Here is a 72,089-nt window from a genome sequence, read left to right on the forward strand (position 1 = left end):
TCCATGGTGCTGAACGTCTATGTTAACGTTGGCCGGTAGGGGGCGTGTGCTACCCAAAGATAATAGAGCCGCTGCTGTGGATCCAGTCCTCCTGGGTGTCAGCAAACCGAGCATAGCTGCAGACCGGTGCGTCTGTGAGCTGGTCCTCGGTCCAATCAGCGCTGCCAGAGTGTGTCTGTGCTGCTCAATAGTGTAATCACTTTGTAAAGGCAACCGTTATCACATCAGATGCATGGAAAGGGAATGTGTAATGTGGGGTGCTCTGCAAGGACATGCTATGCTCGGAGGTACTTTGACTTCCCAGATGGAGAAACACAGTGGAAAGAAAATGTCAGCATGGGTTGACAGATAATAATAATAATAATGATAATAATGATACTAATAATAATAATAATAATAATAATAATAATAATAATAATAGTAATGATAATAATAATAATAATAATAATAATAATAATAATAATAATAATAATAATGTAGAGAATGTATTTCTAGATCATTTCAAAATAAGAGCAGATAAATGGGCAAAATAAGGAGAAATGCAGCAGAAAATAAATAAAAAAAACATCAGGAGGACATTTTTGTTGCACTTCCAGGTCTCAGGTAAGTTTGAGGATTTCAAATGTTTCTCTGTCTCCCCGGTTAACCAAGCAGAACTGACGTCTCTGTTGTCCTTTTCTTTAAACAACTCCGCAAGCGACATCCGAACAGCCACATTGTCCAGTCCCCGGGAGGAGGAGGAGGAGGAGGAGGAGGAGATGGAGGCGCGGGTCCCACCAGCAGGCCTGGCTCCTCGCCTGCCTTTTGGGGATATTTTCGTATGCATGTGCGTGCCTGGCCGTGTCCGATCCAAATAGATTCGCCTCACGTCACCTTCCTACCCACCCACCCACCCATCATCACCATCAGCACCACCACCACCACCACCCCAACCCCTTGCGCATAAAACATTCATTAGAGCGCAGCCCTGCACTGCAAGAAATGTCTGTCTGAATAAGTCATTAAGTCTCTCAGATTCACTCTTGAAACCTTCAAAGCCAGTCGATTACGTAAAATAACTTCTGTCTCCAGCCCAGTTTGGTTTGTGTGAGGGATTTTCTATAAATAACTGTAGTGAAACCAGGCAGAGAACACAGGGAAATTAAATAAATATCAGCGCGCACGTCTTGCTTTACCTTGATTGATGTGAGAATCACACTTTGAGCCTGGAGAGGAATATTTTTTGCAGCGTGATGCCCATAAAACATTCATCTCTGGATCCTCTCTGTCCCTCTCTCTCTCTCCCCCCCCTCCCCACCCACCCGCTCTGTCTCTCTCTTTCCGCCAAACGCACCTCGCTGCCCCGCCCTCCCTCCCTCCGTCCCTCCTCCCCACCTCCCCGCGGTAAACGCACACTGACGCTCACCAGTGCGGCCGACATCCGTGCGCATCCACCACACTTTTTTTCTCCGTAGACTTGGGAAATACAGAGCGGGGCAGGTGATCGGACTGGATATGTGCTGCTTCTCAAAAAACATGGATCCAATACTGATTTTTCGCCCGTGCCGTTGATTCTCTTCTCACTTGTGCGTTCACACTTCTTTGAGCTTCTTCTTCGTCCTATATTTGTTTTGTTTTTTTGTTGTTGTTGTTTTTTTTTTTTGTTTTTTTTTAGGGAGGTGTCGACTGGTGCTGTCGAGTCTACTGATCCCAGTTTGGATGTTTATTGCTGACTATTTTCTAATCCCTCGCCCAAATGACTGAGCTCGGGTGCAGCCGGAGACGCGGCTCCCCACTCGGGAAGACCTACGGCTAAAGTTTGAAGGGTGCAGGGGTGCTTTAGGCTGTCCGTCTCCCCCCGCCGTGCGCTGGATTTTGCAATCAGCCGTAAATTGCAATAAACAGCGGATACCCCTGTCTGTCCGCGCACACGCTGGGATTCATTCGACTTGGATTTATACAGCTTCTGGATTTCAGCCCCATCTGAATCATGAAGACCGTTATTATTGATGGTGAGTAGCTACGCGTTAGACAATAGGACGTCTTTGTAAAGTTTTCACATAAAGCCTAGCTGGGTGACTGCGCAATGATAAAAAAAAACAAAAAAAAACAGCCCACATCGGGCAGTGTCACTGAGAAACAGACAGCCACAGATAAATCACATGTCCTAATTGGAGTTTACTCAGCTGGCTCCTCCAGGAGGGGGGGGGGTGGTTAATCTGGTACATGCCTGATAAATGCGCAAAAAAGAAGAAGAAAGAAATAAAGAAAAAACCCAAAACACATGTAATCTCCACAGTAACTAAGTGATTATTCAATTTCTGGAGCGGACTAACAAGCAGCGTCTGGATCAGTTATGGATATTGCGGCTGTAAACGACCTTGACTCAGTGGCTCTTAATTGAGTCATAATTCAGAGCAGATCTCATGCGTGGATCTTTCTTTATCTCTTTGTGCGTGCGTGCGTGCGTGCGTGCGTGTGTGTGTGTGTGTGAGTGAGATGCCATGTAGTGTTTGTGGCGGTCAATATGCTCTGCATGATATCGCAACTTAACCCGGGCATCCGATCAGCCCGTCTGGACACTGTGGGCTGAGCTTCTTCTTTTTTTTTTTTTTTTGATGAAGTCTGCAGATGGTCCGCTTGGCGGCCCAATAAAACCGCGTTACTCTCCAGATCCTTTGGCTTATAATTGGTGTTTCTGTGGCGTCGTCCCACTCAGGGTGCCGCCAAAAAGACAGGAAATTGCCCCCCCACCCCCTGTTTTTTTTTTAAATTCTACTGAAGACGAATGCTGTTACATTCCCGCCGGAAATGGCTGAGAATTTGATTTCTTGGCAGGAGCGTGCCGTAGGCTGTGTGTTTGTTTGCGTGTGTTTGTGTGTGCGCGCAGTAAGGTGACGGGAGGGAGGGAGGAAGCACCTGGCATGTCAGTGCGTGCGTGTTCTTGCCTGCCTTTAAATATGTTTAATGCAGCGCGGAGTGAATAACACTGACATGGCGTGTGATGTTTGATGAGCAGCGCCACGATGAGATAAGTGCATGTAGCCTGTGCAACATCCCAATTTGTTCCGTCAGGAGCTGGTGGAAAAGCCTCATCTCCACCCTGCCCCACCCCTGCACACACTGCCTCGGCACACACACACACACAGAGAGAGAGAGCTTATGCAACACCCTGTACACTCTCCCTCTTCCTCACGTTGTTCATTACTTGGCTAAAACTGCAGGATTATGGTAAGAAAGCTGCAGATTATTGTGGGCCTACAGAGTAACTTTGCATTCACAACTAGCAAAATCAAAGAGGCTCATCTACTTGTGCATTCTCTTTGATATGTCACAGGGTGATGCAAATTCAAGTGCACCCCCCTTCATTGGCACAGAATGGCTCTGGGTCCCTCAGACCCGTCAGGCAGGTTTTCATCATCCAGCTGCTGCTGTGATTTAGCACCAGGCTCCTGACACACACCTATGTCTGATTTTTTTTTTTTTTTTCCCTGCTTCAATTATAACTGGTATCCATCTTTCGGGCTGCTGATTTGGCGGAGAATATATGGCCTGTCGTGTCTTGTGTTTAAGGTGTCAGAGTGAGGAGGGACTTTAATTTGCTCTCTTTCTCAGCCAGTCAGCATATGATCAAATGACTCTGTGGGAAAGCTGTTGCTCGGGGGTGCCGTTGCTCCCTGTCTACTGCCAAGCAAAGCCAATAAAGCCCAAATGAATGGATAAAACCATTATGGTGGAACTGAAAGCTTTCTCTTCAGGAGTTTTAAACCACTACACAATGAGGGCATTTTTTCCCATTAGTTAACTTTGTTATTGTTTTGGCAGCGCCTTGCCAAAAAACCCTGCCCCATTTTCAAAAAATAGGCCACAAGATGCAGCATCTGAGGTGGCGAGATAATCGTTCAGAAACGTATCGAGCTGTAAAAATAAAAAGATGGCATCGGGAAAGAATAACAGTGGCTAATTTGCATAGCTGCATTAGGCGGGATCAAACATCGTGCCATAAACTGACAATGAGACGTCTTCCGCATCCTGAAAGAGAATGTGAAATTGATCCATCTTTGTGTGTTTGTATGGGTGTATATACGAGCACAGGGGGAGGGCTGGGAGAGATAATGTGTGTGTGGGGAGGTCTGAGGAAGAGAAAGAGAGGAAGCCAGAGAGGAAGAGAGGATGCATATGAAACGGAGAGGTGTGAGTCTAAAGCTGCTTATCACCGTGTGTCATCCGGTTAAAGTGTTTCTCAACACGTCTGCTGCACGTGTGATGCAGCAAAATGAGAGAAGAAGACGTTTTTGTTTCTTTTAATTGGCCAAGTCTGGCAATGAGTCCAACAACTCTTTTCTTGAGGCCTTTAAGAGGAACTATGTAGGATTTTTTTTAAGTTCCCCACAGTACAAAATGACCATAATACATCTGTAGCTGGGCAGGTAGTTGATCAATGCTTTGTGCTTATTGATTACTCTGCCAGGTGCTGAGATTTCTGGCTTTCATTTCTAGGTTTTTCATCCAGATTTTCAAGACTCTCCCAGTCTCCACGGTCTCATTTATTCACCCTTTCCAAGTCTTTAACAATTGAGGATGGTGCTATGAGCAGGACCTTCCAGCTATGGAGACTAATAAGCCTCATTACCTGTTACCAGAGACCCTGAGCACCTCCAAGAAGAGGAGATAATAAGTTTGGCTAATGTTGTTGCAATTCCTCCTGGTCACCAATAGAGGTAGATAAAGGTCACAGATTGGTTATTGCCAGCTTTTGGTGACGATGGTTTTGGGTTGTCAATGGGAGACGACGCAGCTGTGATGAGTGGAACTTTGGGTTTGGCTGCAACCCAAGACCAAATCATGTTGAAGACTGTGAGTGGGAGGTTTGACTCGGCAATTCAATTGTGTTCTGCCTCAAAGCACATCAGCATTGTCCCCTGGGTTACCACTGGGCCCAGTAGACAATGAGCGGGAAATACAGAGAGGTAGTTTTTAAGGGTAATTGGCTCCGATGCAGACACCCAGGCTTGGTTCCACTTGTCTCTGTCTTATCTGCACAACACTGCATTTTTCTGTCCCGTCACAACAGAAACTCTTTGTTTATCTCACAACTCACAAACAATCCCGACCAATTATTTACTTACCCGTTCACCCATATTCATAATTTACTGTCGTAGCAATAGTTAGCGTAATGACTGTTTATAGGGACAGTATCTAGTATTGGAGAAAGTATCAAACTAAGAATATTAATATTTATAATATCAATGAGGTTATAATACAAACTCAGAAATATTGATTTTTCCTATAACTGAATAAACAAACACTGTTTGAAGCTAGAAAGGAGGCAGGGTCCGCCAAATGTAAGCAAAGTAAAACAGCATGAAACTGTGTTGTCATTTGAGGTCAGTCATGAAAAAGAAGAGTTCGTTTATTTGGTTTGTTTAGGCATAAAAAAAAATCAGTCAATGAAGAGCTGTCTCTTCTGATTAAAATTTCTTCTCCAAAACTAAATAGCACACCTTTAATAATGGTATTTAAAAGAGTTTTATTCCCTCTAATTATGTCTAAAATGTAATTGTTCTAATTATGTGATGCAGTACTGGAATATAGAGTAACGTAACGTTGCTTGAATTTAAAGAAGGACATCTCGTGTATGACATGTCATTATTTGAAGTTTTGTGTAACACGCAGCAACTTATGTGGCAATACTATACATCATGAACAGAAAATCATTTATTACAGACTTATCACCCTTTTATGGACATATACAATTTGCCAACATTTGATTCAACATTGCAAGATTATTATTATCATTGTTACAACTGCCATCCTTTTAAAATGGGACTATACGGTATTTACAAGAATCTGTGCGAGAAAATGTGATTCAAACATGTAAAAAATGTTTTGGATTCTTTGTCCATTTGCGTCCCTGTGAGTCATTATATTCATATCTCTTATCGATCGCTCAATGTCTAAAAGGATGAAGATATCAATATTTTGTGCTACGTAGCCTTGGTGGTATTAATGCCTTAGTTACAGTGACAGACTGCAGCAGGCTATCTGAGAGCAGATCTGCTATGTTCACTGCATCCTGATGAGCGCGCTCCTTCAGGGGCTTCTTTTAATTGGCCGCGCCCTTCAAGTAGCACTGCATTTGTTTATACAGTACATGCACACACACACATACACAGATTCCCACTGATACACACACACGAGCATGCTGGCCACAGATATCCTTGGAACTATTCGCTCTAGGTTATCCCAGCCTCCCAGCCCTTCACTGCTAATCAGTAAGACAGAGGAACTAAGTGGATAAACGAATAAAATTCTATTTGTTTATTCAGTGGAAGCTAAGGGGCGAAAATACACTGAAAGCGGTAGAAATGGAATACACTATTCCCTCAGATTACCAGTCCTTAATCCTCTCTGAGGGTTATTATTCTACTGTCAGAAAATTTGGAGGGACAACGAGCAGAAAACACAGTGTAGACACTAACCCCCCACTCCCTGCACGCCTCTCTTAAAATGGAAATATAGAGGCGAACAATAAGCGTTGGCTTTTGTCTTGAGGAAGGTGTCAGAGAAGAGGGAGGGCCAGGAGAATTAGCGTTATGCAATTTAGGGATGGTGAGGCGGGTGGAGTCTTTATGGGGGGATTTATTTATGTCTTTTAACAAAAATCCACTCTGACACTCTATCATAATCCTTTAAAGGTGCCTACGCACGACAGAGCAGATCAAACCCTCCAATGTCCCAGAGCCCAACCCTTCAATAAAATACAAGTGGAATTTGCACACAATATGCAGCAGCATCACAGCTGCGTTCGCACCATAGTCGTGATACATACAGACCTCTGTTGATTCCTTTGGCACGGCAATATCATTATAAAGCTTCTAGCATGCACAAATGGAGCTGGCTAATTTGTCGTACACGTTGCCCATCTCACTCCACTGCACAGTGTCATCTTTCAATCTGAGGTTACAAAGTTGTTCTCGCCGCGTCCTTGGAACACAACGTGCCCATTTTTCTGTCCGTGTATCGATGAAAGTTGCATGGTTGTTCTAATCCTACTGCAGATCCGAAAGTGTGCACTGAGCTGGCTGAACGTCGGTGACGCTGATTATACCACAATGGGGAGGCAGACTGATGGCCTAGTAAATTGTTAATTAGACAGAGCAGAAGCCGCTCTTAAATTAGATGCATGAATGGAGCCGTTGTCAGCCTTATAAGTCAACCCCGCTCCGCTACTCTTCTTGCAGGCTGCAGTGCCACTCAGATAGATAAAGTGGCTGCCTGATCCAAGACGTGAGCACAAGTACAATGTCATTGATCACAGTGTTAGGAGGAGGGTTAGTAGAGCTGATTAACGCCACACCACTCATAGATAGATAGATAGATGCTGTGGGTAACTCAGGTGTTTTCCTTTATTGGAGACTGAATTGGTGTGGTGTCCTGCAAGTTCCCTTCTTTGTTTATGCCAATATTGCTACAGCGTAAAAATCCCTGTGGGCTTTTCATTGAAAAAAGGTTTCTTTTCGCTCAAATGGAGGTTTGAGGATAGAAAAGCGAGTACTTGCTATTAAAAAAAGGCCAAAAAGTGTCTCTACCGGCCTAACCCCGATGCCTCATAGATAGATACATAACTACATAATCTAAAGGAGACTTGTTATGCCTTTTTCATTTTTTCCCTTTCCTGACATCACACTACATCACCATGTATGATAATATTCATAATTGAAGTGAAGCTAACTGGAAGCTGACAACTAGAGACACAGTGAGCAGTGCTGGCTCAGGCGTGTGTGAGCTGACCAATCAGAGCAGACTGGGTATTAGGGAGGGGGGCCTTAAAGAGACAAGCATGTGTTTATTGAGCACGGACGCATGTCAAAATATTCTCGAAGATGTTGTGTAAAGTGAGGTTGATATGTCTAAACTTTGGGTGAACAACATGTGTATAATACAAAAATTCACTTGTCATTAGATCTGCAGCAGAGACCGTGATGGTAGCAAAGAGGCAGGTCCATTAATACTTGGCTTCAGTAAACATAGTTTGATATAATTAGCCAGGTTTTGCTGACCGATGTCCTGATCTCATGTCTGCACTCAGTCAGTATTGGCCACTTTCAACAGCAGGCAGGACCGTCAAATGTTCAAGCAAATATTTTAGATGGAGGATATACCCTGAGGAAGAGCTTCATATTTCTCTCCTCCATAGATAGACGAATATTCTCTGGTATTTTTAGCCGTGTTGATTTTATTAGCATCAGTGATGCGAAATGGAGTCCCTGGCACTCCTTCTGATCATCTTGAATGAGTCTGCCTGTTGTTGTGATTAATTTGCAAACTTGACAGATTGGAGTTGGTGTTTTTCGATCCTGCGTCTCACTCAATCCCTGGCACGGCGTCACTGTGGTTCTTAAGCCAAGGGGGTCACCTTGCTCTACTGTAAGCATTGTTGGATCCCATTTTCTTCGTTATTTATCTTCTTTCAGGGTAAAGTTCTAAAGGACCGCTTCAGAAGGACTCTGTGACTTGCATAAAAAAGCTGCATATATGGCTTTTTTTTATGTGAAGGACATATACTGTATGCTGAATTGAGAGACTGCATATTTTAGCAAGCTTTCAGAGGTTGGTAGCAGCGCCGGGTGAAAGAAAAAAGCACCTTGAGATGACGGAGTAGAGGCCCACTTAATGGCAGAGAGGGCAGCTATTTCAGACAGACAGGCTAGACAAACCATAAATTAATAAGACAGATATACAGATAGACGGACAGACAGACAGATAGATACAGGGGCAGGCAGTTTCCGCACAACAGCAAGGTGCCATAAAGTCAGTCACCTGTATACGATCATGGTCAGTGCTAACCGCTTGCATTTTGGGTGGCTGTTTCTCAATTAAATGTTTCACCAGTTGAACGCCTTCGATGTGAAGCAGCAGTAGGATGTAGGATAACTCAATACAGCATGAACAGTGAACAGTGAGGCTGTTCGGAGAACAAATTGGCTTGATTGCATCCATGCCCCGTTTCCAAGAATTCCTGCGATTCCGTCATGCTCGGGTAGGCAGGATTCACATGGATTCACATTCACGAGCGTGGTCATAGTGGACTCCCAGCTCACTCACAACTCATCAATGTGTTTTTATTTGGAGAGTTAATTCATGAAAACACATTGAATGGCTATCTATTAGGGGTGTGATGATTTTGATTCTTTAAAATGGAATTTGATTGAAAAGAGCTTTCAGTTTCGATCCTCAAAATCAAAAACAGGATTGGCGAATTGGCCAGAATTTATTTTTTCTCTGTCCTCACCTTCAACTTTTCTTTTCGAAGATCATCTATTGATCTGTTTGAAAAGAGGGTTTTCTCTGGACAGATTTGAGAAACCAAATTTTTCATCTTTCATTTATTGTTGAATCTTCAAAGGGTGGTATTTCTTGTTGAGCTCTGGAATTTTTATTTTTTGGTGAGTTTTATTTGAACTTGCTTAACTCTAACATGCAACAAGCTACATGGATAAAGTCAAGTTGCCTTTGTTATAAAAAACCCTTTCTTTAAAGAAGAATATGAAAATGGAAATGACAGTTGTCATTGGGCAACTGGGCCTAAAACCAATGATCTGTTGATTGATTCCAACTTTAAATATGCTTTGGAATTACCCGACTACTTTGGCAGGAGGCCTAAGCTGAAAATACAAAACAAAATAAGTTTTTTTGTTGGGGTTTTCAAATAGAATGGGAGTCAAACTAGATGGATGGATGGATGGATGGATGGATGGATGGATGGATAAATAGATAGATAGATAGATAGATAGATAGATAGATAGATAGATAGATAGATAGATAGATAGATAGGAATGCTGGATTTCTTAAGCTGTGAATTTGGAGGTAGAACAAAGCCTTTCAGAAACTCTGTGACAGATTGTGTTTCACACAGTCACATTGCAATACATCCACAACAGTAATGTGTCTCCCTGTGAGCTTGGTGGGTAGTTCACAGCTGAAATATGTATGGGGAGCCCTTCAAAGGAAATAGGTCGTCACTTCTCGGCTCAGGGGAAATTGATCTGTTATAGATGTGAGAGCTCATTCCGCAGGTGCTAAACATATATAATATATACCCGTTCTGGTGGTTTCATACAAGAATTCAACAATTTTGACGTGGCAGATGTAACTTTCTTTCATACACAAATCAATGGCCTCAATGGCAGGTGGGAGTAAAAGGATTTGTCGAGCAGGAGATGCATAATCCTGCTACTGCTGCAGGAGCGACTTTCTGAACATACTCAGAAGCACAAAACTTGAATCAATGAAGTTCCCACTCGTCTGCTACAATAAGAGTGCCCCATAACCTTCTCTTTGAAAGCACAACACTATTGTTTATCTGCATGTAATTGGACAGGGCTGCCCTCGCAGAAGCAAAATACGAGTACGAGGGAAACGTAACTCCCTCCAAGCTGAGGTGTAAACGTCTGTGTTCAGGGACGTTCGTTTGAATCAGGTCTCGCTCTCAGTCATCTCATGGGCCCGAAGTAGGTCATTCTTATTAAAATGCAAATCTGACGCTTCATCGCTACTCTCCTTTTGTCCCTGTGGATTTTGTGCAGAATACGTACTCCTCCTCCCGATTCTTTACAATACTGCCTTTGCTCTCACGTTCCCTTACTCCTCTCACGTTGAGTCGGTCATTCTTCTCTTTCTAATTCTATTACTGTCTCAGCCTCACTCACACACACACACACACACACACACACACACACACACACACTGTCGCTCATCTTCCTGTCTTCACTCTCAGGTGTAAATGCTGATTATCTTGTATAGATATCAGGCCATGGCAAATTAAATGTGACCGCAGCTAGCCTGCCAGGACACCCATTATAATGATATCTGTAATCTGCTGGGCTCAGGGGAAGCAGTGGGGAGGGGTTGGAAGATAGAGGGATGATGATGGAGGGGGATTCAGTAGGCATCCGGTAGCTGGCAGAAGAGTGGCGGACATGGATTTTCCCTCCACTGATGAGGTTTGCATGGACTACAGACCATATGTCACCCATGGGTTTAAATCCCAGTGCCGTTCGAGGCTGGAACATGAAAAGACGAGGTCATGAACCATTGTATACAGTATGTCGACTTAGTGGAAAGCAGATTTTTCCCCCCTTATCTCAGCTTATTTTTTGTTTTATTTTTTGACTACAACTTTTGTGCTAAGCGTCCCCTGTCGCTGTGTTTCTGCCCCATCACTGGTGTTTTGACGTCTTCATCCTTGATTTTTTTGTCGTTGCTTCAGCAGTGTTTGATGCTCCTTGTCTGTGCAGCCATATGGTGGCCATCAGTGATCATGATAACTACCTGGTTCGTCAGTCTAACCAGTCCTGCTGCTAGAATCGCAAAATGCATCACATCCTGCTCCCCAGACGATTCATCCAAAGAAAGATCTACACTGAGTGTTAGAATGAGCAAATATAGACATTTTTTCTCCCTAATGTGTTATCAGCCAGCGATAAAGACACAGAGTGAAAATGTATTCATCTGAATGTATTGCGGATGATCATATCAGGGTGCTGTGCACCATCAAAACAAGAGCGTTTAGATCCCGCAGTGCAGCCTTTTGACACGACTCTCAATGCATTAGAGTGGGCGGGAGACCTCTGTAAAAGAAAAAAAAATCCCATGGAATCTCTTAGAGGTTCGAGATCGGAGAGCACAAAGGGAGAATTGATCTGATGAGCGAAAAGATTGTACTGGGGATATGTGGCTGTGGCGGGCGCGTCGGCTTGGCTCGCTTTCCAAAACCTCTAATCAGGAACGGTGCTTGTTTTCACATGCCTGTCCGTGTTCCCAGCAAAGCCTATCATCACAGCAATTATTCCAGGGAGGGAGATGAGCACTGCCAACACTCCATCTCCGAGCTGTAAACAAATTATGCTGAGGGGGTCTTGATGATGTCTGTGTGAGAAACGAAATAATCTGAAACCAATTCTGATGGTCCCGCTGTGCCTTCTCTGGGTCCTCAGTCAGCAGATACTCGTGGGGGTGGAACTGTGCCGCCACTGGAGGCAAGCAAGTTGGCTGTTACAGCAGTGCCTTCCAGAGGTACGCTGTATCTGGATGTATTGGGCTTATTTTTTTGTCTTCCCGGGCTGTATTTACCCATTTCACATCTCTCATCAGAAGTGTAGACTCCGCTCCACTTGTTTGGATAATGACTTTTGACAGATCCAGCTTTTTCTCTGTTAACAAACAAATCAAGGCTTAAAATTTCCACCCGGCACTTTCAAGAATTAATTGATGGAGATAAATTCTCCATATGCACCCTTACACGTAATATAATTCAACATGATGGCAGTAAGTCAGTGGAGGTTAATTTTACTGACACAAGTTTGTAATTAGTCAAACAACTGGTGGCTTGTGTTTTGATCTATCGCATGTTTAAGCTCTTTTGTCTTGTGGAAATTTCTGGCGGTTTTCAATAAATCTTTCAGCGGTTTTTGCCGTGGGTAATTGACAGGTTATGTTTTCTCCCCCTCCATCGCTCCCTTGGAAGGCATTAGCATATTGAGTTTCGTGCCTGACTGTGAAGCGATTCCCACCATGCCTTTAAAAGGCATCGCATGAATAGGCGGCACATTATACCGCAGAGAAATATGAGACAGGAGAGAGAGCACACTCTTCCTCCACTTTTTCTCCCGGCTCATACACACTTCAGCGAGATGAGTCCGACATGCGCGCACACACACACACACACATCTGCTGCTAGAGCCCCCCTGCTGCTTGCTGACTCACACAAGGTTTAGGAGGCGGACCGTATTTTCAGGAAGGGTGAGTGGTGCCGGTGAAACAGCCATGAAATAGGTACACCTTCCCCTCCAAGTTAAAGACACCGGAGCCTCCCCTGGTTTTCCTCCGCTGTTTATTCTTGCCTACTCTACCATGACACTGAAATTAGAGTTGGAAAACTCTGCAGAATCTGATCAGCTGTTCAGAATCACACCTACTACTGGAAATCAAAGTGCTGGACTACTTTTTCCTCCAGGTCAATACCAGAGTTTGGATTAACTGTCAGCAGCCCACTGCAACAATAAATACATTTCTAAGAGGGCTAGCGAATTATGTCATGCAGTGTCTGTTCACATCATTGATTTCCAGGGTTTAAACTCACATAAATTAATACCAAAATGAAAAAAAAGGAGCTGTTCTCTTCCTGCCAGTGCAATCATTGTGTTCAACGTGAAACTCTACTTCATCAGAATAACACAGGCTACTGTTTACGGTCTGTTGGAGGAGCTTTTCAAGTCAGTTCCACCACAGGGCAGTCAACCTGAACATATGTAAATTGACTATATGGAGAGGCCGAGAAAGGCCATATAACGTCCATATGTCTGCATTAGTTATTCTAGTATCCCTGCAGATAACAAGAATCACAAAAAGAACAAAGTGTAAAAACATGGATACATACATTTACATAGAATAATAAGCAACAAGAGAGAACAAGGATACATCACAATCAAGGTCACAAACACAAATCCATCGTTAACATCTAAAGATAAGCAAAGCAACAGCAGTTTTCTTTAATTGCCCTTTAACCAAAGGAAGAAATTAAGTAATTAGGAAATCGTAGGGGGAAAGTTAGAAAATTTAAGAAACCACTAATATCGAGTGAATACAATAATGTAATTCCACTGAGATGCCTGCCGTTGAGGCTTCTGCTTCTGCCCTAATACAACAGAGGTGAATGGGATTTTGTTTTGGTGCTCAAAGATTCAAAAAAATACATCTGAAATCCAACATGCCCTTTCAGGAACAGTATTTCTGAAACTCAGGATGATCCAAAGGCCTCATTCAGGAGTCTTTTCTTCTTCTGAAGGTAGCGCCTCCTCACAAATAAAACATGGTTTGAATCTTTTATGTTTGCTTATTTCTATTTCGGTCCATTGTTCTATTTTCTTGTCACTTGAAGGGTTCAGATCTTGATTTATTTATTATTCTCCCAAAGAACTGGTAAGCTGTGTATTTAAGTTTACTTTACATAACGTTTGCTTTACATAACAGCTGATACAGTACATACAGTATACAGTATATATTTTGATTCCAGACAACTGACTGTAATGGGGTGGCATGTTCTGTGGGAGAAGTGGATGACTTTCAGCTTTTTAGCAGAACATTCTCATCTGTCAGCTCCAAATAGAGCTCTGTATAAATGCCGATGGTAATAAATGGTTTGCCAAATATACTTGGGCGGCCATTAATATACCCGAGCAGGCCGCCCAAGTAAAATATATGTGTGGGAAACACTGAAAAGATCATCTTTTTTTACCAGTCACCAAATACATGTAAACGTTTAGCTGTGTTTTGTGAGCTATTCTATCTTATAAGCTCTTTTTGTAGGTAGCCACATTTAATCTAGAGGCCTTGTTTCATTCAAAATGCTTGGTTAAATAGGCCAAGACATATACATTTAGAGATTCGAAGAGGTCACTCCAGGTATCACAGTATTTCCCATCAATGGATCAATCTGCACACAACGTTGTAATAGAGAACTGCTATTTTAAAAGCTAAAGCATCATGCATTAGAAACCATAAACAGCCATTAGCTTCCTCTAGTGTGAGAGCAGTGCACCTCACCACTGGCCGGCCAAGGCATTACTCAGCAAATGGAGGGACTGGAGACTGGAAACTTTACTGCAGATGAGCAGATGAAAGGAGATATGGTTTACCGACATGGACTTTATGGGTCCCTCTTCCTCAAAGTAGCCTCATCTACTGAATCTGCAGGGTTTTTTATTGGGTTTGCCTTTATTGGGCAAACATCGTCCACCAAAGCTGAGATAACAATGTCTCTGTGATGGCAGTATTATTTCAGACAGCCATCCCTCATGAAAGGCTGAAAGGCTCTCTTGTTATTTTTCCCATTTTGTTGTACCCATATTCTTTCTCTTTCCACTCATCTCAAGGATATGTTTACTTTATTATGACAGGAAGTTGTCATAATAAAGTCCCTAACCCTCCTCTGACAATAGGCCTGGCTGATGTTTTGTCTCCTCCAGTGGAAACTTATTCTACATTATGTAGCTGACATTGAAATAACTCCTCTATAAGGATTTCTCTGTCAATACAGCAGCACTCTAATTATGTCCTTTTCATATCAGAGCAGAGTGAGTGCTGCCTGATATGCTTCTGGAGTACGCGATACCTTCTTTATTACTCAGTGGATTTAACCAACCCGGCCTCTGCCATTCTAAACTATCCTCCTGTGCACCACCTTGTCAATGAGATAGAGTTGGAGCTGAGCATATTGGGACTGTATTACAGTATCGACTCGTCATCCACTTAACAGGAGAATCAGCTCCGTTTACGACTAATTAAAGCCATTAAAGAGGGCACACGCTAATGCATTTTTGCACAGATAACAGAAACATGGGCGGCAGTGGCAGCCAGGCTCATTTTACCGGCAGGTCAAGATGAGAGTAATTAACTGGGTATTAAAGTCACAGCGTGTCGTGTTCGCCAGCTCTCAGATGAGACAAGATGGAGGCCCGGGTGCAGAGTCTTGATACGGGTGTCGTCAAAACTCTGGCAGATTGCTTCTCACACTTCACACTTCCCCAGTGCTCTCGGCGAGGATCCGAGGGAGAGAAAAAAAAATCATATCTGTATCGTTTTCTGTAATGAAAAAGGAAGTGCATCAAATGATTTGTTAATGAGAATATAAGATCAGTAGTACTCTGAGTTTGTACATGGTGGATCAACATACAAACACCTGCATTTATAAGATAAGAATATGTTAAGATATAATACAGAAGTTGCAGCAGGTAGAGGTCCGGAAAACGATACAATCAGGTGCTTGAGTGATGAAAAAGCTGCTAGTATTACAACTAGATATGCTGCTTTTATAGACACTCCTTTGTATTGCGGGATTTGCTGAAACTCTGCCTCACTTTGGAGCAATTCTCAAGAGTAACCCTTGGGAGAAATTATAGGTTACATCATCAGAATTTACATAAAATTGTCCAGCGATTAGCTGAGTTTTGTACAGCAATGTACCGAGTTGTTTCTGCTTTGTAACATTTTCATTATCTGCACTTCTAATGGAGGATTATGCAGGTTAAATGCATGAAGGACTTGCATAATGGCTACGAGTCGACTGCACACACGTCGCCGTCATTACTGTGCAGCCATTATTCCAGAAAGAGAACAGCCTGCAGCCTGTGAGCAGAAAGTGTTGTGTACATTCCTTACTTGATATACACACATTTTCATTTTTCATCATTCCAAACGCGGATAAAGTTATTCTATAGCCAGTGGCGGAAAGTGACATTACTTAAAGCAACACTATGTAACTTTATTATCTTAAAATAACAGCTTCAAAATCATGTTGATGGCACAGTGTCTTGTAATAGGGTGAATGGTGTCTCTGTCTCTGCCACTCTGCCCCCATCAATGCCAATTTCTACATAATGTTGCTTTAAATACTTATCTTAAGTGCAATCTTGAGGTACTTGTACTTTACGTAAGTATTTCTATTTTATACCACGTTATGATTCTCTTTGAGTAGATTTCAGAGGAAAATGTTGTATTTTTCACCCCTCCTCATTTTACATGAAGATCAAGGTTTCACATACAAACTATATGATCAGTTTATAAATATGATGTATGTAATGAACATTAAAGGGTATGTAAGAATTTGAGTTAAAAATGTTGTCAGCAGAACGTGAATAAACAGAAATTTTGACATTATAATGCCTTTGTTCAGTGTTGCAGAAATATCTACTAAAGTTGGTATGCTAACCAGCTAGCTCGGGCCTGTCCTGGTCCAAAGCTCCTGTGCAAGTGGGGTAAACAAACTCCCCTGATCCCTGAGCTCACAGTCCGAACCGCTTGCTGCAAGGCTAACGAGCTAAGTCTGCTACAGTTAGCAGCATTTAGCGGTTACTCTGGTGATATGCTGCCCTTTATTTGTTCTGAGCATGAACCTGATAGGTGGCCAGTTCTTGCATATTGCACCTTTAAACCACACATCTTTACAGAAATGAGCTCAAAATTAATTTAACCATCTAAAACTTGAAATGCTGCATAGACTGTAATACATCTGTTATTTAATATATTACATAAAGTACATGATATTATGTACTATATCATAAAGACAGGATTAATTATGTATAACAAGTACTTATTTTGATATCTAAAGCACATTTTGCTGCAAGTACTGCACTTTTACTTTATGAGATTTTTAATGTCGGAGGAGTATTTTAACCTTGAGTTATTCCTACTGAAGAAACAGATCAGAATAGTTCTTCCACTACTGTGTACATCTTAGAAAATCCAGCCAGTCCCTCTGCAGAGAAGCATGTAGGAATAAGCAGAAATTACATAGATAAATATTCAGTGTCCAGATGTAGATAAAAAGACAAAACAAAGTATCGTTCCTGCCACAAGGAGCAAGATGAAAGCAGAGGGCTTTAAGAGATCCTCCACCTAAGGTAAGCTGTTGCTAAGCTGAGTCTGCAGTTATCTCTTATCCACTGTGCTAAATACAGGAAGAGGGGAAAGGGAAGGGAAAATAAGGGCTAGGCATTCTGTTGCCAGATTGACTCCATCTTCAAAGAGATATTAACATAGCGCCAGTTTCCCTTTTATCTTCCTTTAATTTCAAGGATGCCAGCCCAAATTAAAATGCGACGCGACTGAAATGAACCTAAAATATAAGAGACACAAAGGAAGGAGAGGAGGACGGGAGATAAAAAAAGAGAGGACACACAGGTTGGAAGCATTGATCGGAAAGAAAGAAAACATCTCTCTTATTAACTGCACCATCTCAGGTCACATTTCCAATAATCCATTCTGGTTCTGACCACATTTTTATTGCAACAAACCAAATCATGGGTGCAGATGATCCAATAGTCCAACTATTAAAAACTAATGGACCCTTGAAAATCCCAACTGATTAGAGAGGAGAAGATAGCTTGCAATCATCACAGGTTTAATAATTCAATCACAGAGCTGTCAGGTTCATTAACATTCAGCTATAATAAGATTAGATCTGCGTGGAATTTGAGCCGCACTGAATGGGACATGGGAGCTGTTTCTTTTCATACTTGTTTTGGAAAAAAAAAAATATTCAAATGTTTGGTAATGACATCAAGCAGTAATCTAATAACACTCTAATAACACTGAATTTCAATATTTACCAGCGTGAGCTGGTTTGTGAATTCGCTGGATTCCCAGGTGACAGTGCTATTTCATTGGTAGGCAAGATGGGCTCCACAAACACTCCAAGTAACTGCTTTAATGACTGTTTTCCATGTCGGCAACAAAAAACTCCAGACCTGCAGCTGTTCCCCTCGCAGTTGAAAAATGAGCTTCTGATGAGGCAACGCTGCCTCACAAATGTGGTGTGGAAATTAAAAAGAATTAAGCCAAGTGCAGCTGGTTCGGAATACCAAATAGAGGTTTTGAATAAAGTCCATGTGAGTCGGCACGGGCTTCCTATAGGCTGTTCAGATCAGAAGGGGAAATGGGAATAGCCTGTTCTGTATTGACTGCCACAGCACAACAAAACATACATCTAGCAGTGTGACTGCGAGACAAAACCTCCTTTCTCCCTGTCACCCCAGCTCCATATATATTTCATCGGCCTCGCGTTTCTTTGAAAGTTTCTTCGCCTTTTGTGTTTGTTTCTGAAAACTTGCAGTAAATTTTAACCATGTCCCCTCGGCTAGAGTATACATCCCTCTCGCTTCTCTGCGGAGCCAGCTGGCAGCACAATGTTAGAGATCGAGTGTCACAACTGCTTCCTGAGCTTCTCTAAAGAAGATCTCTGCTGCTCTTTCCCCATGCGAAGTCGCTGTCACAGACATAGCATGTTTAAGATAAAACAGGGAATAAAGGATCTTGGAGGATGATGTTGCGGGGCTGGTGATGGCACAGAAGATCAGACTGCAGCAGAGAACTCTGGGAACAGAGAAAGGCAGAGAAGGAGAGGGGAAGCATGCATACTAATGCCGCCCTCTGGATCCTTGTCTGTCTTTCACTACTCTGCATAGGGGTCTCCAACTTTAGAATTCACCATCTTCATGTAATGATTCCTCCTACACAATACTCTTCTTTTTCCATATATTGTCCCCAATACAGCACTAGTGAATCACCAAGCTGAGGTTGCTTCTATTCTGTGCCGTCAATCTTCCTGAATCCCCTCCAACTGCCTTTACCTTGGTGTCAACCCCATAGAGCCGTCTGCACTGCATCAAAGTCATTTACCTATGTTATACTGTAGGTAATAACTGGCACAGCATATTGACGGGGCTAATTGACTTAGAAATGATGGCAGTAAGAAGATATATGGCGGGGTGTCTGTAGTATATTTGTGTCATTAGCTGCATACTGTACCACAGTGAATACCTGAGGAGGTGCTCAAATGGGTTATCTGTGTGAGAGGAGGTGATGGAAGCAGATAAAAGTGATTCATGCTGGTGTTCGCTCAGTGTGGAGGAGGGGCAGAGATATAAGGGCTGATTTTCAAAGGCCCATATGGCCTTACATAGCCTCGGTCATGTGTTGAGATACACCGCAATGGAAAAGTTTGATTTCATGCAGTTTTAGCCATCGATCTTTTCTTTAATTGTGACATTTTGCTCACCAAGTGAAGAAGTCAGATGGAGCCCGAGCAGTCAGACAGATTTTAAAAAATCTAAACTCATTTGGAGGCAAACATGAAGGCGAACAGTGAAAATGATTTACCAAAATGTCTCACAGACATCTATCACAGCTTACAAACCAGCCTCCTCATAATTGTATGCCTGCACACATTTTTCTGGTGCATCAAGGGATTATTATAGACATCTCTGGTGTGCATACTTTCAGTTTCACGTCCAAATGAACTGATGACTTGTTTACAACCTGTCGGTGCTCATTTTTCGTGCCCTGTCGAGCTTTGTTGTAGCAATGTGGCCACGTTCCCAGAGCTCGGCAATTAACTTTGGTGAGTTACTTTTGTTTTGTTGAGAATGTTGTTTGTTTCTTTTGTCTTAGTGAGCATGGATTCATAAGTAATAAGAACTGACAGTAAAAATAGAAGAGACCAAAGCTGTAACAAGCCAGGGCTGCATGTTACTGTTATAAAAGATTAATCAGCAGATCATTTTCATGATTAACTGATTAATAGTTTCTGAAAAGCAGAAAATCCTCATAAATGAGAGGCTCTAACCATCAAGCGTCTACATTTTTTCTTGAAAAATGACTTGGATGATTAATCAAAATCATTGCTGATCTACTTATTGATAAATTAATGGTGCAACTCATTGTCAAACCATAATTTTGTGGTACTGCTGTGATTTATAGGTGCACTCCCATAGAATTAGAGCATCAGAGGCTAAAATATGCTGAATTTTAGACTTTAGTATGGGTCAAGCTAACACCAGATTACCCATGATGCAACCTTAAAGCACTTTTTGAACATTTTCTGCCTCATAATTGTTTTAAAATCCACACCTCTGGCTTGTCACACAAAAGCAAAAGAGTGCATTGTTGCTCTGTTATAAATCTGTGGTCTCCAAGCCCAGATAACCCTGATGACATCACAATTACATCATCAGGGTTTTTTTTTTCTCAGACGATGTCGCACTCCTTCGAGAGCCATGGAAAGCATTATTCAACTGTTTTCACAGGCTGAGAAGTCCAGTACAGATAATGTACTTATTACGAGTATGAGTATCATGTGAGTAAAATGTGTCAATGTACGTATAAGTGTGACAATCCTCATTGGGTGGACTGACTGACTGAAGTTTATTCATTCAAATTCATCATAAACTCATATTTGAAGCTCAATTCTGAGGCTGTTCTGCAATCAATTTTCCAAAACATAATAAATATAGCAAAAACAACCTTTGGTTAGTCCCACCCACGTCTGATTTAGGCTCCACCCACCTTTGATTCAAGCCCCACCCATTCTGAGTGCAGATATGGATACAGATAATTTAGTTGGTTTAACAGATACAGATTCAGATAGCGGTATACTTGCTCATTCCTAGGGGCAGTTAAACTGAACTTGATGTGTAAAATTAGCAATGGTTTCAGTGTAGACGGGCTTACTTTTCTTCGACATATTTCCTTTAGCGCTGTTGGACAGAAAAGAAGAAGTCACGCAGAGTTAACAGCCGCTTTTGTTCCCTACATTTAGCAATTTTTCACTCACAAAATCCTTTGGCTCTTTTTAAGCTGGAAGGAATGCGGCAGACAACAGTCGGATGGTATTTTTTAAGTAAATGTGCAGCATGAAAAGATTTGATTCGACTTGTGTGAAATACCAAATGGCATTGTTTTACTGCAGGGTTCGTTGTTGGACAGAAAATGTCAAAATACAGTTCTGAAAGAGAAAGTAGGTCAGAAGTCGGCGTGGGACCTCTGTCTAAATACAGTACATTCACACCACCAACGCAACGCCTCAAAACAAGTTCCAGGATTTCCCGGCAATAGAAAGGCAGTGTGCTGCTAAGTAGCTCACAGACACGTGTTCAGATTTCTGGTGACATCCGTCGTCAACAGGTGCCAGAACACAACAGCTGCTGCTGCTGTGACTCGCCTGCTCTGAAGTTGCCCTGGGGAGCCTGATGCCAGAGCTGGTTTGGGTTCATCACGTATCCCGTTTTGCATTTCTGCAAAGTTTGTTATGGCAGAAATGAGACGTGACAATGAAAAGGCTGGGAGGAAGAAGGAGTTGCGTTATGAAAGTGGTCTTTCAGTATCTACCTTTTTTTCAGGAATGTGCATGGCATTTGAGTTCCACCTTGAAGGTATGGGAACATCTTGCTGGGCTCACTACAGAAAAATCAGCTTGACTTTGGTGTGAGTGATAAAAAACTAAAACAAATCGAAAAAGAAAGAGAGCTCGCTTTGGGATTCAGAAAGTGTTTGGTTCTCAATCAACACAGCAGCGAAAAACCCCCCAAAGTTCTTGAGGGCATAATGACCTCTTGACCTCCCTCCAAATAAGAGAGATGAAGAAGGTCTCCAGTTGGCTCCTTTGGTGCCTATTTAAGGAGCCGCCAGTCTGCTGCTCCCTATTTTATCTGAGCCACAGAGCAGCTATTGGAGTCCACATGATTGATGTGGTCTCATCTCTCAGGCTGTCACGCTCTCCTGATGAGCAGATACTTTATCGACTCCGTTTTGGGGAGTGTGTCTAGTCTCACCTCTCACAAGAAAGTATAAGCTCTTTTAGGGAATAGACTCCAAATGGTGACCTCAGCCCTGATCCTCAAAGTGTCGATTTAAGTGTACGGTCCCATCAGATAAGTCTTCCTCGTAGGATATTAGTCTCAAGGAGAGGGCAGAAACCAACAGGCTCTCAGTGCTCTGTGCCAGATTCTATTGACAGAACAGGAAATACTGGGGTTTAAATAATAGCATTAGCGAATGTGACAACAGTCCATTGATGTTTTCTTTTGATCCGGAGTCTTTTTTCACCCACGTTATTGGCTCCATTCTTGCTGCCAAAAATGTCTAGCTGGTCAGCATGCCTCGCAATGCTGCAAGCTTCTCAAAACACAAATGAATCCCTTTGCATATGCACACATATGGAAATACCAAACTATTTTGAACACAAACCGGCCCGATAGTACACTTAAAAGTACAAGCAGATTTCCTGCTCTTGTTTGCTTATCCCTGCTTTGTGCTGTGATACTTTTGGGGAAAAAAAATTATAAATATTAAATATGAAAAAAAAAACTGTAATCCACAAAGTCTCTCTTCCCTTGCATAAGATGATGGCTTTGCATTTTCACTCCTAAGCTCTGCCCGGCTGTATCAGAGGGCAGCCCTCACAGAGGAGATTGTACAACCCCGTGTAATAGGCTGCTTCATTTATAAAGGGCAGGCGCTTATCTTGTCCATATAGGATCCTTTGGTCAGACTGATCCGCTGTAGAGACGTGAGATCATAACCTTCATGTACAGTTCATGTGCCGACCAGCCATCTCTGGCTGTGGAATGAGCTCTTACAAAACTAGAGGAAATACTTTAAATCAATTAAATAAGACGCTCCCTTTTGTGAGAAACGTGTGCTTCTCTCCCTGTGCCCCCTTCCCCTTTTGTATCTTGCGCTTGTGTAAAGGGAGTCGTGGTTAAGACAACCAATTTGTTCCACTAAGGGAAGCAGAAATGCTTAGATAATAGGTCTAAGTATCAGGGGGTTGTCAGCATTGTTTTTCTATGCCCTGTTAAATCATAATGAGAAGACAAGAGACAAGACTTAAAGTCAAAAGGTAGAAATCTGTAAGCAACTTTTGATTAGGCTTCACCGAGACGCGGCCTTCTATTACATTATGCCGACAAGGCTGTCTGTTTCATGCTGTGACCTTGGTCGTCTGTCACATTCCTTCCTGTCTTTACGACACAGCTTCTCTCATTAAAGAATGTCTTTTCAATTCTGGTATTTAGTCAGTGTGACTGAGAAGCGGAATTTTAATTGTGAGTTCATGCGAACCAAAATAAGCAGCTTGTTTTAACACAGACTGTTGCTGCATGTAGGCGTTTCCTGCCCCAACCGAAATTGGCCCTGAACAAGCGAGAGTTCTGAACCGGAGCCAACGTCGTAGACAGTCAGGGTTTCCAGTGTTAGGATTCCCAGACTGCAACGCCTCAGAAAAACAACACCACAGAGTAACAGAGTAATAAGACCTGGCCCAAATGCATATGTGTTAATACTGAATAATATATAATACAAATACGGGGTTCTGAATTAACACATTTACTCTTGTGGTGTTCATTGGTCTAGTGCTAAAACAATAATTGGAATAATTGCCTCAGGAGGTAATGTTTTCACCTGTGTTTGTTGGTTAGATGGAGGACGGATCTCGGCCCAGAATAGACCCTATTAACTTTTGGTGCCGTTCCAGGAATCTTTTCTGACTTTCTTTGACATTGTGACCTAGGGTGTTGACATTTGTGGATTTCTCAGGGTATGATGCAAAGATCTTGATGAAAAAAATACTAATCTTGATCGCTTGAGTCAACAATCTCTGGTTCCGTCTTCTCAAATGTGAGGATTTGTCCCTTTTCTCATTGTCTCGACTGTGGCTCAGGACTTTGAGCGGGTTGTCGAAGAATCACAGGGTTGGCGGTTCGGTCCCTGTGTCGCCCCGTCAACATGTGTAAGTGTCGCTGGACGAGACACCGAATCCCAAATTGCTCCAAATGTTCGGATCAGTGCCCTGCAAACTTGGTAGCTTGCTTCCATGGGTGTGTGCGTGTCTCAATGGGTGAATGACAAGCAAATCTCAAAGCCCTGTGGATGAAAGTGCAGCCATTTATGATTCATAACCTGGATATGTTTGGGTTTTGGACCGTTGAAAACACTTTTATGCTGCCTTCAAATGGAGTTGTGTTAACCTTGTTTACAAGAAGGTTTTGTGGTATTCATTGTCTAAAAGCTTCAAGTTGTGATGTGTTTGCTGACATTTTGGCAGAGGCATGGAGTCATTCTTTTTTCGGTGGATGTTAAGTTAATTTTAGTCATGTAGAGTTTTTGTTTGCAGTTTTAGAATATGTCTGAAGAAAATATTGATACTCCCAACTGCATTATCTTATCTTTATCATGCCTTTGCATTTCCTACATTATCCTTTCATTCAGTATCCATTTGAAGGAAGCCTGAGTTTATACATTTCCTGCCATTTGTGTTTTTGTTCTTATTGATTTATGTGAGCTAACCAGTTCAAATGTGGCTCTTACATTTCAGTGCATCCTTTAAATGCAATAGGCTACTTTCATGTGAGGCTGCACATTAGGAAAATGAATGAAATCCATGCCATCTCGTGACTTGGCTTACTGTTCCAAGCAACTGTTTTGTTTACAAATGGACTATTGATCGGGGTTTTGTCCTCTTGTCTGCGAATACAACTGCCTAACCGGAGGACAAATCCTCTCTTGACAGGTGTTGAGAATAGGAATTTACCTTGATTAGGGCTATTGACACTGTTCGGGGATATTTTTAAAAACACTATTGATAACCACGCTAAGCTGATGACAGCATAAGCTGCTACAGACACTGTGCTGTGATTTGCCTTTTATACTACTGGCTACTGGGATTTGAGCTGTCAAACTGCAACACTTAGCTGAAAATAAAGAGATGCAAAAGACAAAAATGTTTCAGAACATCGCTTTGGTACAGCGTGGAGACGAGAGCAACGCTTCTCATGAATATGCCTTTTCACACACAGAGAGATGTTGCCTGGGCAGCTGGAAAAGGTTAACAAAAAATGGAAATGAAGTGAAGACAGAGAGCCCTCTTTGTGCGAGAGATGATCGTGGTTTGACATAAATGTAGAATGACACTGTTTTTGTTCAATGAAACTGCTGTTTTTCACGACCTTTATCATTCGAGTAGTTAAGTAACATTTAGCTCTCCATCCAATTTCATTTTCGCTGAATAATTTTATTTCAGTTCCCCAGTCCAAACATGTTGAACGTAAATAGTTTTGTGTGTTTTCTTCCTTTGCCTTCCCTGGTGCTGGCATTTCAGTGTTGAATCATTGCACGTTATTAAATCAAATCTGCTGCTGGCGATACAAAATGGAGAGTTTCCAGAGCCGAGTGGAAGAAGGTCTAGTTAATGGATCGCATTCTTTTTTATCTCCCAAATAATGAATCTTTCTATTAATGTGGTGCTGACTTTGATGTTGATCCACAGGCTTATACACCATTAGCTATGAAGCTGGCTGCTTCTCACTGTGTTTTGGATTCCTTTTTTCCACTGTAGGACATACTTCATGGCCTTTGATGCCAGACTGCTTTATTATTCATCAACATACTTGTAAACATTGTAAAAATATTCATACAGTATCTATCTATCTATCTATCTATCTATCTATCTATCTATCTATCTATCTATCTATCTATCTATCTATCTATCATTAGGCTGCCAAAATTATGAAAATACCATCATGTATTGTTGTGCCAAATACAGTAATTATTAAAATAGGACAAACGCTGCTTTGGCAGATACAAAGATCTGAACATGCAAATTGTTTTATCAAAGCCGTGAAAATACCAACATTAATAATGCATTTCAACCCCTATAAAAGGACGGCTGATTTTACTTGTCCCCAATGCAGCATCTTGAAATGAGCATCACTATCTTGAGAACAGACTGGAAAAAGGTAACAGTATGCGTTGAAAACAGGTGTGATGCTATTACAACCCTTTGGACATTTTAGTGATTGCATTAAAGGTGCATTGTGTAGCTTTGGGGAGGGACATTCTGATCAGAAGAAAAATATCTTCATTGACTTTTTATGCCTAAACAAACTAAATAAACTCTTTGTTTTCAAGACTGAATAAACAAACCGACCTTCAAAGACAACACAATTTCATACTGCTTCACTTTGTTTATATTTGGCAGACCCTGCCACCTTTCTAGCTTCAAACGGTAAGTTTGAGAACAGCTTGTTTATCCAGTTATGGAAAAGATCAATATTTCTGACATTGTATTATTACCTCATTAATACTGTAAGTTTTAAAATTCTGAGTTTGAATTTCTACTACACAGTGCCCCTTTAAGAGAAATTAGATTTAGTGACAGACATAATACCTTGTAAAGATGGAGCTTCCTTTGCATGGTGTTGTTCTGCTGCCATCAGGGACTGGGATGAACACTAGGGGGCAAGCTTAAGCCTTTCTCACATGTCCACAGCATATTTAGGCAATTAGATCTGCTCTCCTCTGCCATCCTTAAACATTTTAGATTGTGCGTGTGCTTCACAGCGGTATGTGACAGACTGTGAACTCACATGTTTGTTTTGTATTTGTTTGGGCGTGGGCTCGCATGTGGTGAGCCACCCACATTAATCTTAATCCAAAATAACATCCACTGGGCTATTTACCATTCTGATTGAGGCAAGTTGTGCGGACCTCTGCCATCTCGGATTAAAACTGGATTGCATCCCACAAATCTCACCCTCTCCTTCTTCCCCTCCCTTCTTTTCTTTCTTTCTCTCTCTCTCTCTCTCTCTCTCTCTTTCTGCAACCCAAACACACACCGTCAAGCCTCTGTAGTTGCAGGCTGTCTCTCTTCAGATACACTAGCCTTTCTCTTTTTCTCTAATCTCTCCTGCTTTTATGCTCTGTGTTGAGGTTCGCATTGCACGCCGGCTACATTCTCCTTTTTTCCTCTTTTCCGTCCGTCTCCATTTCTCTGGCTCCCTCGCTATCGAGACTCTCTCTCATTGCACCGCGGCTCCTTTGCAGTGTCTGCCTCAATTTGCATCATTCCTGGGTGTGCGGTGTCAGCTCAGGCCTCCTGATCAAATCCTAGCAGCTGATGACTGCTTTCATCCCACATTTAGCGGCCCTGTGTCTGTGTAGCAGCCTCCCTGCTTCCCACAATTCTTTGCTGGTGCGGGAGTGGTGCCCGCCTGTGTCTGCTGGTCTGTCTGCTGCGTTGGTCTGTCTGTTGTTTTTGTTGCTGGGGATCGGTGAACAGATGGTGCGCTACGTTTCCCCCTGCAGAGCGTGAGTGCTACAAAGTGCCGCATCATGCAAGATGGGTTTTACTGCAGAAAGGACTACCACAGTAGATCTCTTATACTTTGTGCGTTCTATTCCCCCAGATTAATGCTAATATGTCATGTAATATACACAGATTTCCCATAAACCTGCCTGAATCTAGCATTCCCTCTTGTTCTTCAAAAGGTTTATACTTGTGTTTGTTTCTTTTGCTAAATATTTAATCAAGGATCCTCATTGTGCCTCGCTAAAAGTTTTCAGAACCAAATTAAAGCTACATGATTGAAAAGATTGTCCTTGGCTGTTTTCAATTGTTAACTGGTGAATTACTAACAGCTTCATTAGGGGACCTCTTTGCGCTGTAGTACTCTGCGATCCACAGTAGTTTGACAGTTCCTGAGCTCTGAAGAGATTATGGGCTTCAGCAAAACTCCCTGGGCAATGCTGCTGTAGCTAGGAATACATTTGTAGGAAGCTAGCATTGGTTCAAGCATGTAGGCAGGACGTCCCCCCCAGGAGGATGAGTGGGCTCGCAGCGTTGGTAACTCTCAAGAGGCTCCGCTAAAATATGTACAAGGTGGATGAATTAATTTCACTTAAAAGACTTAATTAAATTTCCTGCTAATGAATGTTGCCACTTGTATTGACACAGCACATGCATGGCAGAGATTGGTAGAAGTGGTGATATGAATCAGTGGTGTCCAAGACAGCATTTTTTTTGACAACGGTGGCACCAGAGGGGACGATCGCTCCCCCTGCACCCTCCTTGAGTCCGCCAGCGATATGAACATCCGTGCAGTCACACTCATGCAGTGCTGAATTGTGCCACTCACAACAGAAGTGCATTTTTTTTAACTGCTAATGAATCAGTTGTGTTTGGGCCAACGCCAGCCACTCAGAAGCCAAGATTAAAACTCTGCTCTTGCTAATCATAACAAAAGCCATGGGATTAGTCATTGGAGATAGAGTCAAGGTCCTTGCCCACACAGCTAATTGAGCTCTTATCTTGGCCCAGCCGGTAATACCATTAATCATAAATGGCATGTCATGTTCATAAGAAAGTGTGGAAGCTCCATAAGCTCCCAATGAGCTCTGAAAATGCAAAGTGCTTCGTTTTCAAAATCCCATGCAGAGCCTTGTGGATATCGTATGAAGATTAGCCTATGAAAGGTGTCCTGTTGGTGACTCCTTCAAAAAGGTAATTACAAACACGCTGTGATTTGTTGCTCTTCTTTATGACCAAATTTGTGTTCAATTCATTGCGGCACAAGCAACTCTTGTCTTGCTTTCTGCTGGCTGGTGAGACTAATGATAATCTGTGGGAGCATGATTTGTTGCTCAGAGCAGACACAGAGCCCCTTCTTGTTTACTCTACTTTACCGGAGGCGGTTTACCATAGATATAGCCAACAAAAGTGGAAGAGCAAACATAATCTATTGTTAACCACTGCAGTTGCTGCACAGCTTTCTCTAGATGCCCTGTAGAAATGCACTGGCATACCTGTGAAGTTACAGGTACTGTAGCTTTGTGTGTTATCTGCCCCGAGCTAGTTTCTGCTTTGGGAAACGTGTGTATAACCACGCACCATTGTCTTATGACCTTTGAGTGGATTTTCCCCAAGAGAGAGCAAAATTATTGTCTTTGGTGCTCCTGTTCCAAATCATGCATAACTTTAATTGCCAGCCCATGATGGGGTCTATGAGAAAGCTCTAAAACTTGAGTGCTCACATCAGCGTGCGCTAGTAAATTAGCATGACAGTGGCGGGTGCCTGCGTTGTGAGTGAGGGGGAGGCGGGCGGTGGAGACGGGGTTACGAGCTCAGCATAATGATTGAAATCCCTGCTGTCAGTTGATGGCTGCTCAGGTGATGCAGCAGCACCTCTCTGAGCAGAATGGAGACGGAAAGAGAAGACTTTACACTTTAGAGGTTTTCATACGAGGGGGGATCAAGAGGGATTTCGTTCTGTGCTGTCGGCCTCTCCCTTGTTTCTTGTCAGGAAATTGTGCCACATACGGCCAGCGGACATAATGTGAAGAGGCACATGTACAAACCACCAGCTAATACAAATGCATTAGAGGAATAAACAATCTGCCACATATGTTAACAAAAAGAATCAATCAAAGGATGTTAATTATAAAAGTGGACTAAAATGAAACTCTTAATGGCTCCTCACAGTGTCTTGGATGTGTCCACGCCGAGTGAGCATGTTTGAGGTATTAGCATAGACAAGGATGCGTACACAGTCGGGAGAACAAAACTGAAACCTTTTTAAAGAGTGGATGTTGATCATGGAGCCACACTGCCACTGAATGGCGCATATCAAAACAGACACCATTTTATTTTTCTACACAAGCACTATCTTGTTCTTCAATACAATGTTGGCCCAGCTACTTTATTTACTCGATAGTTGTTGCTTTTCACTGTAGTTTTAACCATTTCACTTGTGCCTGTACAAGGCAAAATGAAATAAATGATGAATGAATAAATAAACTACTCTCACTGCTTAAACATCCTGGCTCTTCTTCCTCTCTGCTCCTGTAGCAGCTCGAATTCCTCTCCTCACCGCTTGCTGACGCTGTCTCTCGTGTGTAGACCCATGGATGAGGAGGGAATGGTTGTTGAGGTGAGGGTCATGATATGCTATGATGTGATATATGGTTATGGCATTTCATTGTCCTGGACTGTATGTGGTCGTCTTCCTGTTGACACGCTGCAGCACAACGCCTCCTTTAGGTGCTGGGGTGGCACTTGACACATGTCATATAACGCGCCGCAGCACTGCGGCAGCAGTATGTTTAAGGCTTTAGTGTTGTGCAGCAATGAAAAAGTCATGTGCATTTACTATGCTATTTTAAAACTATTTTAAAGAAAATATTCAAATCAGAAGCCCAGCAATAGAAGCAGAATTGAATTAATGGACAAATCAGCACAACAACAACACACACAACACATATTTATACTATCTTTGTATTTTGCTTGTCATACTATGAACGGACAAGACAATACTACAACTTTTAGTAAAGACTCTGATGTCGTTTAGCCATTCCAGATGTCCTGCTACATTTAAAGAGGATGAAAGATTTGCTATAATATTTCATCGATGTCCTTTGTGTTTTAGGCACAGAATCTCTTTAGCTGTATGTCTTAAATTTTTTTCCCACATGTGTTCTCTGAATCAATATACACATTCTTGTTGTTTACTGCTTAGCATTTGAAATTGAGACACTTGGGTACTTGGGGAAATGCTCGTTGCCCTCTTTGTCAGCATTAAAAACACCTAAGTGTTACTACCCGACAACACGCCATTAGCACCAGTCGACTGGTTAATTTTTGAATTAAGACATATAAGGTATTTGGTTGCACTGCAGAGTATTAAGTCTTAATCAGCAGGACATGGACCAACAGAACCTTTGAAAGCACCCGAATGCATTTCTATTATTCAGACATATCAGGCCCATTAGCACAGGCACTAGAAATGGCATTCATATTACAAGCCACCAAGAGCTTACGAGCTGGTGCTCCAGGGAGAAAGGAACAGCTGAAGGATGCAGTTTAAAAATACCAGATTGTTTTTCTCCAGGGCTGGAATGACTCATTACCCAGGCAGCAAAGCAGGAAGTCTTGTCAGTTGGGTCGTCCCACAGTACAGTGACACGCAAATTGCGCCAGCGCATCACTTACAGTGCTACGGTCCTATTGGGACTGTAACAACAACAGCGAAACACACATACACTTGTACACAACTCCACATGAACACACATGCACACCTGTGTTAGAATCCAGGGAAAATGATGTGTGCAGCTTTGTGGGAGATTTTTTGTTTTCTGGGAGGCAGGAGAAAGTCTCAGGTGGCTGCCATATGCCGACGTGTTTATCCCTTCTCCTCTCGTGTTCAGAAGCGAGGAGATAGCCTGACCAACCTATTGCTCAGACACTGCCGCGCCACCGTGAAGACTTGCCACTACTGGATCTTTACTGCGGTTTTATCTGATGGCCGCTCCGCCACGAGGTGATGTGAGACCAGTCCTCACACGTCACCGGCTCTCCTCCTATCTCGCTGGATGCAGCCCAAGGAGGTGTGAGGGGGATGTTGGAGGGGTTAGAGGGCATATTGGGGGCAGACTTGCATGGCACTCAGCCTCGGATCATGCCTCACCTGGGAGATAAAGAGCAGGAGTGATGACTTCCCAGCTTGAGCTGAGCTTTGGGCCAGCGCTCGACCTTTCCAGTAAAAAAGGTGACTGATCCGTGGAGGCCTGCGATGTAAAGAAGTGCCCTTATCAGGCCAACAGGGAGGACGAGGAGGGAGGAGGAGATAGCAGACAGACTTAGGCAAAGAAATTTAACTGATTCTGGGCTTGGGTGGGTATGTTCCTAATGTCTTTCTGTCTTCGCCCCCTCCTTCTCTGTCTCCATCCTTTCCTCCCTCTATCCTTCTTATCTGAGCTCCTCTGCAGAAAAATCCATTTTCCTGCAGTAGTCCGCTTTGTCTGCACGGGGCGCAGCGGTACTGAGGCGGGTGGTAAATAATGCACAAGTCATTCACAAAGGAGGGAGCGCTCGCTATAAGACCCTCTCTGAAGTAGGCTTATTAAACCAACCAGGCTGCAGCTATTTCCAATCCTTTTTTGGGAGCAAGGTGAAGAAAATAGGGAGAATGTCCCAAAAGAAAATATCTGCTCCAACAGGACCCATTAGCCCACTCCCTTGCCAATTGAAACTAAAAGAGGAATTCCAAATGGGAGACGCAGAGGGCTCCCAAAGTCACTAAGTGTGCCTTTGCTGCGGTGCACTGCAGAGATCCTGCAGTCGGGTTGTGCTTTATTCGTTGCTGAAAGATAAGATTGCCAACTTGCTTATGGATTCTGTGACATTTACAACAGAAAATATGAAAAAAGAGGAGCAGATGGCCATCGTCTTCTGGACAGGATTCAAAGCGGTGGTTGATGAAAGTCAAGTTTGCAAAGCTTGTTCACCTTTCCTGACAAGCAGCGCTGTAACCTTGACATGAAAGTGCTGAGACTTACTTCAGCATGTCCCCTTCTGGCTTTTCCTCCGTCTTTTGTGTATCAGCATGGATTAGCTTTTACTTCATTTTTGATCTGCTGCATTTTTTCTTTTTCCATTTGCTCTACAAAGGAAGAGGAGTGTTCTTGTTATCCACCCCCGTGTTTTCACTAAATTCTGTAACTCCACTCCAGTGTTGTTTCATTTTCAGTCAAAATGCTGCAATTGTTGTCATCTCTCTTTAAAGCAAAGCGGAGAATAGAGGCCTTATGGTGTGCCTGAAGGTCTCTATTCTCTGCTGCGCTTTAATATATACAGTCAATACTGTTTGAGTCAACAGAGGCGGCCAAATTCAGTTTCAAAGCTGCAGTTTTCACTTGCTTCGGGTTTAAGTGGAAGGTCCAGGAAAAAGAATGAATCAGACGTGTGCGGAGGCAGGGGAAGATATGAGATCCTATACCTCACTAATGTCAGAAATCCACCTACATACGCTGACAGAGAGTATTGCAGCCTCCACGAATATTTACCACATTTTCAATAGTTTTCATTGCGCAACCGAGCCCAACACATCCTGTTGACAGCACTATTTTGGAAAGAAAGACATGTGGGAAAATCTAATGTGATGGGAGCAAAACACTGCTGAGAACAGTGCTCTTGTTACAGGGCAGAACAGCAGAAGTAGGCCTCGTGTTATTGGCCCTAATACATTTGCTTGCAGGAACTGACTCAAAAGATGAAAGGAAGGGAGAGGTTTGTCTTTTCCAGGTCAACATGCCTCCAGGGCTGTGCCTCCATCCAAAATAGATGGATCTACAAGAAAGCTGGCCAGAATTAGTTAATGCTCGCACAATGATCTACCTAATTTATTTATTTATTTGATTCTTTTTTATTTCCTGCTGGTCTCAGGATGTCTTTCTTCCTCTGGCGCTTTCTTGCGGATGCTCGTGGGCACATCTCTTTATTCCTTCCACTGCGTGTCTGATGAGTCATGCACAGGGGCCGAAAAGGAATTAAATAGTCATTGTTTGAGATAATGGATAACTAATGGGAGCCTTATGAGATGGTGGATGAGAGCATGTGTTGTGTGAGAGGGAGTAACTGCATGTGCTGTAAATATGAGTTAAGAGATTAAACATGCTCTGATGTGATGAAATAGGCCATGTAAATACCACCCGCGCAACAACGAACAGACCACAGACTGCAAACTGGGTGCCACCTGCCCATCTCATCCCGGTTATATGCCCCATTCATCTTCCACCTCTTGAGAGCTCATCGACTCCCCTTTTCTTACCCATCAATCCACTCTCTCTCTGTCATTCACACGTCATTAAAACGCCCTGGTCTTCTAGAAGGCACGGGCGGCATATCCCACGTGATTTCCCCTTTCATCTCTTTCAAATGAACACTCTCCCATATGTCAGGGCGTAGCTGAGCTGCTTTGTGGCTAGCATCACAAAGAAGAGGCTGATGAGCACTGTGACATGTCATCTCATGGCGAGCTATGTCCCGCTGTCTGTCTGCATTTTTTATGTGAAAAATAACTCTGTGAAGAGTTTGCACAGGATTCAACCAACGTCTTTTGGCACGAGGTGTTTTAATTAATCCTTATTTCTTATTTTATCCAACGAGGACTAGCCACAGATGGCCAGCTTCGACATAGAAAATGAAAGTCCGTTACAAAATGTTATGTAATTGTTAAAAACTACCACATAGTCATAGAGGAGTCACAGATTTCTGGAAAGGAGAGCTCAACGATCTAAGTAAATATTTAAAACCTACGAAGATTCTCTTTTATGAAATGACTAAGAGAAATTATGTAATGCTGAATATTTATTCATCCTCAAATACACCCTTATGAAGACCATGTGCAAAAGCACATTGGTGCAGACAATATGTGATTTTCTAAAACATTCAAAAATGATCAAGAAAATGTAAAGAAATAACAGTTTTCATGTTACGTCAAAGATGTCCATGTATTGTGTTGCAGGGATATGCTAACCAGCTAGCTCCTAGCTACTTTTTACCTTAAGAAGTGATGGCAGAGTCAGCCAATAGGCCCGCTAGCTGCTTGGTTAACCAAGCTTACCAGCTAACGTAGGCTACAGTTAGCAGCAGTTAGCCGTTACTCTGGTGATATGCTGCCCCCTATTTGTTTGAAATATGAATTCAACAGGTGGCCAACCTGACTGCAAACATATTGCACCTTTTAAAGGCAGCGTTACAGCAGTTTTGCAAGTTACCTCCAAAATGTAATGTATTACATAGTATTAGTTACTTTCATTTGAAAGAAACAAGTTTTTACTTTACGATGTTGCTGTCTGTGTAGAGTAATGCATTAGTATAAAATTGTTTCATCGCAGGTAGTCAAAGCACAGACGCTCAAGTTTCTTGTAGTTCAGTACAAATCCAGTGGTAGGTGATATTGTATGTATATGAAAGCAGAAAAGAAAGTGATGCACATTCTGGCTCCATGTGCATTTTTCTTTATAATCAGATGACATTTCAGCCCCTCTGGCCTTCCTCAAGATCAAAAACCATATTCACTCGCTAAACTTCTATTGTATCGCCTAAAGTTCTCCTACTGAGCGTCAATCTGGCCTGTTCATGCGTCCACATTCAGTGGTTATCACTAAGTCTTAAAGTTGCCCAGTTACAGTATATTATATAGTATGATGATGATATAGAACAATTAAATAGCCTCAACCTTTTTGAATAATCGACTAGCCTTGGACGTACTGATGAAATGATGAATACTATTCTTTTCTGTAAGATACTATTTCTTGTATTTCTTCATTCCTGTTCCCTTGGCTTCCCACTACAAATTACACTTGACTATCATGGTTTTGTCCATAAACTCAAAGTAATGGGAGTATACAAATTTTGAAATTGTAGACGTCTGACTCTGCAGCCATTTCTGCAGTACGCCAACATGAATCTCCTTCGGGGGACATTTTTAGTGGTGGCGCTCTGGCTGAAGGGGTGTGGATACATTCTTAAAAAATAACACCAATAAGCTCTTAAAGGTCCTATTTGTGAGAAAAGTTAATTTTTGAATCTCTCTCCCAACTCATCAAAAACTGACGCTTTGGGATGGCAGCCAACAATCCCAAGTTGGGAATGAGACTCAAAAATAGACTTTTCTTACAAACAGGACCTTTAATTAAGGGTGTCAACACATTATTAGACTAATATATTAATGCATTACTGTAACATGTTACATTTGCCATGTGTTAACCAACCAGTGCTGCTTAAAGGCAGAGTAAATTGGATTTCCCCACAAAACAACTTATAGACTTCCCTTCCGCATTGTCTGCATCTGCAGAGAGCCTCTGTCTGTAATTTATTTTTTATGTTTTTGCTGTGTTTGGACATTTCTGGGGGTCAACCTCGGGGCAGTGAGTGTGTTGCTTCCAACCGATAGCAGCATTGAGTGTGTGACGGCTGCAAGTGCTGAAAAGCTGAAAGATGCTAAAATGCTTAGAGTTAAGGGGGACTGCTGGGTCAGTTGATTATACTCACAAGCAACCTCTTTCATTTACTCAATTAGTGATTTGATCCATGTTAGTACAGATTATATATTTTAGCAGCTTTAAATACCTGGTTAACCTATGCAGTGACAGCTCACCCTTTGTTTTTTACTCTGATTATTAAAAGTCTCATGAACAACATATCCTGAATTGGATGTGTGGCTACTGGTGTAGCAGATGCAACTGCACGCTGTTCTCCTCTGAACCATATGGATCTGTGTATGTGTGTGTATGTTTTCGTGTGCCGTGACATATGGGATTGTATCCACGTCAGTAAAGACGAGCTCAGTCTGCGGTTCTTTGAAGCCACACTCGCTGGTCAGAGCGTGTCTTCCTGGGCCTGTCCAGTCTTCTGTCAGTCTGAGGTGATTGCATATGACACATTTGCAGCCAGCCTGCATAGTCAGCTGGCCAATTCAGCAGAGTGCAATATTGCGAAACTGGAGAAGACTGAAGAGGGTTAGGTGACACATTATGGCGGTAAAAAAGGGTGTCAATAATGGTTTGTCTTGTGAAGCATTCTCAGGCTCATTTTCACCACCTCTCGCCTCAGGCAGTGGATCTATCTGCATCACGCATTGCATTTTCACATGAATGAGAAATCTGCCTACTCAAAATACCACTCTGTACCGTACAGTACGTTCACCTATGCATAACCTTGGAATGACTAATGTGTGTGCTCGCGATTGTTTCTATCCTGGGCGCAAGGGCTTTGCAAGGTTAAGTAGAGAGTCCATGTCAAGAACAAAGCAGCAGAGGTGCTGCCAATTTAGAAACCCTCTTTGGTTTCCCCCATACCTATAATTTGCCACACAGCAATTCTCCAAACCAACTAAATAGATTACCCCGAGAGTGACTTTGGTTTAGTCTAGACTGGTCAAAGATTAAGTGCTTTGTTTGATGTGTTTTTCCCCCCCAATTGTAACCCACACAAACACAATACTCCAGTTTCTCTTCGACAAGCACAACAAGTGCCAGTCTAAGAGTGCCGCTGCCAAACACAGGAATTTTGTCGTAATGAAGCTGTCAGAAAGATGTGGAGTGTATAATGTTTGCACCCGCTCTACTCCCAGGCCTGGAAAACAGAATAAACCATTCTTTTGCTTACAGCAAATTATGCATAGCATACAGTGACATCAAACTAGCGTCAAACTGTGTAACCACTTGTTACAGCACGTTCTCCTCTCAGACCACCTCAATGCGTTTTCTCATCTTCACATGCCCAAATGTACGAGGCTGCCCGTGGGCGCTGTCACTGCTCTTTCCCTCTCCAGCTGACACTCCACATGAGGAGGTGTTAGCATTATCTGAAGCCATCATCGGATATTTACTGGGGCCGTTATCCTTTTTAGATAATACAACAGTGATTCATTAGGCCTCATTTGCTTTCATGCCTGTGCAGTACATTCTACTGTGAGGGCTCACAGTCCTCACCAGTTTCAAATTGTTGACACAAGAGCCCCAGAACGGTGTAAGAGACCAGTTTTGGGAGTGGTGAATCATGATTTTTTTTTTTTTTAGAGCACCTGAAATGTAAGGACCTCACTCAAAACATGATACACCCCTTATTCTCAGAGTCATAACTTAGTCAGATGGGAACGCATGCTCATGATGCACATACTGCTGGAATCAACATCACTTATTTTGTCCAGTGATATCAGCACTGTTAACAGTCTCCTACAAATAACGTTTGTTTTATTACCAAATTGTTTTTTATTTGCAATGCGGTGACAACATAATATCTGCCTTTATTATGAGACAGTGTTTCTTTGACTGAATTAAACTACTCCATTTATCTACCATGCTCAAGTCGCAGAGAGGTGGTCAGGGTGGTCACCAGGGACAGGGTTGGCATCTAGACTACAGTATGTGGTTAAGGTTATGGGAAGATCGCAACTTTGGTAGAATGTTAGAAAATGTTATGTATCACGTTAGTGCTGACTTTTTCCATGATAAAACAGACCATGATACAAAGTTGAAAAATGCTTTAGTCCTAGTGATTGGATAGTGTGCTGCAAGATTGCTTATTCTGGCAGAAAACAAATGGTATTCTTTATCAGGGAACATTTCACCGATGCATTCATTATTAACATTGTTGCGACTTTTCAGGTACGTTGGTTCAAAGCATTTCCTCATTTTGTTAATAGAAAATGTAATTGGGTCAGCGTTGTTTCCCTTACAATATATCCGCTCTTGCATATTAATTGTGCAGGAATGTAATTTCTTGGAGACAGGGCTGAGCATGGACATGTTGAATCAATTTATAACTCAGCTGACAATGATTACAGTGCAAATAATATGAGTGAGGCATAAGTATAGGTGAAAAAAAAAAAAGATGCAGTACCGTTAAGGCAGCATTATACTTTTTCTTTGTATCACAAAGCTTTTTCGGGAACTGTAGAACTCAAAATGAAGTGAAAAAAAATAAATCAATCCATCAAAATTAGCTCAGTTTTTTCGACAGCACACAGGCATAAAATGTCTTTATATTCTCACATCACTTCTTCTCTATCCATCCATATGTTGTTAACCATGAGGAAAAGCCTTTAGACATACAAAGTACGAGTTCAATAAAAAATACACATGTACAGCACCACGCACATACATATCATTGCACCTAACATTTCAAAGCAGTCCCTGGACATACTGTATGACACACCTATAAGAAATAATGACAGATAGGACCAAACAAACGCAGCTTAGAGTTCAGTTGCTTGACATTCTACGAGTTTAATTCTGAAATGACATAATGCTGTTTCTTCTTTGTTGTGTATTCCTTTATATGCTAGATTTTGACACAAATCCTCTTAGTACTTGAGGGGGTTGACACGTGCTTCTTTAAACAAAAAAGGATGCCTCCTAAAATGTTGTTAACACCTGTGTCTGCCTGAGAGCTAAGAAACACCGAGACACATGGGGCACGTACTGGAGCAGCTACCCTCATTTATTTTCTCTCCAGCCATGTGTAGATAAGATAAAGCCTTATACACTCTGTTAAGCAAAAATGCTTGGCTGCACTAGTGGCAGCCCGCACGGCACAAAACCCAAAGTAGGGCATTCCGAATTTTTGCTCCTCTGTGGCAGTGCATCTGGACACCCCCACACGCTCATGCTCGGCGGATGGCTGCATTATTTTCAGCTTACATTACTTGAATTATGCATTGTACATGGTTTCACATGTGGAAATTCCCCATGTCTGTGACATGTGGAGGCGGGTACAAAGCTGGATTTGAGCCATTCTGCAAAACCTCACGGGTAGATTTGACTCCCAATGCCTTCCTTGGAACATTTCACAGTGAACAGCAGCACCGCTGAGGGTGACTTGGTTTGCTGCCAACTATACAATAGAGTTGTGAGGAATGTGCCATTTTTGCCCCCTAATCCAGTGGCTCTCTGCCACCACACTGCAATTAATCCACTATAGTGGCAATCTAAGCATACATAACTCTATTTCAGCCATTTTTAAATGCAACTTAGAAGAGAAAGAGTTGTCAGTTCAGCAACTAAGTTGATTAATAGTTGCAGGAGTGCTGTCCCTATATACACACAGTGGTGTAGCAAGTATCCATCCTTTACTTAAAGGGACACTTCACCAATTGTACATGCTGTAAACAAGTTAATCGGCATGAGGAGTACTTCAGAGCCTGTGAAAACAGTTGAATGTTTTCTGTGCCTCTAGAAGAGCTGAACCTTAACTTGTTGACTACAAATCTGTAGTCAAGGAAAGCCTTCAATAGTAACCATTGGATTTGAAAGACATGATCATTTACTTGGCAGGAAGGGCAAATAAAGGATGATTATCGATTTCCTGTAGCAGGTGTGGGATCAATTATTCTGGCTGTTGACCCAGGGACTAAAAGTCAGAATATCTCTTCCTCCGCTGCATCGATTTTGACCACTTTATGTCAAGAGTGCCTAGTTCCCCACTGCAAACTTGATTGTGAGGCAACAATAAATCATAGAAATATTAATACCACAATGTAAAAAACTCTGTTACAAGTAAGAATCCTGCAACATCTCGATTCCACCTATACAATAACATAATTTAACCGTATACAACATTTCATATTCTATAAGCTGATGAGTTTGTATTTAAAGGTGCCATTTGTAAGAAAAGTTGATTTTTGAGTCTCAGTCCCAACTCGTCAAACTCGCTCACTCGCTCCTGATATGCCTCGTCAGGATTTCCGCCTTTAATTGCATGACATCTTGACATCACACTATCACTATGTCACACGTACAGAGCTGACATGGTGAGCTGAGCTGGCTCAGGCGTGTATGAGCATACCAATCAGAGCAGACTGGGTTTCAGACAGAGGGGGAATACGGTGCTACTGCTTCTCATATTCTAGTAGTAACCAAAAATAAAATCATGAACCTAAAATGAATGTCATAAGCCTCCTTTAAATTAGAAGTATCTAACTAAAAGCTGTTAAAGTCGAGTAAAAAGAACATCTTTGGCTATGAAATGTTGTGAAGTAGACTTTTAAAGATGCATACAGTGATATTAAGTACAAAATTGTACTACGTGAGCAAATTTACTTATAGAGCTACTCTCTAGCCCTGTACACAACAACAGTTTGTAAATGTCAGGCACAGCTCATTCTTGACTTGGCTCAAAACCTCACTGAGCGGTCCCACTGAATCAGGATTGGAGCAGCTGGGAGGTCAGTGCATCACTCAAGGGTCGATGGTAATTTGATGGCTGTTGTTGAAAGGGAGAACTCTTCACTTCCACTTTATCTTCCAATTGTTCACCAGCCGAGCAGGGATTCGATCCGACAGCCCTTTGATTGCAAGCTCATTCTCTCATTGTCAGGATATTGCGAGCTGACTGCCTATTGTTACTGCTGTCACTTCTCAGCAGTGTCGTATGACAAACTATCTGCCTACCGCAGTTATGCCGAAGAAGAGGTATTTACTGAGCATAGGTGTTGATTTCATCTTCCTTGTAGACAAGAAGACACTTCCATGTATGTTCACACGCGTGCATACAGATCTACGTCGACCCTCTTTTCCCACCCGCACACTCATAGACTGTGGCTCTGTTTTTCCTGCTGCCGCCGACCTCCGGTTCCCTCAGTTATTCATGAGCCATCTGCTTGGGCAAGTGCTGTGTCAGATGTGTGTCAAACAGGACCTCATCTGTCCCCCTGTACATCTTCTAATTGTATCCTCGTCTGCATGCCGAAGACGCCACTGATGCCCCTGCAACAGTCCACTGTTAGCCAGGGGACTCCAGCTCGGCTCTCTAGTCTATCAAGCCCTAAATAACCTGTTTAATTGGCTGTGTGCATCTTTATTTAAGATCATGGCATCTGGTTCATCAAAGTTGAAAAGGCAGGCATAAATCTGTCTCTGCGTGCTTGTCGGTGTGTTTGCAATGTGTGTGTGTGTGTGTGTGCCTGTGTGCGTGTGTGTGTGTAAGCTTTTCTAGGAAGTGGATTGATTATTATTTATATCTAGTTTGAGATAGAGAAAAATAGGCAACTTGTGAAAATTATTCACATTAAATCAACTTATCAAGTCACCGGTAAATGGTTGTGAACTCTTCATTACATCGTAGAGGTTAAGACAACAATAGGAAGTGAGTTTAGAGAGCATCAAGGTTACGAAAATGCGAGAATATAAAAGTGAGGAAATAATACTTGACCTAGAAGTCAGAACAATTGTGTTGAAAACTGAGTAAAAGAAGAAAAGTAGCTCTTTTGAACGATACACTCTCAGTGACAAGGTAAATATGGCAGCCATGAAAGGGCCAATGTGGCCTTCTGATCACAACCTTTTCCATTTGAATATGCCCTACCAGCCAATCCCTCTGTAATTCAGGGAAGCTCTTGAAAGTGAAGACCATTTCTTCTCTATCAAAAAACTTTTTCACAGGCTTATGAGGGAAAAGAGGTTCAAAGCAAACTCTAAATGGAATATCTTCCTGGTCTGCCATGACAGTGTAACTGTAGGCTACTCTGTAATTCTCGCCTCTCCAAAAGTAGTGCTTTATCAAAAACTTGACATGAAAGAAAGCAGAAGCACTGATTCAGAATTAGGAAAAAAAGTTTAAGTAGACCAAAAGGGATTCATTTACAGGAACAAGAGTACATCTCGTAAGTTGCTTCACATCCAGGACGGTATAACTCAAACTCCATTCAAACATATCAAGAGTGGGGCTGAATTTTGAAATTTGCTGATAACTACCTGTTTTATGCACAATTTAAAAGGATTTCGCCTGGCTAGATAGCAGAGTCATGACAAAGCAAGCACCAGAGGGAAGAGCAGAAGGAAGCGAAACAGTTGAGAGAGTGCCAAAGTCCCAGTCACCTGCCTATCTAAGGTTTAAATGCCAAACTGGGAAAAGTGAAAACTCGAATTCTGACCCTTGAAAATGAGTGCATATAAGTCAAGTCAATTTTATTCACAAAGATTGCTAAGTGCTTCAGTGGGCTTTACAAACTGTACAATGAGTGACATCGTCCCTATGCTGCAATCCATTGCACTCGGAAATTCCAACCTCCTACACAAAGAAGTGCAATGGAACGATCATCTGAGTAGTAACCAAGTCAGAAACTCAGTCCATGAATCCCGACTTGACCGACATAAACATAGATGGCATCACAGCAGTATGGCGGCACACATAGTGAACAATTTCCTTTCGTCTTTTCATTACTTTTTTTCTTATGTAGTGTTTGTGTTGTGAAACCTGCTGTGCCAACTTTGCAGTTGCTTTTGTCATTTCCATTCAGTTGATTTATGCCTGATAGAAGTCTAGACGTCGGGAATAGCGAATCCAGAGCTTGCACTGGATTGTAGTATTAGCCCTTCGATTCCAATAAAATTGACTTGACTTGTCTTGAAATTGCATATAAAAGAGATTTTAAAACAACATTAATAAGCTTTTTTTTTTCAAAAGAAATACAGCTGAACATAATTGTTTCTGAGTGAAGGAATATAATCTTCATATTTTTGTGTTTACTCCTCATGACAGCTTTGTGTTTGTGAATCTGCGGGGCACCCAAGTTATTGCCCTTCATACTCCTAGCTCACAAAGTCATTTATAGATGCCTCGGCTGTGCCAAAATTGGGCTTCATACAGCTGTCATATCCTATACAATTTCTCTAAGTTATTCCCTTTTAACAATTTACGTATGCATGGATGGATTCACACAAGATACATGACCTTAGAGAGAAGGATCATGACTATATTAAATGCAGACCCGCCTCTGAGCAACACAATAATGTATGATTTCAGAAAGAGGCCAGGAGGTCCCTCTGGAGAACTACTGTGATTCATCTCTGACAGAGACATCACTTCCACTCTGGGCCAGGGGGATAAGACTGTCATGTTAGCCGTCCCTGCTCAATCCCCGGCCCTTCAAAGTAAAGCCACCGTGATGAATCGGGGCCCCTCTCAATGTGCTGTCCCGACATGCCCTCTTGTGTTCATTGCGGGTTTTGGGACACGAGTAAGGTTTTAAAATGCATGTTATATTTTTTTATAGTAAGACAAAGGAGCGCTGAGAGTTTGTTAGGAGCTCCGGACATGCCAGGGACACATGCAAATGAGCGAGGAGTCTGGCTAAGTGATACACTCATACAATAAGTAAACAAAGCTGCCTGTGCCCACTTATACCACTCCTGTGGGCATCTCTCTGTTTTTGCTGCCGAATGTAGTGTCCTCGAGCAGGGAACTGATACCAATATTTTTGGACTTGAAGTTGCTGTTAGCTGATATTATTTATCTACAGGCTATTTTTCTCTCCCAGTATTTATTTTTTCTTTTGGACCAGAGGACATAGCGCTCCTGAAATCCATACTAAAGAAATCATTTTAGGTGAGGTGTTGAGGCAGGCCAAAGAAAGTTTCATTGCAGGCCTTTTAGATTGTCATAGCTGAAGCATGGCACGATCTAAGCAAGGGACACTAAGAGACCATTATCCAGTTTTTGGCACAAGACCAATATCAGCCCAATTTAATGTCCTAAGCAGACTGTCCTCAGCAACTTGACAGGATTTTGGAGAATTTGTTTTGACGGACAATTTAATTAGCTGAGCAGAGAAGCTGTATCACTGGTCAGCAGGATTTCTTTGACCTGCCCACGTATATTTTCAGGCTCCTATTGTAAATAGAAGTGCTTGTCATGGAGGAGGGGGGGCGGTGAAGTGATGTACTCTACTCAAAGCTGAAGGGGCAAAAACGTCAGTCAGGAGGAAACAAAGAAGCTTGTCTGCTCTTAAACAGAGTGATGATTGCTGCTGTACAATAATATAGCTCTCAGAAGAGAGGCCACTGGCAGGTTCTGAAACAGGAAGGCAGTGCTCGGGGCATTGTTTTGACACAGCAGATAGGGGAAGATTAAGTGTTGAAACCAAAGCTGGCAAAAGACGATAAGGAATGGATTGTTTTTTGTTTTTTTTTTCACCCAAAACCTTGATACTGCATTTTACAATATTCGGGTTTGTGTCAACAGCAGCTGTGGGGACAAACAGATAAACATTAGCTCCTCTTTGTGTAATCTTTGCTACGATTTAGATTTGAAGTGAAGACAACACAGTAGAGAAGAGGAGAAAGACTGGTGTTGTTTTCCGATCAATAGTGTAAACACAGCATACAAGTCTCTGGAGTGGAAGGTGAGAGGTCTAACTGTGAAGTCAGGCAGAGGTTATTCAAAAATCGGGTTATGGAAGAAATGAAATTGTACAAAGACGTCAGCAAGCCGTGACTTGGGATTTCTGTTTGTAGAATATGGTAATGCAATCAGTGTGGTGCAGATGTGAAGATGCTGTTAGTGAGAAAAAAATAATTGGGACGGAGTTGATGACATTGAGGGGCTTATGTTGTCATTCAACAGATGCTAACAAAGACAAGACATATTACGCCGAGAGCTGAGGAAACCAGGCTTTGACATGCAACGCGTGGGTGGAAATAGCCCGTTAATGAATAGACAGCACGGGGGGAAAAAATGAAGATGGCAGAGGAGATACACGGAGCGTGCTGGGCGATAAAATATTGCTATTGTTAGGCAGTGCTGAGGGAAAAGTGCTGCGATGCAGAAAGAGCGGAAAGTCTTGACAGCTTTCCGGTGGCAGTCTGACGGCTGAGCAGGGAGATTGGAAGGAAAGTGCAGCAGAGGGCTGCTGTCAGGCCACACCAGAGCTCCGTTTAACAAGGTCCAGAGATGAGCTGCACCGCAACACATTGCAGGGGAATGAGAAGAGGGAGAGTGGGGATGGAGGGAGGGCTGAGTAAAGGCTCATGCATTTTTTCTAGAGCCTCACTACCTGTCATGCTTGCAAGCCTGGGATTCCTCACATGTGCATGGGAGCAGAGATTGGAAATCCTCAGTCAGGACAGGTTCTGAAGGGGATTCAGAGATCTGGAGGAGTACCTGCCATCATATGCGGTGACACTTTGACACCTTTATCTCTACATGAAGGAATGATTGAGCCCGAAAGAGATGCAATGTATTTTTTTTCACCTCGGCTGTACCTACAGTGTGTAATGTCAGAAGTGATCATTCACTCGTGGTAATCCAGCCCATTTCACTAATCGTAAGAAACAAGCTGATCTGAACCATGGCTGAGGACAGGCAGAAATAATTAATGTAAGCAAATGCGGAATGTGCCTTATTTTAAACATGAATGCCTGCAGGGCAAACACATACAAGAATCTTTACAAGCCTCGCTCTGAGTGCTACCACACCTCTTGCAAATCTCACCTTCATGCTGCACTTAGAAAAAAAATGCTTCAGTCATGGCTGCACAGTGGAAACTCTAACAGGGCCTCTGTAGCCCTCTTTCTACCTTGGCCCCAGGCATCAATCTCTTAGCCTGGCATGAAAGCTTATCTCCCAGCGTCAGGCTAAATGTCAACCTCAGGAACGCTGAAACACCATTAGTTATGTCCGCCCTATTACAGCATGCTAATTCCACATAAAAGCCACACGCTCAATTTTAAAACGAAGTCTTCCCGTCAGCAGGAAGGAAATGTGTCCCTAGATTCAAATAACAACACTGTTCAAATGCATGCTGAATGGATATTATGAGGAAGATTCTCTGTTCTGTAGTAATGTTCTGAATTACAGGAAAATGTTTTGGAATATTTTTTTCCGGGGAGTTTCACGGTTTGTGCAGTGTCGTCAGCTTAAATTCTCAAACAGTGGTGTCCTTAATGTAAAAAATGTATAAAATATACAAAACATTAAAAATGAATTGTATCTACAGTTAAAGAGAGCTACTCTCATGCTCTATATCACACTGATTCTCCAATGATCTCCAATCTGATTAAACTGTAGGGTGTTCTCTCAAAGGTTTAAGCATATTACATTCTGACCTGAATTCATCTATTTCTACAGATTTCTGCAGCTATATTAGAACTGTGACTTTCATTATTTGCATACATTATTTACTAATCCACTGATTTCTCTTTTTATCTGTCTCCGTAGGGGGGCGACTCCTGTTTCTGGTGATGTGGCTGAACCTTGTGCCTCAAACTGACAGCTGCCCTGCCAAGTGTGTGTGCTACAGTGAGCCCAGGCCCACTGTGGCCTGCCAACAACAAGGACTGTTTTCCATCCCTACTGAGATCCCCGTGCGGAGCCAGCGGATATTCCTCCAGAGCAACAAGCTGACGGTGGTAAGGTCCACCAGCTTCAGCTCTTGCCACAATCTCACTGTTCTCTGGCTTTACTCCAACAACATTAGCTACATCGAGGCTGGAGCCTTCTACGGCTTGGAAAAACTGGAGGAACTGGACATCGGAGACAACAGCAACCTCCGCACCATCAGCCCTACAGCCTTCCGAGGCTTAACAAAGCTGCACACCCTCCACCTGCACAGGTGTGGCCTGTCAGAGCTCCCCGTTGGGGTTTTCAGAGGAATGTTCTCCCTACAGTACCTTTACCTGCAGGACAATAACATTCTTACCCTGCATGATGACACTTTTCTGGACCTTGCCAACCTCACCTATCTCTACTTGCACAATAACAAAATCAAGATAGTAACGGACAACATGTTTCGAGGCCTAATTAATCTGGATCGGCTGCTGCTACACCAGAACCGAGTTATCTATGTCCAACCAAGGGCTTTTACTGATCTTGGTAAGCTGAAATCCCTGTTCCTGTTCTTCAACAATCTCACTGTCTTGACAGGGGAGACCATGGACGCACTGGTGGGTCTTCAGTATTTGCGTTTAAATGGTAACCAGTGGATCTGTGACTGCCGGGCGAGGACCTTGTGGGACTGGTTCAAACGTTTCAAAGGTTCAAGCTCTGAGTTGGAGTGCAATGTTCCCGAGTTCCTGGCAGGAAAGGACCTGAAACGACTGAAAAGTGAAGACTTGGAGGGGTGTGTGGAAACGCCTCAAGTCCAGACGAATCTCTTCAGCTCCAAGGCACAGTCTGGGAAATTCTCTTCCACTGAAAATCCTCTTGGGGACACCATTCCCAGGTGTTGCCTTGGAGATAATGACAAGTCCTCCATCCTGTCTGGCAAGAGCCGCCAAATCACCAACAACCCTCTCAAGGAAAAGGAGAACATGTCTAAGACTAAATTTAAGGAGCCGGAACGAACGAAAAACGAGACCCAGAACAAGCAGAACGATGGACCACTTGGAACCTTGTCCAACAACCTGGACAAGACTTTGGAAAACCTAAACCCGGACCTTATAGACAATCTGGAATCATCTACAGCGTCAAACAAAAAGAAAAAGAAGTGCTCCAAAAAGCCCAAATCAGACACCCAGTGCATCAAAGGCCGGGGATCTACTTTGCAAGTGCTGCGCTTTCTCTTCATTCCCATGATCTGGATATCTCTAGCCATGTCTTAGGACTCCTGGTATCACTCTGAACACAGGACTCAAGATTGTTGATGCTCATGACAATGATAACAGAAGATGCAGTGACATCTACAACAGACAGTGACTGAAAAGCGGGGATTCACATTCACCCACCATGGGTGAGGACAAACAATGATGAGGACGTTAGAGTACATTTAACAAAATGGATGCCTTTACAGAACACTACAGATCAAATGTATATAATGAATTGGTGCCCAAAATTGTTTGTTCTCTATGTACTTAACTGTACTGTGTCTAAGCTACACTTCGGAGACTCCTCCTTTTTCCCTCTCAAAAGCTTTTACTGCTTAGACAGTCCACCGGAAGAATAAAAAAATGACAAAAATGAAAAAAACAAATACATGAAATCAGAGACCGAGCGCACACAAAGAATGTTGGGTCCGTTTAATGACGATAAACGATCTCCCCCCATTATTTATTCAAAGTGATGCATTTGTTGGGTAATGTTATGTTTTTTTATGTTTATAAAAACAGATGTTTTACCTCCCCCAATTTTAGTTCTATTTTCATGACAGAAAGGGTGTATGGGTAGCATTTACCAAAAGAATGCTGTCAATTTGTTTATGGAGATTGCAATGGAACCATAGATATGCATTTTATTTTACTTGTGTACAAGTATGAATATATTATGAATAAAAGTTCTTATTTCGTAGTTTTTCTCTGATATGGTGTGGTATTTTCTAGTATGAAAGGACACTTAAAGGTCTAATTTGTAAGAATTCTCAACTTGTCAAAAACGGAGGCTTTGGGAAGGAGGACAACCCAACCTTTAATCCCAAAAGGACAAACGCTGACTCTAAAGAGTACATAGAGGGTGTGATGAGGGGTGTTTAGTTCGTTGCAATCTATGACCTCACCTCTAGGTGCCACTAAACCCTATGCACTAGACCTTAAAATGTGAGCGCTTGCTGCTTTTTCTCTTTAATTGACATACAACACTGATAATTGTTTATAGCTTTTGAACTGTGTTGGTTAGATGAAACTAACAAATTTAAGGCATTCATTTGGTTACTGCCAAATTTTACCTTTTCTAAAAACAATTTTTGGACATTTTATTTACTTAATAATCACATAAAAGCAATCAAAGACGAGTGAGTGATTAAAAAATACTTACTTTATAGTGATATATAGTTTATAGTTTAATTACTGGACTTCTTCTACTTCATACTTGCAGCTCATGAGGATCTTTTTGTGCTCCATCGCTGGTGTACCATTTTAATGAGCTGGGAAAAAAAACTACATTAGAGGGGAACCATTTTCTAAGATTGTGTCAGCAAAACTGCTCTAAATGAGTACCAAAATGCATTTGAATTTACAAAATGCTTTTGAATTTAGCAATAACAGCAGCTCACATTATGTCTCACTAACCATATTGAGAGCCAAACAGCATTCCTCCTCCCAAACAGATGGCGGGCCACTGTGGCGTGTTCATTGTTTTCAGGATTGTTGGGAGAGTGATGACTGACTGCTTTGTCAAATCTGGCCTCTTCCCAAACCTCGGGCATCCAGATTTTGTTTGTTTTCTCCTCAGCCTCTTCAGGACATTGGCATCGCAGCGCTCGACACAGTCCAGAGAAAACCGGCAGTGTCTGCTCAGTTTCAGTGAAATAAAGAGCGGTAATAAAAGGGACGAGATGAATTACTCCTTCACTGCATTTTCGAACTTTTCACCTCTGCTTTCCAGCTGATGTAGTCATTTTAACTTTGATCCTCTGGTCAAGGAACCGTTGGTCTAAGAATAACTCGTGAATCAAAATTAGCAGGCCTCTGTTTGATCTTTATTAGTTGCAACTTCTTTTCTTGGTTCAATCTCCTAAGGCTTTCTGAAGGATCAAACAAATCAATGAGTATGCTTTAATATGAATTTTAAAACACGGTCACAATCCAACATCAACACCCCTCAATGCTGTATATATTACAAGTCTGAAGTGACTGCTGCACGTGCTGCAGTGTGACGATGTTGAATGAAATGCCCCAGGCGGCTTAACGAAATTCAGCATATGATTAGAACTAGTTATGTATATTACTCACACTGCCACATCTCTTATAATTTTGAGTGAAATATTAAACAGTGTATGAAAATGCTGTGGGAATATTCAAAAAGTGACTGCTCACATCACAACCGTGACTTTGAGAACAGAGGGGCCCTCAAGGCGTCATATAAAGCACTGCTCTGCTTCCCTGACATGGAAAATACAGTGTGAAACATTTGAATACAAATTAATTTAAGCTTTGAGATGTCACCTTGTTATACAGTTCTGCAGGGGTGAATTGCCTGTGGTGGGTCCACGCTGGCGTGACCACAGGCCAGGATAATGTAGAGACTTATATTCAGCTCCAAATTAAGTCAAGATCTTGTCAACAGCCCTCAATTTATCTCACACCAAGTGAAAGGATTAGAAGGCAGGGTCCCCACAAATCCCCGGAGCTTCCCATTGTCGTCGATTAACCCTAGAATGTAAGAGGACTGAAGGGGACCTGAGAAGATATTGATCTTGAGAAGGAATCAACAGGGAAAAATCAACAAGACTCCTCCAACAGAGTCCCACTACCCTCTGCTGTTACACAAGCAGCTGCAGGCTGAGAAGAGTAATTGTGTCTCACTCAGTCAAACCTTTACTGTATATCTGCTCAGGCAGTCACTCGCTATCTGGATCCTATTCATCTGTTAAAATGACTTTACAACTACACCTTTAATCTTGAAATGAGTTCGACAAGTGTGGTATATCTGAAAAACAACTTTCACTGTGTTACCCAGTATCTTAATAACAGATTCATCAAACAGCATTTTCTTTTTAAATATTCACTCATTTGCATGTAAGAAAGATCACAATCATTGCTGCCGTTACCAACATTTTTTTGTTGTTTTCAATAATTCTCTAGCATTTTTCCATCACTTGAAACCTCCGCTCATGTTAGAAATGAGAGAAAGTTGACCAAAACAACCTGAACTCATGTTTTTTTTTGTGTATTTCCAATATCCTGCAGATAAAACCAACTGTTGCTTCTGTTCAACAAGGATCCTTTTATATTTTACATGTTTTTTTTTATATAAATATACAAATATAGGGATAATGGTTGATGCGAGGTGATTATTACCTCCCTAGAGTTTGTTTTTAATGCAGTTTGCTTTTTAGTTTATAGCTAAAACATATTCTAAATAGAATTACAAGTGCAATATGTAAGATTTTAGTTGAAACTGTACATAAAATAACAGAAATTATTAACAGAATTTGATTACTGTTTTGCAGTGATATCTACCTATCTAAGTTAGAATGCTAACCAGCCAGCCCCAGCCTGTCCCTATGCAAAGCTCCTGTGTTAGTGGCATAGACATCGACACTCCCCTGGTGTTCTGAGCTACAGTACATATAGAAACAATTAGTAGTTACACTAGCAATATGCTGCCCCCTATTTTTTTGAGTATGAATTCAACAGGTGGCCAGTTCTCACATATTGCACCTTTTAAATAAAATGAAAAAAAAAATCCATACACGTGTCCCTTTATTGTCTGTCATGGTGTGTATTTTAACATTTCCTACCATTACATATACATAACATGTGTTCATTCTTATTAGATAAAGATACATACATACATAACAGGTTTTGGTATGCCTGATATTTGGAGCGGTTATACATACCTCCCCTTTTCCTAGATTTTGGTTTTCTGTCTCCAAGGAAAGTGCTAAACCATTTGGAAATGTTGCATCAGAAAGTATTAGTTTCTGTCTCCATGTTTTTCCACTATCAGTGATTCAGCTATGCTGCCTGTCACTGTTCATGTTACCATGTATATCTTTCCATTTATTTAAAACAAATCACTGCTGCTGTTTCTCATTTAGCAGAAATCGCTGCTGATGCTTTTTGCAAACATGCACTGGAAGGAATCACCACTGTGTTCTGCAATAGAAGTCCTTGTCCTGGATTATAACTTAAAAGGCACTTCTCCGATAAAAATATCATCAAGTGTCTCGACTTCAAGAGCACACTTTTAAATTAGCTTGATCATCAGAAGCATTTCCATGCTGGCAAACACAAGGCCTGTGGATTTCAGACTTTGAAAAGGAGACTCACGCTGAGAGGAAGCTACAGTTCCTCCTAGCATGAATAACATTTGGAACATTTGGCAAGACACAAGGATCCGCCCTCACCAGTACATCATGTCTCATTCACACATTGAAGTATACGTTTCTCCTCTACATTCACACATACTTCATAATGAGATTTTATGGTCTCTCTATACCTCCATTTATCTCTTCAATTATTTATAGCAGACTCTTGTTTTTTGTGCATATTTTGGTGACACTTTGAAAATAAGAATGAATGGTTTGAATTAAACATGCAAATAATGCCTATATGTTCATATTGTATAAAAGAGTTAATGTACAGAATTATCCCTGGAAAACAGATGTGATATGGTGTTATCCAGTGCTACCCAAACTCATTTATATATTTTTTTTTTAAAAAAGAAAGTTTAATTAGGGGATTTTGAAAGGTAACTGGTCATTTTTCCAAGTGCGTTGGTTAAATTGCACAATGTAAACATCTTGGCCAGAGAAGACAGATGGTTTGAAAGAGGAGTAAAGGAATCCATCTATGTCAAACTGGAATGGCCATCTATGAACAGAGGAGGTGGCCTACTACACTACTTATCACCCACCTGCAATGCTGTACTGAGTTCCTTCTCCAGACAGCTTAACAACCATTCACACCTGGGCTCACCTAGCCCCAGCAACCCACATGAAGGCCGGTTGGACCAACAACAAGTTTCCCTAATGACTCTGACACTCAGAGCTCACACTTGTCCTTAACGACGAAAAGCCTGTCAATTTGCATTTCCATCCCCAGTTTTACTGCGCAGAGTTGAGCCAAGTCATGCCCAAGATGGACCTTCTCTGGAGTAGGTTCACCTCCAAGTGGACCGCGGTGACATCTCACAATCATGGCCAACCCGTTACAACCCCCTTCTCTCCCTTAATCGAGCGTGTGTTACGAGACTCAACTCATATCTGTGCAGTAAACCTGAGAAAAAAGGTGTTTTTATTTATCTCCAGTGTCCCTGTTCGGTACTTGTCGATATCTGCTGTATTTTACTGTTTGTTTTCAGCCACCATTTCTTGATTGTGCTGCTTCATAATAAAACGCATTTGAATAACTAAATAACAGGAGTTTCACTGTGAAAAATGTATAGGAATTTAAACATGTTTGCCACTGAATTAATGGTGCTCTGTCAGCAGATTTTTTGGATAATGCTGCAGGGAGGAAGAGTGTTTACAGCGACTCTGTTGACCACTTCACAAGCCAAGCACGTCATCAATTGACCCTCAGGCAGGTAGCCCTGTTGTAAAGGAAATGCAAATCCGTGCCATGTTGGGCTGATGTGCCAAGTCAAACCAAGCAGAGCCAGGCAGGCAGATGCAATGGACTGACACCATTTGTAACATGAGCAGTGTTATTTTAGTTTCCCTTACAAGATGGATTTTAAAATGATTGTTGCTGTAATAACTTTACACAGTTGTAATATTGCGTTATACTATTACAAAGTCAGTGCAGTGTTCCTACATGTGATGAACCTTGAAACTCAGGGATGTAAGTCAAACTGGACTTCCTAGATTGCATTTCATCCTCTGGAGCAACTACCCACACTTACACAGCTTCTTTGTAATTTTGCACATGGATTCTCCCAGATCACTCTCCCCTCAGGAGCTCTGACCAATCAATTGGATTCACTTGAACAATGACATGAATGTAATCTCTCACTGGCTTCCCATCTGTAAAAACTGCCAAATGTTGTTAGTTTGGAGTTTCAATCAAGCCAGAAGGAAGTTTTTATTTTACTTTTTTACACACTTATATGCCCATATTTCTGGACCTTCAAAGTGTGTCTTGTTGTCACAGACACTATAACACACACACACACACGCACACACACACCACAGGATCATTCCAATTTTCTTCCAGCTGGCTGCCCAAGGAGACTAAAAACCCATCAGCCCTGGCCTCTTTACAAGCCCCCTAAGTTGTCGGCAGAGGCTGTGAGGTCTGACAGCAGTGCCATGCCGGGGCCACAGCTCCATTTAACAGTGCCTAGAAACACGATGACCTGAGCCTGCAGGCTCCTGCTGGACGTCAAGAACTTTCTCATCACAGTGCAACAACTGACACCCACCCCTCAGTCGGAGTGTATTTCTTGGTCTCAGTAACAGATTTAGCCTCTTTCTGCACTGATGAAGGGAAATGAAGCTAATTATGGGCCCTCCATCTGCAACGAGGGTCCGGATGCAAAATGCATTAGCATCTTGGCAGGGAATCAAAAATAACTACAGGCTGTGGAAGAATCCCTGGTAAAGGAAAATAATCAGCATAGAAAAATGTTGCATTTAGCGGTTATTCTGCAGCTGACACCCATGTAATCATACTTCCAATATGCACCAACAGCCATTTGTTATATTTTAATAATATCAGGGATAGGTCTCTATCAAAAATTGTAGTTAAATCTGCTTAATCAGATTTGGATTTTGATGTGAATAATGAATGTGGATAAAAGACAACACAATTCAATATTATCCAATGAATCATTTTAATATCAGGAAATTGAAGCGAATGGGTCTCCCCCCCCCAGAATTTGAATTGTTGCTGACTATAACTTTAAAAAATGTTGGACCTAATGACACACTAAAGCTCTCCATTCAACTCAACCCTAAGCTTTTCCAGCAGAGAGGCAGATGTTAGAGTGTTAGAGTGTTAGAGTCACACTGACTGACTGATTTAAACTGAAAAGTCAAGGAGATGTGAACCCGCCACAGCAGTTGTAAGCTTTCCATTGTAATTTGCTCAGAAACCATGTAGACCTAGTAATACTCACAGAGTGCACAGCCCAGCTGCTTAATACTCCAAAATAGCAAATATTAAATGCATAAATAAAACATTATGGAATAATCTCATTAATACAGGAATATATTTAAAAATTCACCGACACATTATGAAATTAATTCAATAAATTATTAACAGTGGACTCAAATGCTATTTCTTTATTATCTTCACTGCAACAAGATGGGCTAAAAGAGAGTGCAGTGTCTTTCCCTGTGGAAAGTTGACGCGTTAACACATGAGCTAGCTAACAGCAGCCGGCATGTGATTGGCTGAAGGGGAAAATGGTGGAGATGGGTGACAAAACTCAGGAAAAATGATAATAGTGTAATATAAAATAACAGTGCATCATCTAACTATCCCATTCTTAGATTGGTGGTGCTTCTGTCTTTCTGTGAAGATTGAGGGCAGTCTGATGGATTTGCCTGATGGGCCAGCTTCTGATGGGAAGAGCATGGTTTTTATTTAAAGGACTAAACTGGTGTTAAAATGTTTGCGTTGAAATGATTACTTTGCTATGTTTTGTTAAGTTGTGGGACTTTCTTCTTCATGCTTGCAATAATAACCACTTGGTTAAGGTTAGGGAACAATCATTGTTAATAGAAACCTCCATTGACAGTAGGTAATTAGAAATGAACAGTAGTCTCCAAAGTCCCATGTTTACCTCCATGTCCTCCCCATGCAGACTTTAACTCTATAGAAATGTCACCTGACCCTTTTTTTTTTTTTTTTTTTTGCTCCCCATTGGCCACAGTCACAATTACTACAGATGCTAGAGGGCTTTGCAGCTTGACTTTAAAAAGGAACGTTGTTTGGGGGCATTTGCTGTAATGACCAATGCCTGTTTTTTGTTTCCCCTTTACAGTAGTGTAAAGGGAGTAAATGAAAAGGGAAATGGTTTGAGAAGAGGGGTCATGCTATAAGAGGGAAACAATAATTACAAAAATATTGTAGACCAAGCCAGACGCGAAAGGCCGACCAGATTGAGTGCTTTCCCAGTGGGGCCCAAGTCCAAGTTCACTGCCTTTCCTCAGCATGATTATTACTATTATTAATATTTTATTTGTATTTTCTTTTTTCCTGTGCCATACTCACACTCCTCCTTTTTCCCCCGCTCTCTTTCTCGCTCCCTCGTCTCTCTCTCTCTCTTCGCTCTTACACATTTAAGGCCTTTGTACATTGAGTCAGTTTTTCTATTATTTAAACTTTAAAAAAGAAAAAAACTGGCCCCTGCCCTGCATATTTTTGATGTTTCCCTGCCCCAACACACTTGATTCAAATGATCAGCTTGCCATCGAGCTCCGCCGAAGCCTCATAACGACTCATTCATTTGAATCAGCTTTGTTGGGGCAGAGAAACATCTAAAACATAGAGGGCAGGAACCAACAGGACCAGGATTGAAAAACACTGATCTAGAAGATCACTTAACTAATCATTGAATTTAGAATTTATTTGTGTTTATTCATATCACACTTTGTTTAACATGTATCTTTATATTCTCATAATTTCAGAAAAACCTGCAAAACGCAACATTGAGTGTGGCAGTCAACGATGTAACAAAAAACCTTCCTTCACAGGTGACATATTCACGCGACTTAACCTGGAGATAGAGATTTAACATTTCATTCCTAATACACATATCAGGATTTCATGTAGCTCTGTTTACGCATGTAAACTTTCTTCAAAGGAAGTGAGCTTAAAAGCAGGGAAAACAACGAATCCCCGCCTGCTTCTGGATGTCTCTCTATTCACTGGAAATGACCCGCCTTCAACTCCTAATGCAAATTCTAGCAGACGCTCCATGTCTCCTCCAGAAAACACCAACCTTTGATCATAAGTAATAAGGCTCTTTTTTTTCCCTTAGCTTCAGTGAATGTGACTGAAATATTTGATTTCTTGGCTCGAGGCGAAGGCTTATGTGAGAAAGTTTAGACCGCTCACTGCAGAGGAGTCCCAGACTTCGACAGAAGGGCTAAAAGTGTTTGCGTTCCGTTCTGCATACTAAACGCTCCGACGCTATCACGCTCTCTTTCTATCAAATCTCACTCCGATTCCCTCTGTATCTCCACCTATTTATTTCTGTCACTCTCTACCGCTCATCCTCTTGCTCACCTTTCTCAACCAGCGTACATACTATATAATTCATGCTTGGAGAGTCTCTTTGAATAACGTCTGTAAGGATCGGCCTCTCAAACGAGTTGTTTGATGTGTTTTGAAGCTGTTAAACATTTTCAGCATTTGTAAACACCGCATGAAAATTAACCGAGGTCGGATGAATTGAAAAAAGTATGATTAACATCTACAAGTTGAGTGTTTTAAGCAAATTGAGTCATTCATCAGAATCAAAAAGTTACATCAGACAGCGTGAGGCTTCTTAAATTACTCGTCGTGGCTTTTCTATCTGCTCCTAAGCCTGGCTTTTTAAAGCACAAGTTCGACATTTTTTGCTTATTTGCTTTCTGGCTGAGAATAGATGAGATGATTGATATCATTCTCATGCCTGTCTAAATGTGAGGCTACAGCCAGTTAGCTTTGCACAAAGACTGGAAAATGGGGGAAAACAGATGCTCTAGCTCTGTCCAAACAGAAAAACATTCACCTCGTAAAGCTTACAAAATACAATTCATACAAAAACCAAAAACGATTGTTTCTTGGCTCTGTGCAGACTTCAGGAAGCTATTGTGCCTGGCCAAGAAATAGTCCGGCACATGACCCACTGTAAAACTGTCAGTTTCCAGGATTCACTAAGATAACTGGCTTCTGCCTGAGACTGGTATCAATCTCCTCTTCTAAGGCTCCGCCAGGAAGCAAATAAAGTTATTTCCTAAAATGTTGAAACATTCTTTAACTCATTAAATACTATGGTAAACTAGTCCAGGTTATATTACTGTAAGTTAAATGATACATTTACCATATCATTTGTTTTATTTTTGATTAAAGCATTTGTACAAATTGTACAACAGGCTCACATTTCACCTCTGGTTTACTTGATTTACACAGTCCATGTACTGGCTGCACAAATTTAAGCTTTAGGCTGCAATGTACGCATCAACTGTGTGGTGTATTTCATTGTTTCTGTGTGATGGCCCGGACTCTGATTATTCAGAATCCTGGCAAAACGCTGATAACACAACAGATGACTTGACACACCTGTATGAAGCATGGAGTCTGAACTTCAAAACTGGAATTTCATACCCTATGCCAGTGAGGCCCATGATAAACATAAGGGCTGAAATCTTGTAATTCCATCAAACCATCACAAATTTCAGTGGTCTCGTGATCCAACTCTTGCGACTGTATTGGCTTTAGCCCCCAGAACACACTCGAAAGGTCATATCAGCAGGACCTTCACCCTGAAACTGGAATTTCATACCCTATGCCAGTGAGGCCCATGATAAACATAAGGGCTGAAATCTTGTAATTCCATCAAACCATCACAAATTTCAGTGGTCTCGTGATCCAACTCTTGCGACTGTATTGGCTTTAGCCCCCAGAACACACTCGAAAGGTCATATCAGCAGGACCTTCATCCTGATCCTCTTTTAAACGATGAGGATCATGATTCTATTTTTGCCATTAGCGCTATCATAGCGTGAAATGCTGCTAGGGGATAATCTTTGAGCGTTTTTCCACGGGAGTGGACTGAGAATGATGCTTTCACCATCAGGGGAAGGTCAAAGTCTACGGGGCTATCACAATGATTGCACTGCACTGTAAATGATGCAGAATGTGATGCTTTGGACACAAGATTGGATAACATTCCCCGAAATATCAGAGCGGAAGTATTATTGTTAGATTGAGATCATTGCTGACAACATTTGCTTGATGAAACGGTCCTATCTGTCTCACACCAAGGCTTTCTCTGGACTTGATGTGTCCAATAACGCCGTACTCTTTTATGAAACTATCTGACTTCTTGGCCAGGAGAGAGGTGAGCTGTATAATTCAGAGGGGGATAATCTTGTGAACCATTTATGTGGGCTGAGCTGCTCATTATTTCTCAATCACGTCTGGATTTGGGAATGTAGAGTAGCAATTTGTTCTCAATCCTAATTCGGTCAAATTAATGCAGCACGTACAGTATGTTCATACCCAGGCCTGCGCTGAGAGACACAGAGCCCCCTCTAAAGCTGCAAGTGGAGGCTGCAGAGCTTTTGCTGTAGATTAGGCTGATATCCAATGGGATTTGGTCCCGTACACCTCATGAAAGGACTGTGTAAATGGGTCCATCTAATGATCCAACTTAATATGATTAAAAAGAATAAAGCTGACCATATATGCATGTGCTTCATCTCTTTTTCCTGTTTGTCTGTCTCTCTCACACACACTGTATAACCCAGGGCCCCTCATCACCCAGTTACATGCCAGTTTGTGCCACAATTTCAGCTGATGTGCGGTTATCCTCATGGCACAACAGCACACGCAGAGTAACATAATCTGCTCCAAACCAAATGTCGACAATCTGAGAGCAGGACTCACACCACGCCTACAGAAAAAACACCCACCAGCACTCTGAGCGGTTAATCCGCTGTGACGTAACACACAAACACAAACCAGTGAATGTAAAGCGATGAAGTGAGAAGCAAAATCGTGTACTTATGTATGGATTTATTATTTCTTTTTTAAAAATTAATTTCCTTATGCAACATCTTTGGTGTTAAATGGTTCTAGCTGGGAGCGTTTTGCATCGAAAAAAAAACAATGTTTGTCCCTCAAACAGTGTTGCCAGCACCATGATGCGTTTTTCCTTGTATTGTTTGCTGAAGCAGCCTCAGTTCCTGGAAGTGGTGCTCCTTTCCTTGTCTGATCAGGAATTAAACGCAGAGCTCAGTACATAAATCTGTGACACTGCGTGTTTCTGCGGTAGGACACAAAAAGAGTAATTGTATCTTGCAGGAGCTGCAGTCTACATCTTAACATTACTGAAATATCCACTCCCTGTTGACCACAACGGTCAATGCAGCAAATCAAACAAGGGAGGATGGGCAGAGGCACCTCTGACATGGAGCAGCTGAAAGAAAAATATCCCCATGACGATACAAAACCACTTTTGATGTATAATGAATATTAATTTAGACAAAAACATTGACGTCTTAACAAAATTTGCAGCAAACACAGCCTCAGGATCACGGCGTTTGCCCAACTTGGAGTGTTTTCGAAGTGACAGAGAAGAAGTCAGTCATTCACACGGAGGGTAAGTGATTGACAGCAACAGACTTCCATCACCTTGCAGGTGTCTTCTCTGCACATGATGGATAGTTGATTTACCCAAACTTTAGATTGGACTGCCACTACAGACAGAAAGTTCATGTTGATGTCAGGAAAAAACAAAACATACCTCCTATGTTTAGAAAGAATATAGCGATGGAAATAGTGAGTGAGGTGAACACAGGTGAGGGGAACAGAGTTCATGAAGTACAAAGCTTTCCTTCATGTTGATTTTTGTGCCTCTGTCAGAGGAGCGCTTCACTGAAAAGGAATAAATCAGCCACATCGTTGCTCATGCCTGTAACCCAGTTCCTCTGTTTATTTTTGTTGTTGCCGTGTACAGTAAATAGTCTGTTCCTGACTATCAACCAGTGCTGGGATGTAAACAAGTACATTTACCAAGCATGCTTGGGGAGTAGCGGAATACATGTAACAGGATTATGTAATTAGGATACAAAAAGGGTAACTATTCAGTTAAAGTTACAGAAAAAAAAGACATGATTTCATGACAGACATTTTGTAAAAAGGGGGGATTACTAACATGATTACAATTAAAACAAACAAGAAGTGAAACCAAATACACAAAGTGTGGATTCTTTCAGAACACACACTCGTTGTCCAATGTTACAAAGTAATCAACCAGTCTCAGACCCCCCCAACCCTGAGACTATGTACAATTTTAAAGTATTTGCACTTGAGTATTTCCATTTTCTGCTTCTTTATACTGCTACTACTCCACTGCATTTATTTAAAAAACTATATTTGTTAGCTACTTTGTACATTCAGATTATTAATGTAGAATACAATTCAACTAAAAAATGGATGTATTATTATAGATTAAGCTACTGGGAGTATCTTAAGTATTTTAATTAATTAAAGAGTAATGAAAACATGAATGCATCAATAATTATAATCCATTAATATAAAATACATTATTCTGAAATGGGCCTAACTGAACTTTTACTAAGTAAGTAAGATTTTGAAAGCTGGACTTGGAACAGTAACTTGTAACAGAGTATTATGTAAAAATACTTACATTGTGGTATTGCTACTTAAGTAAATTAAATTTGAGTACCTCTTTGCACCATTGCTTCCATCACTGGATGTTTAAAATAGCAAATGCAATATATGTAAACATATAGTTGAATCACCAAGTATTTCCCAGTAGGGCATAGCGAGTACCATAAAGATAATCTATTTGTATGAAAATGTCACAGATTATTCCTCTTTATATAGGACTCCTCCTGGATTAGAAAGTGGGAATCCTTTCATCAGGACCAGCCACCTCTCAAAGTTGCAGGATTGAATATAACACAGGACTCAGTTGGTGCGGAGTAACATGTTGCATTAATGTACTCTCTTCTGGGGAGCCATCTTCACAGGCAGAACATGCTCTTAACTGTGAGAGCTTGGTGAGCCAACATTTCTTGATGTACCTCAGGGGCTTAGGGGGACTGATGTCCAATTCTTTACACTTCCATGCGTCCAATTTTCACTCTCTAATGGAGTGAAACATGTTTCTGTACTGAGGAGTTTGAAAAAAAGAAAGAGAAGGAGTTTCCGTTCCCTACAGCACAGCACAGATTCACAGTCGCAAAAACAGTAGAAAAACGCTAATGGATCTATTTTCTTCCATTGATTTACAATGAATAACTCTATGAATGAATGACGATGTTCCTTTAACGTCAATTGACCAGAGCATTTTGCATTTTTTCCCCACCCTTAAATCCTGCTAATGCCATCATTAATATGTATTTATGTATTTGTAGGTGTGTGTAAACAAACAGACCTCTTTCTGTCAAAAGCAGTCAGGACATGTTTGTAATTCTTGGACTGGCTTGCAATTCTGCTCCTCCGCTGCCAAAAACCTGCCCGTGCCTCGCCACAGGGTGAATCTGTCCTGCTGTGCACTCCTGTAAATATGACTGATTCCTATTAATCCGCGCCATTGTGTTCTCACTCACTCAGGTTCTTTTAAATCTCCTCATTCTTGGGTTTAGACGGCGAAGAAAGCGGAAAGAAAAATATAGAAAGGGGGCAACAGAGGGAGGGAGCGACTTGTGATGCTGTTTATCTGCTGGAGTGACTCCAGCCCAACCTATCTCATTAGTCTGTTCGTGATTAAAAACTACTCTCGAGCTGATATCATTAACCTGCCCACACAACCATACACTCTCAATGGGGCCTTACAAACTAGCAGTAAGAAATGAGCTTGCACCTCGTGTGTGAGCTCTAAATTCACTCACTTTCCTCGCAGCTGCACCAACATAATGATGAGGGGTGTTTTTTTTAAGATACGCTGCAGGCATATAGATCAGATATTGGGCTGGCATAGCCCTAAGTAGCCTGTCATGGGGGTGAAAGAGGACATTCGGCATCTATCAGCGATTATGGTGGAATCTATAGCCTTTTTCCCCACTGTCACCATTTATAATCCCTTCCTATGCTCCCTTATCTGATTGCGACCCCAGTCACAAGCTTCTCGGTGTGAGATTACAAACATCTGGCGGGTCATCTACTCTCAAGCTGTTATGATAAACTCGGCAGCAGAGAGGGCTTCTGGACAACCCGGGGAAAATTTAGTGATGGAATATCCCACACAACCGACGTCCTAATGCAATGCTTCGTCATTGCAATGAGATCCACCACCTAATGCCCTGCTGGTGTGGATATGTGATTAAAAAGCGTAATCTGAGAGCTTTGTATAGACTGATATGCAGTATATCACTTCACAGCCGGAGTTTCTCCTCTTTAGCTGCATTTTTCCTTCAGGGTTATCTAGTCTACTAGGGTGTCAAATGTTGTATCTAGATGGCTTAGCGGGGGGAAGAAAAAAAAAGGGAAATGAGAAATATGCAAAGTTGCTCCTGAATGTTAAAGGGAAACACTGAAATTTGTGAGGAGAAGAATAATTACATGCTCCTCCTGAATTTTCTAGTCTATATACAGCCATTACCATCTTTAGATCAAAAAGGTTGTTGAATCTCATCCAAAACATCTGACACACAGGGCCTGGCACAAGATCAAACCAAGTGCCAAATGAATTGAAGCTTGTTAGAAAGTTCTTGCAGGGGAAGGCTGTAATTCAAAGTTAAAGAGAGTGTTAGTAGAATATACATCACAGCTTTTGTGCTAAATATTAACATTTTATTCTAAATCCTATAGGCCATAAGGTCTTTCATTGCCATGCCTGGGGCACTTTGGATTGGAAATCTGGTCTGTTACTCAGTCAGCACCACCACTGTGGTCCAGACTGAAATATCTCAACAACTATTAGATGGGTTGCCATACATTTAGTACAGACATACATGTTCCCCTATAGGTGAATCCTAATGACTAACACGCCCAACAGGTCAAAGTGTTTGCTTTTCATTTTAAATTGCCGTGGTCCTGTCATTTTAGCTTCATTGTATGTGTGTTTTATGGGTGTTTTCTAGGTTTTTCTGATGTCTTTTGCTCTTTTTCCATTGTTCTCTTCTCCTCACCACACTCCCTCCACACCTGTCTTGTATCTGTTTAATTAGCCCGGCCCTGTTACCTGAGTCCCTCCCCAGTCTACTTTCCCTTCACACCTGCACTGCAGCTCCTTCATTAGCCTTCCCTCCTCCCAGTGTTTTTGCAGAATATCAGCCCCGTCCCTGTTTCTAGTGTTTTTCCATTCATTACCCTCACCTGTGTTTATCCGCCCTACTCCACCTGCACTTCATCCCCTCGTTAGTTTAGTTTGGATTTAAGTCTAGTCTTTTGTTCAGGCATTGTCGAGTCATCTGCTGAGGTTCTGTGATCATGCTGGTGTTTCCCGGTCCTGCTATTGTGTTTCCCTGATCCTGCCGTGTTTGCCTGTTCCAGCCCTTGGCCCCTAAAAAGCTTCATCCACTGACATTTCTGTCTGCCGTCTTCTGCATTTGGGTCCACCTCCTCTGCTCTCATCGTGACATAAATGTTTTGACTACTCAAGAGACATTCATGTTTCTTTTGTAAAAAAGTGCACTTTTTTATGCTTACAAACTAAATAAACAAACTCTTCATTTTCAGGACTGAATAAACACACTGAACTTAAAGGACAACATGATTTCATGCTGTTTTACTTTTGCCAGACTCTGTCATCTTTCTAGCTTCAAACAGTGTTCTGGGGATCGTATTTTCCATTGAGAACAGCTTATTTATTCAGTAATGAAAAAAAAAATATGTCTCAGTTTATTATTACTTCATTAATATTGTAAATATTACAATTCTGAGTTTGAACTTCTTCTCCAAAAGTACATAGTGACCCTTTTTAAAGTTTAATCAAAGGCCATCACATACCTGCCACAGTCCTGATTTTCACTGGAGTCACCCTATTTTTAAGTTTTAAGTTAAGTTTCTTGTGAGATGTGTGTCGGGGTACCTGGCAACCCTGCCCAGAGGCAAAGGTGAGCGTACGCAAATTACCTGGCCTGATGTCACTTGTCCCTGCGCTTGCTCAAGCCCTCCGCTCTGCTCAGTTAGGAGTTGAAAATGGATTAAACATGTCCCAAGAAGATGAAATTTGCTTCCAAAATTGACTCCACTTGGTATGAGAACTTCAACTTTATTGACATTTGCCCCCTGTCTCACCTGCTCGTTCTCTTGCCTTCACTTTGCAGACTGTAGCCATGCATCATTTAATCCTTCCTCCTAGTTTTGAAGGTCTATCTGGCATTGATATCTTCTTGGTGTTCGCACTTAAAGATGTTTTATGTGGGGTTCTGTGGTGCGGGTTAGAATCTCCACAGAGAATTAATGATTAAAGCAGCAGCAGCTAGAGCTTTACTATATGTGTTTTGTGCTAATACGCTAATGTTAGCATGCCAACACACTTAGATGGTGATCGTGGTAAACATACGTAGCATCAACAAAGACCCTTCTTTATGCCACGTACAGTTATTTTTTGACACTGAGCCAAACAACCGTGGTATAACTGCATATGTGTCCGGCAGTGCTTTCTCAACAATGGCATAACATGGCAATAACAATCAGTTGAAATCCCTGTTATGTGGCTGATGGGTAGGAGTTCCAGGAGCTCCCATTGTCTGGATAATACCAAACAACTGGGAAAACAACAAAAAATTAACATTCCCAGTGTGGAGAATAATTAATTTTATTCTTCAATATATGCAGATCACAATCAGGCTACATGTCATGCAAATGTATTTTTGCTCCCCGCCCAAAAATCCAAATGGATGCAGATTTGCATTACTAATTGTTTATTGTTTTAATTAGAGACAATAACAAGTAAGCAGATGTCCAAACAGCAACCGTGGCTTTGGGTGATTAATCACGACCCAAGCACTAATTCTGACTCTTTTGATCCCATTTTCCATCTACTTTCATTAAAGGCAGAAAAAGGACAGATGCACCATACACTGAGATTTTACACTTTGGGCAAAGCTGTGACTCCAGCCAAGTGAGTGTACTTCAACGAGCACCTGAGATACAAATTATGCATCCGCTGCTCCCAACCCACACTGCTCCATCTCCGTATAACAACTTCATAGACATTCAGGAAAGAGAATTTCACTAACACCAAATATAACTCTTGAGTGTGGCAGGAGACTCAACCAAGGAAACTTTCAAATGATTCCACCTGCTAAGGCAGCCTTGAAGGTCTCGATCAAAATTTTACTGTTCCCCCACAGCTAGCAAGCGCCGCAGTGCAGATGCAGATTTTTGAGGATAGAGGAAATGAAGGGGAGGGAGCCCGAGACAGGGTGAGGAGGAAAGAGACATTAATAAACAAATTGTGAATCCTCCATGTCTCTATCATCCAACCCTTTCTTTCTGTTCTTCTCACCCAAATCTAACAGCTGGTGGCACAAAAAAGGAGAGAGTTTGTTTTGATGTTTGTGCAGAGTTGAGGCAATAAATTGGACAGGGATTTAGCAAATCAGAATTCATTGCAGAAACTTTCTGATCCTGGAGGTTCAAGGGCTCTGGATAAACAAGACTGATTGTTTCAGAGGCATGCATACATTACCCCTATTTGAGCCGGAGCTATTACACACAGACAGCTAAGGGAGTATAAGCCAGACTCATATTGAAACTGTTTTACAGAAGACAAAAAAAAAAAACAAAACAAAAAACTTGGCGAGATCAGATCAGTGGATTTCTTTATACAAGTGAAGAAGCGTGCATTGAGACATTTCTTCCAAAATGCTCAAGCCTTGATACATGACGGACATGATGTTAAATGGGTTGAGTCCTGCTCAAACAATATGCATGACAGAATAGTTCGTCCGGGGCCAAAGCAAAAAGAACAGCTGTCATGTTCCCTTTTCATCATAAACGTTACTGACAGTAGCTGACAGCAAAATACTGAAAATACTAAGAACAGACTCAAAATATCACAGCCATCTTTATCCTTAACATGACCTCAGAGTTCAGAGGGAAAAAAAGCATCTCTAATGATAATGTACGGAGGATGTTGACAGGCAACATTTGTCACACACTTCTGAGGACAAGAAACTTTAGTTCACGTGAGGAAGGCCCAGTGAGTTCACCAACTTCCCACTGAGATCTTCATTTTCCAGAGAGCCTTTCTCAGGGAGGTTATTCAACTTGTAAGCTTTGACGCCACTAAAAGTCCCCTTTCCGGCAATTGGAAGCTCCTTTCAGAGGCGATAAGTATGATTTTTACTGCCCCATCGCACCAAATGTTTTTAATATATGTTGAAGGGGGACAGCGCTAATGGGGCTGTTTGATCAATACCAATGAACTCAACCATTACCGGGTGTTGAGATTTCTGGCCTTCAAAAGTAGGAATAAAAAGTGTGTGCTCTGTGGAATTTCAAGGCACTCACACCCCCACTCTACCCACACACACATACACTCTCCAATGCACTCCACACACACACTCACTCACACAGTTTTGACTGCTCATTTCATTTAAAGCCTCATTCTTAAGCCTTTTAACATAATGTAGTACAACATTTTCCTCTCTCCTGCTGGTTTGTTGTTAAAGTCAATTACAGGGTGAACCGAGAGGATGTGACGGGTCTGAGGTTGCTGTGTTGGAGACTCGTGTAGGAGGAGATTAGTTGTATTGATATAGTAAATCCAGCTGGTTGCCAAAGAGGTCAGTACAGAAGGTCAGTACTTAATGTTCATTTAAGCTGTGCTTTGTGCTACAATAAGAATTTATTAACAGCCGCAACAGCATCTGCTGGTAATGTTGTCACCTTGTGAGTCTGTGTGCGTCAACATGGCAAGTGCTGGACACACCTTTATAGTGAGAACTAACACGAAAACCAAAGCAAAAAGGTGTTTGGCAGGTGTTAATATGTCGGCGTCAGACAGACATGGGTCAGAGCGTCACTGTTGACAGGTGTTGCAGCTGCTGTGATCCCATCCCAAGATGGTCACTAGTTATAGATTTAAATTTGGTTTAAAAAAATAAAGACCTGGAGTGTGAAATAAACAAGGATCCTGCACATGAAAGACTTTGTGAACCTCCTCGTATCACCTCTACTCCACTCTGCAATTAGGTGAGTCGTGCATCTCCGTTACCAAACAAACATTATGGCAATTACAAACTGCTTACAGGAAACTTTGTATCTGAGGTGCTGTCTAAAGAGCGTTTTCGCTGCATCTCATGTGAGGAGAGAGACGTGAGCTCCACATGTGGTAACCATAGAAACAGCTGCAGCCACAGCTGCTACATTTTTGACATTGGCAAAGATACTTGAAAGAGAAACTATCTCTAACTTTAAAAGAGACAGTAATTTTAGTATTTTGCCAAAATGTACAGGTCATTCTGGTGAGTAGATGGTCTGCCTGTGACTTTTATCCTTAGATCTCATCATGTAAAGATGTATTTTGTGAAAAAATCACCGAACTCTGGTAAGCAACTTATCTCTTCTATAAAACATGGGTCAAATAACAATCAATTCTGAGCTGCAGCAACATGATTCACAGCTACCTGACCTCTCAAGAGCTGACATCAGCTGTACCTAAAATTCTGATGCATAAATCGAAAGATTGCAAATGTATTTAATGTGACAAGGGGAATGTGGTCGTCACCTCAACAATCGTGATAAATATGATAGATACTCATTGGTATACTGTATTAGGGGATTGATGCATGTTGCCAATTAGCATTGAACCTTTATCACCCATTTATACTGTTTTAGTGCTGAAATGAATGGTCAGTGATAACTGATGAATAGTTTAAGTCATTCATCAAGCAAAAGCGTAAAAAAGAAAAGAAAAAAGAGCCTGTTCCAAGCTCTCAGATGTGACAGATTGCTACATGTTTCACTATATTTGGATGGATGATGATTAATCAATTTTACCATGGGCATAACCATGCATCCTTTGGGAGGTCATCCCCAAGATACTAATCTATCAAATATTACAGATTACTTTTTAATTGATTTCCATTTGTTAAGAAAAACATAAGTGTGTGTGACAAAACTACTCGGTTAGGCTGATCTCCTCCCTATACAGACTTTTCACTCTTTAAACTGCTTCTCCTCGCTTGAGGATAGGCCATAATCACAACCATGAATGCCTTAAATGAAATAAAACCGTCAAGTGATGGCACCCGTGGGAAAAAGTGGTTGGAGAGACAATTAAAGGTGTAATTAGACAAAGTGAAATGTAAACAATATAATCACATAACTACATCATCATAAGAAGCTATAGTTGATTACAGAATATACATTTCTAACAGCTCTTTATCATAGCAGCATTTCTTCGCTTCAGCCACAATTTATCCTCGTCGTACTTTTCCAGCAGGAGCTCTGTGGGACTATACAGCCTCCACTTTTCTCCTCCTCATCTGTACTGCCAGTTCTATATTGAATCTATGAGTGCATTGTGCAACATAAGCAACTCCTCTGCTCGTCCTTCTATGTTTCAGTGAAGTACATCTATTTTCTGTCGCAGCTGCGGATTAATTGGCTTGAGAGCAGAATGTCATTATTAATAGTATCAGACAGATCTCAACCCCTGGAATGAGGGGTACAGTGGGAGTCCCATTATACTCTGCCAAGTTCCATCTACTACCTTGGTACACTGATAAAAACAAACCATCTGGATGCACGCGCAACATCAACGCCATGCATGCTTTATCAGATTGGCTCCATTTTTTTCCCCATGAATTACTTACTGTAGAATGTATACCTGCAAAAGCTTCCTGTAGTGTGTCTATCAGAGTGTCAGACTCTGGAAAATTCCATTTCATAGGCATCTGAGTAAGCTTGCATCCCTGATCCACTGTAAGAAGTCCATTATGTGTTTGCTTCATCCTACGTGCTTCATGTAAAGCCTAGGTGAAAGTTATTTTCTTCGGTTTGCATGTGATATGTAAATGATCGTGGCCCCTTGAATAGCACTCACACTGAACAGGAAGGAATCAACGATCCACTACTTCAGAGAGAGAAAGCATCGTATCATTGCTCAAGATTCATATTAAACCCTAAGCCAGAGAGGTTGTTTTTACAAAACCCAAATGGATGATAGCATAATTTGCACCTGACAGAACATGACTTTTCAATATGACTGCTCCGAGTGCTGCCGCAACACCGCTGGGTGTTCCTGCGGAGGAATTCATCGGCTGGGGAAGGTCATCCGAGAGGCATTTACCCCACAAGCCGTTCTTGGAATAGAACGCATTAAAGAGCGATGAGCCTCCACTCAGGGAAGAGCTTTGCTGTTTTCACACTGTAGGCTGAAATATCACCATACGTCAGCACAATGGTGATTAGTATACAAAGATGACAAGACACATGCATAACCAGTTAAACATAAGTCAATTAACACTTTAACTTCAAGCAACATTATGTGAGTTTTTTTTTTTTACCTTAAAATAACTCCACTCCACCCCCATCACTTGTTTCTGTACTATGTAACGTCAGTGAAAGGGTAGGATCGCTGCGTTACACACATTTACAACACATAACATTGTTATGATGTAATTTTATTTGTGGTTAGCACCTACATCACGTCTGACAAATTGTAACCGACCTGGGACTTGTATTTACGACAGTGGTGTTGCAATCAAACTGTGGGGGGCGCCAAATCACGCAAAATGCCAATTTCTGCTGTTTGCGTCTAGAAAATATTCTCAGAGTAAAGACATATTTGGCTTAATCATGTCTAAACAGAATCAGTAATTTGGTATCCAGATTAGTGTATTTAGCGTTTGATATCTTATGTCACCAGAAATCATGAAACCTCAACTTTAATTATGATTTTTTTTTCTTTGGCCACTTGGGTACAGAGAATCAAGCTAACAACACAGTGTATGACACATAACCTTAAATTGTTATGGTGAACCTGTAGGCAATGACTGCCTGCTTACATCCAGCTGAAACAGAGCAAAATGTATGGACATTTGGATAGCATTTAAAGGTGCAATATGTAAGAATTTTGTTGAGGAAAAATTGACTAAAACTGTCAACACAATGTGAAGAAATAACAGTTGTGATTGTTATTATGTGTATGTATTGTGTTGCAGAGATATTGACTGAAGTTAGAATGCTAGCCTGTTTTGGTCCAAAGCTCTCGCGCTGGAGTAAATTTGTCAGGTGGCCATTTCTTACATATCGCACCTTTTCATTGTAATTGTGTTTCTGGTCCTTCACCTTTTAGCTCTCTTGTAGGGTGAAACATTCTCGTTCCTCTGCTGTCAGATGCTGCAATAACACGTTATGGTCAAGGTACATGAATTATCATGACTTCATGCATGAATTCATTAATTAACATATTGGTCTTGCATTCGATCATGCATGAGATGTAAGAGTGTAAATTCTTGTACATCCTGATAGGTCATGACGTGCTACATGAATGAATGCATGCTTTTTTAATGGACAAAGTCATGCATGAATTTATGATAATTTGTGTGCCCTTACCATAAAGACTCTCCACTATGTTCAACGCTAAAACACTCACTGGAGTTACAAAGTTGGGTGATAATCGTCTGTGGGTTCATCACTGCATGCAACATCTTTTACATAACACTGCATAAGTCCAGTCAATGATTGCTGAACTTGTCTACACCAGTTTTTCTCTGCTGTTTCTTTTCTCATGACAACAGATTTTTCACATTCTGTTTCGCCTCATGGAATTATTGGTGATATTCATGAATGCTCATTATCGCCTGGGCATATGGGCAAAACATAAGGGTGTGTGTGTGTGTAACATATTTCACAGCTTCATTAAAAAAAAACAAATGTGTAGCTAAGAGATTATATTTTACTAGGCTTAGCTTTTTCAGTTTCCATGTAAAATAACTTTGATAATTTTGCTAATTTGGATTTTTCTGAAGAATTTTAACTGTGTTAAAGCCACCGAATGTCCCTGAGACTCTTTGTTACCATGCCACACAAAGTTGAATATAACTTTTTTTATTGCACATAAAAATTAATGTGCACCTGAAAGACACCAAATGGCTCTGGAAATAGTTTAATGTCATAGGGAAAGGGCCATAAACAGTTATATTGTTCACACAATTTTAGCAGATTTCTGTGTTTCCATAAAGATATACATCAGTGATTGAGGGAGAAAAAAAAAACTGTTCAGCACTTACAGTTTTTTTTGTTTTTGTTTTGAGGCTTAATGGAACTTTAAAAACATACCATTATATACAGTAGCTCCAGTGCTTTTTCAAATGCATCATCACATCATACCAGAATAACAGATTCAGACTGGGCATCTCTTAGCGCTAATATCATCTCTGCTGCTTTTAGAACACTCTGCCATACCATTTCACACAATGGTTGTTACCATTTCACACAATCTCCCACTTTTGCATTCAGAATTTATAATGTATTCTGATTACCTCGATGTGTTTGAGAAGCTGCATTTCGAAGGCTCCAAATGACTACCTGGAGGAGCCTGATGAAAGCCTCTTCCAGTGATGATGAATGACAGGCAGGATGATGTCGAACGGTGGCTCAGTGCAGGTAAAATTCATAAGTGACTATCGCATTGGGACATTAGCCAAAACATCAGACAAAGCTTTATGCTTCTTTATGTTTTGTGCTCACAGAGATGGTATGTGGTTTAAAGTCATTCTTTGTGCAGACTGAGAAGTTTAATATTGTGTTTAACGTCACTTTGTTTTGGCTCATCCAGGAATGCAAGGTGTGTTGCCAGAAATGCCACCTGGAACAGGGAGCCTTGTGTGATTATGGAGAAATCTGTGAAA

At 41.6% G+C, this 72,089-nt stretch overlaps 1 protein-coding gene across 1 annotated transcript; it reads left to right on the forward strand.

Moving 5' to 3' along the window:
* The first annotated feature begins 1,765 nt into the window (after positions 1 to 1,765).
* On the forward strand, positions 1,766 to 48,418 carry rtn4r (reticulon 4 receptor). Its single transcript, XM_073466576.1, has 2 exons — positions 1,766 to 1,991; positions 46,430 to 48,418. The coding sequence occupies exons 1-2, from the start codon at positions 1,970 to 1,972 to the stop codon at positions 47,809 to 47,811; spliced, it is 1,404 nt and encodes a 467-aa protein (XP_073322677.1). The 5' UTR covers positions 1,766 to 1,969; the 3' UTR covers positions 47,812 to 48,418.
* Positions 48,419 to 72,089: the final 23,671 nt, after the last annotated feature.

Source organism: Pagrus major, chromosome 5 (assembly GCF_040436345.1).
Source record: "Pagrus major chromosome 5, Pma_NU_1.0".
NCBI lineage: Eukaryota > Metazoa > Chordata > Actinopteri > Spariformes > Sparidae > Pagrus > Pagrus major.

Coding starts and splice junctions, on each gene's coding strand:
- rtn4r (XM_073466576.1), top strand. CDS start 1,970: ATGAAGACCGTTATTATTGATG. Junction 1,992..46,429: donor GAAGACCGTTATTATTGATG/GTGAGTAGCTAC, acceptor CTGTCTCCGTAG/GGGGGCGACTCCTGTTTCTG.